This window comes from Salvelinus sp. IW2-2015, linkage group LG27 (assembly GCF_002910315.2).
Source record: "Salvelinus sp. IW2-2015 linkage group LG27, ASM291031v2, whole genome shotgun sequence".
Classification (NCBI taxonomy): Eukaryota; Metazoa; Chordata; class Actinopteri; order Salmoniformes; family Salmonidae; genus Salvelinus; species Salvelinus sp. IW2-2015.
In genome coordinates this window covers 24,513,544-24,585,632 of record NC_036867.1, presented here as the reverse complement: position 1 = coordinate 24,585,632, position 72,089 = coordinate 24,513,544, and the positions used below count along the sequence as shown (strand labels likewise).

Sequence of the window (72,089 nt, the reverse complement as noted above, 5' to 3'; positions counted from 1 at the left end):
AATAAGCAAAGAGAAATGACAGTCCATCGTTACTTTAAGATATTAATTAACATCAGTCAATACGGAAATTTCAAGAACTTTGAAAGTTTCTTCAAGGGCACTCCCAAAAAGCATCAAGCGCTTATGATGAAACTGGCTCTCATAAGGACTGCCACAGGAATGGAAGATCCAGAGTTACCTCTGCTGCAGACGATAAGTTCCTTAGAGTTACCAGCCTCAGAAATTGTCGCCCAAATAAATTTAACAGACACATCTCAACATCAACTGTTCAGAGTAGACTGTGTGAATCATTGCCTTCATGCWGAATTGCTGCAAAGAAACCACTTCTAATAAACCACTACTAAAGMACACCAATAAGAAGAAGAGACTTGCTTGGGCCAAGAAACACGAGCAATGGACATTAGACCGGTGGAAATTTGTCCATTGGTCAGGACTCCAAATTTTTGTTTTTTGGTTCCAACCTCCGTGTCTTTGTGAGACAGAGTAGATGAACGGATGATCTCTGCATGTGTATTTTCCACCATAAAGCATGGAGGAGGAGGTGTGATGCTGTTGGGGTGCTTTGCTGGTGACACTGTCTGTGATTCATTTAGAATTCAAGGCACACTTAACCAGCATGGCTACCACAGCATTCTGTAGCGATACGCCATCCAATCTGGTTTGSGTTTAGTGGGACTGTCATTTTTCCACAGGACAATGACCCAACACACGTCCATGTTGTGTAAGGGCTATTTTACTAAGATGGATAGTGATGGAGTGCTGCATTAGATGACCTGGCCTCCAAAATCACCCGACCTCAACCAAATTGAGATGGTTTGGGATGAGTTGGACCACAGAGTGAAGTGCTCAGCATATATGGGAAATCAAGACTGTTGGAAAAGGATTCCCGGTGAAGCTGGTTGAGAAAATGCCAAGAGTGTGCAAAGCTGTCTTTAAGGCAAAGGGTGGCTATTTGAAGAATCTCAAATATAAAATATATTTTGATTTGTTTAACACAATCTTTTTGAAGTTGTGTAAAAATGTGTTAATTTCCACAGATTAGAAAACATTTGTTGTATTATGAAAATAAAATAAAATWGTATTTGTCACATGCGCTGAATACAACAGGTTACAGTGAAATGCTTACTTACAAGCCCTTAACCAAAAATGCAGTTTTAAGAAAATAGAGTACAAAAAAAAAGTWACACAATAAAATAACAATAATGAGGCTATATACAGGTGGTACCAGTACTAAGTCAGTGMGCYGGGGTACAMGTTACTCAAGGTAATTTGTACATGTAGGTTGGGGAAAAGTGACTATGCATAGATAATAAACAGAGACTAGAAGCAGTGTCAAAACAAAAGGGGGATGTCAATACAAATTGTACAGGTGGCCATTTAATTGTTCAGCGGTCTTATGGCTTAGGGGTAGAAGCTGTTAAGGAGCATTTTGGACCTAGACTTGGTGCTCCGGTACCGCTTGCRGTGCGGTAGCAGATAAACAGTCTGACTTGGGTGACTGGAGTCTTTGACAATTTTTTGTGCCTTCCTCTGAAACCGCCTAGTATATAGGTCCTGGATGGCAGGAAGATTGGCCCCAGGTATGTACTAGYCCGTAWGCTCTACCCTCTGTAGCGCCTTACAGTCGGAGGCTGAGCAGTTGCCATACCAGGCAGTGATGCAACCAGTCAGGATGCTCTTGATGGTGCAGCTGTAGAACTTTTTGATGATCTGGTGACCCATGCCAAATCTTTTCAGTCTCCTGAGGGGGAAAAGGCGTTGTCGAGCCCTTTTCACAACTGTCTTGGTGTGTTTGGACCATGACAGTTTATTGGTGATGTGGACACCAATGTGGACACCAAACTCTCGACCAGCTCCACTACAGCCCCGTCGATGTGAATGGGGGCGTGTTCGGCCCTCCTTTACCTGTAGTCTACGATTACCTCCTTTGTCTTGCTCACATTGAGGGCGAGGTTGTTGTCCTGGCACCAGACTGCCAGGTCTCTGACCTCCTCCTTAACTTTTACTTGGTACTCATCCCGGATCCGGGAGCACCCCCATCAGTAAAAAAGCTGACTAGCATAGCCTAGCATAGCGCCACAAGTAAATACTAGCATCTAAATATCATMAAATCACAAGTCCAAGACACCAGATGAAAGATACASATCTTGTGAATCCAGKCATCATTTCTGATTTTTAAAATGTTTTACAGGGAAGACACAATATGTATTTCTATTAGCTAACCACGATAGCAAAAGACTCAACTTTTTTCTCTCCACCATTTTCTTACTGCATAGGTAGCGTTCACAAATTCGACCAAATAAAGATATAAATAGTCACTAACCAAGAAAATACTTCATCAGATTGACAGTCTGATAACATATTATGTTTATAGCATATGTTTTGTTCGAAAATGTGCATATTTCAGGTATAAATCAACAGTTCTACATTGCAGCTGCAATCTGAAAATAGCGTCGATGCAGCCAGAATAATTACAGAGACCAACTGTCAAATACCGAAAATACGCATCATAAAACGATTTCATGTAAAATACACAGCGTACAGCAAATGAAAGACGCAACATCTTGTGAATCCAAACATATCAGATTTTTTACAGTGTTTACAGCGAAAACACACTATAGCCATTATATTAGCTTTCCACAATAACAGAAACACAAGCAATTTTACCAGCAGCAAAGTTAGCGATCGTACAATCCAGCAAAAGATATATAATTGTTTGACTAACTTGATAAACTTCATCAGATGACAGTCCTTGTAACATCATACTTACTACAATGATATAGATTTTGTTCGAAAACTGTGCATATTTAGCAGCACAAATCGTGGTTATACAATGTGATCAGTAGCAACATTCAGGCATTCTGGCCGGCGCCATCTTGGAGAGGCACCTAATCTAATCGATAAACTAATCGTAAACTTGACTAAAAAATACAGGTGGACAGCAAATGAAAGATGCATTAGTTATTAATGCAACCGCTGTGTTAGATTTTTAAATTAACGTTACTAGACATACAGTGTGCGTTACAGCCAGACCAGTGCCGAAATTAATGGCGGACAAATCATTTTACATTTTTCCACAGAAATACGGATTAACATCATAAATAGCTCTTACTTTTGGAAGAGCTTCCATCAGAATCTTGGGCAAGTTGTCCTTGTCAAAAGAATCGTTGCTCGGTGTAAAACGTCCTCTTCAACTTTGGAAATAGCAGCAAACATTAGCTATGTGGCGCAGGACATGCCCAAATCTTCAAACGCAATACAAAGGAAATTCCGAAAATCGCAATAGACTCACAATAAACTGGATATAACTCGGTTTAAAATAACTTCGTTATGATGTTTCTAACACCTATATCGAATAAAATCAGAGCCGGATATATCTAAGGCCTATAACTTGAGCTTTTGAGAATGCCATCCTGAGGTCCTTCTTTGCGTCATGCACGAAGGTTGAAAAGAGTGCACCCCCCATGCCATGGGCTTTTATAAGGTCTCAGATCTGCCTAGAAACTCCATTCCAATTCTCATTGGTTACTGACATCCAGGGGAAGGCGCGTGCAGTTCATGTCGACCCATAGGATACATACAGAGTTTTAAACTGATCCTAGAAACAGTCTACATTTTCAGATTTTGCAGTACCTGTCAGGAATTTCGCTGCCAAACGAGTTCTGTTTCACTCAGAGAAATAATTCAAACGGTTTTAGAAACTAGAGAGTGTTTTCTATCCAATAGTAATAATAATATGCATATTGTACGAGCAAGAATTGAGTACGAGGCAGTTTAATTTGGGAACGATAAATGGTAACGTTGAAACAGCACCCCCTATATTGAGAAAAGGTTTTAAAGGCTGTCRCATCGTTGTCGGTAATCAGGCCTTCCACTGTTGTGTCGTCAACAAACTTAATGATGGTGCTGAAGTCGTGCTTGGCCATGCAGTCATGTGTGAACAGGGAGTACAGGAGGGGACTAAGAACGCACCCCTGAGGGACACCCTGTGTTGAGGATCAGCGTGACAGATGTTGTTGTTGCCTACCTGGGCAGTGGCTCATCAGGAAGTCCAGGATCCAGTTGCAGAGGGAGGTGTTTAGTCCCAAGATCCTTAGCTTAGTGATGATCTTTGTGGGCACTATGGTGTTGAACTCTGAGCTGTAGTCAATGAACAGCATTCTCATATAGGTGTTCCTTTTGTCCAGGTGGGAATATGCAGTGTGGAGTGCGATTGAGATTGCGTCATCTGTGGATCTGTTGGGGCGCTTTGCGAATTGGAGTAGGTTTAGGGTTTCCGGTATGATGGTGTTGATGTGAGCCATAACCAGCCTTTCAAAGCAATTCATGACTACCGACGTGAGTGCTATGGCGCCGTAGTCATTTAGGCACCTTCGTTTTCTTGGGCACAGGGACTATGGTGGTCTGCATGAAACATGTAGGAATTACAGACTCTGTCAGGYAGAGGTTTAAAATGTCAGTGAAGTCACTTGCCAGTTGGTCCGTGCATGCTCTGAGTACACGTCCTGGTAATCGGTCTGTGAATGTTGACCCGTTTAAAGGTCTTGCTCACATGGGCTATGGAAAGCGTGATAACACTGTCGTCCGGAAKAGCTGGTGCTCTCATGCATACTTAAATGTTGCTTGCCTCGAAGCGAGCATAAAAGGCATTTAGCCCGTCTGGTAGGCTCTGGGCAGCTAGCGGCTGGGTTTCCCTTTGTCCGTAATTGTTTGCAAGCCCTGCCACATCCGATGAGAGTCAGAGCCAGTGTAGTAAGATTCAATCTTAGTCCTGTATTGACGCTTTGCCTGTTTCGTCTGAGGGCATAGCGGGATTTATTGTAAGCGTCTAGATTAGTGTCCTGCTCCTTGAAAGRGGCAGCTCTTGCCTTTAGCTCGATGCGGATTTTGATTGTAATCCATGGCTTCTGTTTGGGATATTAACGTACTGTCACTGTGGGGACAATGTCGTTGATGCACTTATTGATGAAGCCGGTGACTGAGGTGGTGTACTCCTCAATGCCATTGGATGAATCCTGGAAGATATTCCAGTCTGTGTTATCAAAACAGTCCTGTAGCGTAGCATCCGCGTCATCTGACCACTTCCGTATTGAGCAAGTCACTGGTACTTCCTGCTTTAGTTTTTGCTTGGTAGCAGGAATTAGGAGTATAGAATTATGGTCAGATTTGCCAAATGGAAGGCGAGGGAGAGCTTTGTATGCGTCTCTGTGTGTGCAGGATAGTTTTCTTTCCCTCTGGTTGCACATGTGACATGCTGGTAGAAATTAGGAAAAAAATAAGTTTGCCTGCATTAAAGTCCCGAGCRACTAGGAGCTTCGCTTCTGGATTAGCATTTTTCTTGTTTGATTATGGCCTTATACAGCTCGTTGAGTATGGTCTTAGTGCCAGTGTCGGTTTGTGGTGGTAATTTGACGAAATATAGATGAAAACTCTCTTGGTAGATAGTGTGGTATATAGCTTATCATGAGGTTGTCACGAATCCCGTTTCCTGAGTCTGTTTTTTGCCTGTGTTCTGTCCTGGAGTGTTTTTTCCGGCGTCCTGGAACGCACCCTGTCTGGTTGCCGGGCAATGTAGCCAGTTGGGAGAGTTCTGATTACCCGCACCTGTATCCCATCAGCTATCTGCACACCTGGTCCTGATCATCATCTCTCCTCTTCTTAAGCCCGGACCTGACATCCATTCCCTGCCGGATCGTTAGCCATGAACAGTATGTTGTGCCCACGAACCCGCCTCCAGTTGATAGAGTTTGTTTTGTTTTGTTGTTTTGTACTCTGCTTGCCTTTAACTTACCTCCGTTGTTCTGTCTACAGCCATTCACCCAACCATATCCCATCCCTGTCTGCTCGTCGCCAGTTTTTGTTTATCCTTTGGTCTGCCTATCCACTCCCATCAACACACCTCCGCTGCCCGCCTGCCACTGGAACTATCTACCTCCACGTTCTCATTTATTAATAATACTCACCATCTTCATACTCACCTTGTCCTGGTCTGCTTCTGGGTCCAATTTTGGTAAACCCTGACAGAGGTACTCTACCTCAGGCGAGCAACACCTCGAGAATACCTTAATATTAGATTTTGCACACCAGCTGTTATTGACAAATTGACACCCCCCACCCCACGTCTTACCGGAGGTAGCTGTTCTGTCCTGCCGATACACCGGAAACCCAGCCAACTGTATATTATCCTTGTCGTTGTTCAGCCACGACTCGATGACATAACATATTACCGTTGTTAATGTCCCGTTGGTATGATAGTCTCGAACGAAGCTCATCCAGTTTATTCTCCAGTGACTGCACGTTAGCCAACAGAARGGATGTTAGATGCGGGTTACCCACTCGTCGACGAATTCTCACTATGCATCCTGATCTGCGGCCCCGGTATCTCCTTTTCTTCATGCAGGTATTTGGGCCTTGTCCGGCAGCAACATTATATCATTCACGTCATACTCATTAATGAAAAAAATCTTAATCAGTTRGAGGTGAGTAAACACTGTTCTGATATCCAGAAGCTCTTTTCGGTCATAAGAGACAGTAGCATCAACATTATGTACAAAATAAGTTACAAACAATGCGAAAAAAACACAAAATAACACAATTGGTTAGGAGCCAGTAAAACGGCAGCCATCCCCTCTGGCGCCATTTTTGACCACAGAATCAAAACAATGATGCTATTCATTATGGATGTTCTGCATGTGTTCTGATCTGTTGTCAATGTTCACACGCACACTGAAGGTGATGATGAAAATGCTCACGATAACCATACTAATCTAAATATGGAACGGAAAAGCAGAAAGATTACCTACAAGTAAAATCAATTTAGCTAGCTAACATTAATTACAGACAACATGAAAAAGCAAGCTAGCTAACATTACTCAAAGTTCAATAGCGAACTAACATCAGATACATTATGTGCGTTACACTTAGATTTTAGCTAGTTGGCTAACATACATTTAGGCAGAGAGGAAGAGTATATAGCTAACTAGATAGCTAGCAAGCTAATGTTAGATTGTATRGCTAGCTAGCTCCTGAGTTAATGCTAACGTTAGTTAGTAACACTTTTTTCTTACAGATCAAACCAAAGGCAGAGGACGGTGCGGAATGTTTTATTTGTTTAGGGTTGTTCGGGTGATTAGTAGGACCTGTCACACTCTGATCTGTTGCCCCCGTCTTGTGCTTGTCTCCCGTGTGTTACCTTGTTTTCCGTGTGTTACCAGTTCTCAAGTGCTTGTTTTCTAGTCTTCCCGGTGTGGAACTTTCTGCCTGCCCTGACCCTGAGCCTTCCTGCCGTTCTGTCCCCTTTTCACTCTGCCTTGGATTTGAACCTCTGCCTGCCCTCGACCTGTCCTTCAGCCTGCCCCTTTGTTATAATAAATACTCTGAGAACCAAACCACCCGCCTCCTGTGTCTGCATCTGGGTTATATCCTGAGTCGTGATAGGACCTGTGTTTTGAATTAAATCAGAATTGATTTCCTCAGAAACGCAAATGATTTGATTGAATCCGAACAGTTTTTGAACATGCATTATTCAGTGTATTGTCCTCCATTCCAGAGCCTTTATGGAGTATGTTAGGTCCACAGACCTCTCCATTTCATAGTGCAGCTCAACCCTCTGTGGAATGCTATGTCTGTGTGAAAAAGACTGATCCCCTTGCAAGGAGATGAGAGTAGTGTTTTAGGGTGTCTTAGAGATGATAATGCTTCCCTTGAAAAAGTATAAAGAATTAGCCAAGGAAAGCAAGCTTGGATTTGGCGTCTCTCCAATCAAAATGCTTTGAGAGCATAKGTCATTAACAGAAACAACTTGAATTGTTGCATTTCGTTGTGTTGTCATCCAGCGGCTAGCTAGCTAAAATTGTCTCTTTCCTAAATTAGCCATTGATGGAGATAGGGATTTGGARTTAATTCTCCTGTACTGGGCAATGATTATAACAGCGATTCTGATCCAACCATTAATTCATACATTGTTGTGCCCCTGGCATTAGAGGATGGAAGTTCAGTATGTACATTACTGAACAACATACTAGCTAATGTTGCCCAAATCAAATCAAATTTTATTTATCACATACACATGGTTAGCATATGTTAATGCGAGTGTAGCGAAATGCTTGTGCTTCTAGTTCCGACCATGCAGTAATATCTAACAAGTAATCTAGCAGTTTCACAACTACCATATACACACAAGTGTAAAGGAATGAATAAGAATATGTACATAAAAATATATATGGACGAGCGATGGCCGAACGGCATAGGCAAGATGCCGTAGATGGTATAGAGTAAAGTATATACATATGAGATGAGTAATGTAGGGTATGTAAACATTATATAAAGTGGCATTGTTTTAAGTAGCTAGTGATACATTTACTACATCCAATATTTTATTATTACATCCAATTTTTTATTATTAAAGTGGCTAGAGATGAGTCAGTATGTTGGCAGCAGCCACTCAAAGTTTGTGAGTGTTTTTGGTGACAAGCCACATTTCTTCAGCCTCCTGAGGTTGAAGAGGCACTGCTGCGCCTTCTTCACCACGCTGTCTGTGTGGGTGGACCATTTCAGTTTGTCCGTGATGTGTATGCATAGGAACTTAAAACTTTCTACCTTCTCCACTACTGTCCCGTTGATGTGGATAGGGGGCTGCTCCCTCTGCTGTTCCCTGAAGTCCACGATCATCTCTACGATCATCTCTTTTGATTTGTTGACATTGAGTGTGAGGTTATTTTCCTGACACCACACTCCGAGGGCCCTCACCTCCTCCCTGTAGGCCATCTCGTTGTTGTTGGTAATCAAGCCTACCACTGTAGTGTCGTCTGCAAACTTGATGATTGAGTTGGAGGTGTGCATGGCCATGCAGTCATGGGTGAACAGAGAGCACAGGAGAGGGCTGAGAACGCACTCTTGTGGGGCCCCAGTGTTGAGGATCAGCGGGGTGGAGATGTTGTTACCTAACCTCACCACCTGGAAGCGGCCCGTCAGGAAGTCCAGGACCCAGTTGCACAGTGCGGGGTCGGGACCCAGGGTCTCAAGCTTAATGACGAGTTTGGAGGGTACTATGGTGTTAAATGCTGAGCTGTAGTCAATGAACAGCATTCTTACATAGGTATTCCTCTTGTCCAGATGGGAAAGGGCAGTGTGCAGTGTGATTGCGATTGCGTCGTCTGTGAACCTATTGGGGCAGTAAGCAAATTGGAGTGGGTCTAGGGTGTCAGGTAGGGTGGAGGTGATATGGTCCTTGACTAGTCTCTCAAAGCACTTCATGATGACAGATGTGAGTGCTACGGGGCGATAGTCATTTAGCTCAGTTACCTTACCTTTCAGGAACAATGGTGGCCCTCTTGATGCATATGGGAACAGCAGACTGGGATAAGGATTGATTGAATATGTCCGTAAACACACCAGCCAGCTGGTCTGCACATGCTCTGAGGACGTGGCTAGGGATGCCGTCTGGGCCGGCAGCCTTGCGAGGGTTAACACGTTTAAATGTTTTACTCACATTGGCTGCAGTGAAGGAGAGCCCGCAGGTGTTGGTAGCGGGCCGTGCCGGTGGCACTGTATTGTCCTGTTTGTCTGGGAGCAAGACATCGTGGTCCGCGACGGGGCTGGTTTTCTTTTTGTAGTCCGTGATTGACTGTAGACCCTGCCACATACCTCTCATGTCTGAGCCGTTGAATTGCGACTCTACTTTGTCTCTATACTGACGCTTAGCTTGTTTGATTGCCTTGTGGAGGGAATAGCTACACTGTTTGTATTCGGTCATATTTCCGGGCGCCTTGTCCTGATTAAAAGCAGTGGTTTGCGCTTTCAGTTTTGCGCGAATGCTGCCATCAATCCACGYTTTCTGGTTGGGGAAGGTTTTAATAGTCGCTGTGGGTACAACATCACCGATGCACTTGCTAATAAACGCACTCACCGAATCAGCGTATTCATCAATGTTATTGTCCGACACTATGTMGAACATATCCCAGTCCACGTGATCGAAGCAATCTTGAAGCGTGGAATCCGATTGGTTGGACCAGCGTTGAACAGACCTGAGCACGGGCGTTTCTTGTTTTGGTWWCTGTCTGTAGGCTGGGAGCAACAAAATGGTGTCGTGGAATTGAAGTTAGGCTAGCTAGCAAGCATTTTAGCCCAGTAGCCTAGGACAACAAAAAATAAAAGCGGCACTGTATGATAGAGTGACAGTCCGTTTCGTCAACATGAAAGAAAGGAGGTAGGCATTGGCGTTTCRCTACAAGTAGGGTGAGTCAACATGTTTTCTACTTGCACGAACGCATGCGCACGCAAAAGCACAAGCGCACGCAAAACAGAAATCAGAAACACAAACAGAAATCAGAACCATGGACAGCCACATCATATTTAGCCTATGTTGATTGGACTAAATTGTTTTTGGTATCTTTTAGTTGTCACTGTATTAGACTAGGCAGAGGTGATTTGTTGATGTTGAAATGTTGAAGTTGAAATGGTGCTGGAATAGTTGAGGAAGCTCCTGTTTTCTTTGTGACTTGCGGTAACTGTGGTTTTAAATCAATAGTTGTTTAGTGGTCTAAAAATGTCAGGAAAATATACTTGTCTGTTACATGCAACTGGCTTCCCCAGTGATTTTACCCACGCACCGCTACTGCAGCACACGAGGCATGCATACCGGCTAGGCCTATATCATATTAGATCTAATATATTAACTTAGTTTAAGACCCAGGCTGAGGCTGTGGCAAGGCTCTCCTCATGAAGCAATTTGAGAGGCAATTTGAAGCACCAACCTTGGAGCGACTTTGAGGCAGAGGGAGGGGAGGAATTACACAGAGAAGGTTTCAGAGAACCATTGAAGTGGGAAGATAAGACAGAGAGAGTGCTTCATGGTGTATGGCCACTTGAGACCTACCAGTAACTTAAAMGCCTAATTGGCATGCAAAAATGGTTGCTCGCTGGTTGCTTTACACATGTGTAAAAGGTCAGGTGTAGTAAAGAATAGTAACATGGGATTTGACATGGGATGTTCCTAGATTCAAGGATTAGCAAACCAAATTCAGAAAATTCCCTGAAAAAATCATATTGATTAAGAGAGAAACTATCTTTGAATATTTGACATTGGACTGCAAGACTATAAGAAAATGGCACCCTCCTCAGAAAAGGTATAATAACTATAATCAACCATGTCAGATTAGAACATGCYAAAATCTGATGGATATGCTTGTACAAAGCCTAAAACATCTCTGARTTCAGCAAATACAATCCCAAGGTATGCGTGACACAGACAACTATTCCATCAGACATAAAATAAAAACACTTCAGATTCATGAATTCAGGGCCACAAGACGAGAATCCAGCCTCTCCTCTGTGTCAGTAAATCAGTGGGCCTGCGGTGTGTATCAGTCCAATATCTGTCCCATATGCCCCTAGTAGGAGACGGGGCCTGTTATCTTAGCGGGTCCTGGAAAGCTCCGGGGCCTCCGGGAGTGGGGGGTAACGGAGGAGGGGAGGTAACGGGGAGCCCCATCCCAGCAGGGGGCCTGGCTATGTCACCTCTGTTTATGTCCCCTTGGGCAGTGCCTGACCTAAATCAGCCTCTCGGTGTTGCAGGGCTGGCCCAGGGAGTCCACGCTGGCAGCTATTAGGGCCGTTTGGCAAAATGTTCAGACACTAGAGATAGACTAGCCCTGACAGCTGTCAACAGAGACAAACATCCTAGCATGACACAGAGAGAGAGCAGTGGGGGAGTGTGTACAGGGAAGTGTGTGGGGATGGGGCTGTGTGTGTGTGTGTGTGTGTGTGTGTGTGTGTGTGTGTGTGTGTGTGTGTGTGTGTGTGTGTGTGTGTGTGTGTGTGTGTGTGCGTGTGGTGTTTTCCATCAGTAGTGGCGAATTCCAGGTCTGGTTTAAAGCACTAGTTATACAGGCACGTTGTCAGGAATCATTTGGTGAAATGGCAAAGTCGAAGCAAGCTGTCATGCTAGGCATATCATAAACAGCTATGTGCCCAAATCTACTGAGTGCCCCTTGAAAGGAAAGCCCAGTAACTTGACCTGATTTCAAAACCATGGTCCTAAAACAACCAAATCTCCTGGCAAAACAGTGTATTTTAGCTGAAAGAAGAATGGATATCACATAGTCCCTCAGAGGGGAAGTTTTGTCCATGTCTGAAGACACCATTGAATGGGGGCTAGTTAGTGTATTCTAAATAGATTGTTTGAATAATTCCTTACTCGGAAACATAATGCAAATGTGTGTGTGTGTACAAATCAAACGGCCTAAGTATGACACCCATGAGTTTACCAGTCAATTTGCCAGGGTTAGAGGTTCCAAGCCCGTTCTATTCATTATATTTATTTGTGCTGCTGCAGGGAGGGGAGTGTTGCCAAGTCAACCGAAGACTTGTTTACTTGTTTCAGCAAGGAGCAACAAAGTTTAAKACCACTTAAGAGTCCATGTTACRACAAAAAGAGACTCAACCACACGAATGCCTGGCTGTCCCGTCTTCAATCAGCTGTTCAGTATTCATCCATAACCATTGGTTACTGTTACACGGTAATAGTGTAATCCTTAGCAGACACACACACTCTCCCTCAGTCTCCCGGTGCTCCATATTCTTCTTCCTCAGGCTTCTATTCATCCCTCTTTCTGTCTCAGGATCTGTCAGGATCTCCCCGGATAAAGAGGTGCTTTTGGCTGATAGTGGACAAGACAGTTGTCTACCCCTCCTTCTCTCACCCTCTCTCTCCCCCTCTACCCATGAAGGGAGGGATTGAGTAAGCGAGGCAGGCAGGGGGATTGGAGACTCAGAGAGCAAGAGAGAGAAAATAGCCCCTTCTCCTACTTTCTCTCAGTGAGTCTCCAATCCCCCCATCTTTTCTTCCTTTGGCTCTGTTGTGACTTTACTTTCATTAATCTGATGACTGTTATTTATTGAATCAACTAACCATGTTTAATTGTTACCCGATTAAATTAATCATGTAACAATTAACTCATTAGGAATTTGGGGCACCACGAGAGTGGTTGTTTAACTTCTTTGATATAGGGGGCAGCATTTTCACTTTTGGATGAATTGCGTGCCCATAGTGAACTACCTCCTACTCTGTCCCAGATGCTAATATATGCATATTATTATTACTGGTGGATAGAAAACACCTTCTGAAGTTTCTAAAACTGTTTGATGATGTCTGTGAGTATAACAGAACTCATATGGCAGGCAAAAACCTGAGAAAAATCCAAACAGGAAGTGAGAATTCTGAGACTGGTCGATGTTAAAGTCATTGCCTATTCAATTCCCTGTAATATATGGATCTGTTTGCACTTCCGACGCTTTCCACTAGATGTCAACAGTCTGTAGAACGCTGAACGAAGCCTCTAGTGTGATGTGGGGCTGGATGGGAGGTGTTTCAGTCATTGGTCTGGCAGATTGCCAGTTCTGGTCACGAGCTTTCCTCATGATATCGCCTTGCGTTCCATAACTTCTACAGACATGAAGGAATGGGCCGGTTGGAACGTTATTGGATATATATTGATAACAACATCCTGAAGATTGATTCTCTACTAAGTTTGACCAGTTTATTCGACATGTAATATAACTTTTTGACGTTTTTGTCCGACGTTTGCCGCATCTGCGCGAGCGTTTGGACACGTGTACTACACATGCTTGCAAAAGTAACTAATTGGACATAAGTAATGGACATTATCGAACAAAAAAACAAATTATTGTGGAACTAGGATTCCTGGCAGTGCATTCTGATGAACATAATCAAAGGTAAGGAATATTTATGATGTCATTTCGTATTTCTGTTGACTCCAACATGGCGGAGAAATGTTGTTAAATCTGAGCACCGTCTCAGATTATTCCTGGTGTGCTTTTTACGTAATTTTTTTTTAAAATCTGACACAGCGGTTGCATTAAGAACAAGTGTATCTTTAATTCTGTGTAAAACATGTATCTTTCATCAAAGTTTATGATGAGTATTTCTGTTATTTGACGTGGCTCTCTGCAATTACTCCGGATATTTTGGAGGCATTTCTGAACATGGCGCCAATGTAAACCGAGATTTGTGGATATAAATATGCACATTATCGAACAAAACATAAATGTATTGCATGTAACATGATGTCATATGAGTGTCATCTGATGAAGATAATCAAAGGTTAGTGATTAATTTTATCTCTATTTCTGCTTTTTGTGACTATCTTTTGCTGGGAAAATGGCTGTGTTTTTCTGTGGCTATGTACTGAGCTAACATAATTGTTTGGTGTGCTTTCCCTGTAAATCCTTTTTGAAATCAGACATGTTGGCTGGATTCACAACATGTGTAGCTTTAATTTGGTGTCTTTCATGTGTGATATCATGAAAGATTGATTTTTATAGTAATATATTTGAATTTGGCGCYCTACATTTTTTCTGGKTTTTGGCCAAGTGGMACGCTACCGTCCCACCTATCCCAGAGAAGTTAAAGAGTTACCATCTCCCGAATTAAACTTTACCTATCACATCCACAAAACAGTCAATGTATTAATCATAACATCACTCCGAACAGTCGTAACCTCCTGCATCTGCAAAAAACCCAGCCTCACTTATGATTCAGTACCACACAAATTGATTTAATTAATTACTAGCTAACTAACTGATAACACAGGATAAACATACACACTTAATACATTAGGAAAAGGTCCCTAGCGGACTGACACAACATATGGCTGCTTCTTACACAACGACAGAGACAGAGACAGAGAGAGACAGAGAGAGAGAGAGAGAGAGACTTATCGTTGATACATTTTAGGAACTACTTTCACAGTAATCATATACTTTGCACATGAACTGCCGACCGTTTTGAGTAAGAAATCATTCATGTATTTACCTTTACCTCCTCTCATTCACTCCTGAAGCTTCTTTGAAGATAGGCTAGCCAGTCGTGTCGATGGTTCCAGTGGGGTAATGAGACTAGTGTACTACGGTGATTTGACAGAGCAGTAGAATGATCCCACTTAAATTCACTTTCGAAGAGATTTTACTTTGCAGCTAATCAGCCGTACCAGTGATTGACATTATTGTCTCAACCTCATGTTGAGATTCAGAGTTCAAACCACATTAGAAGTGAGCTGCAGCTCCCAATCTTTCCTGGTCTAAATGTTAATTTCTTTACCAATCCTTTTATGCACTCTGGTCGAAAGGGCCGMTTCCATCAGGCTGACACTCTCTCTGACCTCACTCGAGGCGTGGCTACTTACTGTTCAAAGTTTATAGGAGACATTGATCTCTTATGGCTCCTTAAATCCATTCATATTTTAACAAAAAAARGTTCATCATTTTTCATAATTCATGCACAACGTAAAGGATGGAGACTTCTTGCATGTAGTGTACAGTTGAAGTCGGAAGTTTACATACACTTAGGTTGGAGTCATCAAAACTCGTTTTTCGTTTTGGCAAGTCGGTTAGGACATCTACTTTGTGCATACACAAGTCATTTTTCCAACAATTGTTTACAGACAGATTATTTCACTTATAATTCACTGGATCACAATTCCAGTGGGTCAGAAGTTTACATACACTAAGTTGACCGTGCCTTAAAAAGCTTGGAAAATGTCATAAAATGATGTCATGGCTTTAGAAGCTTCCGATAAGCTAATTGACATCATTTGTACCTGTGGATGTATTTCAAGGCCTACCTTCACACTCAGTGCCTCTTTGCTTGACATCTTAGGAAAATCTAAATAAATCAGCCAAGACCTCATAAAAAAATTGTAGACCTACACAAGTCTGGTTCATCCTTGGGAGCAATTTTCAAAAATTGGGTACCAAAAATTGCTGTAATTTGTAAATGGATTACCTGATATCGATAAAAATACCCTCAAATTATAGTCATTGTATAATTTCAAATCCAAAGTGRTGGAGTACAGAGCTCACTGCTGATTCATCAGATTTTAGGGAAAAAAACTAACCATTGGACTTCCTGAACACAAAATCCAATTCTATTAGCTATARATCCATAATGAATTTCTCCAAATGGGTGATATTTATACTGAACACAAATATAAACGCAGCAATGATTTTACTGAGTTACAGTATAAGGAAATCAGTCAATTAAAATAAATTCATTAGGACCTAATCTATAGATTTCACATGACTGGGCAGGGGCGCAGCCATGGGAGGGCCTAGGAAGGCATAGGCCCACCCACTTGGGAGCCAGGCCCAYCCAATCAGTTTTCCCCCACAAAAGGGCATTATTACATAATGATGATCTCAGACTATCCCGCAGGTGAAGCCGGATGTGTGCACCTGTGTAATGATCATGCTGTTTAATCAGCTTCTTGATATGCTACACCTGTCAGGTGGATGGATTATCTTGGCAAAGGAGAAATGCTCACTAAAAGGGATGTGCACACAATTTGAGAAAATAAGCTTTTGGTGCATATGGAGAATTGGGACCAAAACTTTACATGTTGCATTTATATTTTTGTTCAATACACAGTACATATACTTATATAGACTTGTAGGCTTKATATAAAGTAATGTGCTTACTTGCTTATGGGGATGGGATGAAATGCCATAGCTCTCTGTTGTTCTGAGACCAGTGTATCGGCAGATGTTGTCCACGCATGTTTCATGTGGTCTTCCAGGTCTACTCCCATTATACGTTTTTTTTTTTTTTTTTAACTAGGCAAGTCAGTTAAGAACAAATTCTTATTTACAATGACGGCGTACCCTGGCCAAACCAGGACGACGTTGGGCCAATTGTGTGCCGCCCTATGGGACTCCCAATCACAGCCGGACGTGATAGGGCCTGGATTCGAACCAGGGAATATAGTGACGCGTCTTGCACTGAGATGCAGTGCCTTAGACTGCTGCACCACTCTGGAGCCCATTAGAGGGTACCCAAAGTATGACTGCTTGTGCCTTGCTCAGGATGGCTGAAACAGTGACCAGCAAATCTCAGCCTCCTGGCTCTATATGTATCAAGCATCTCACAGTAGGAGTGCTCAACTAGGATCAGTTTAGTCTTTTAGATCATAATGAATAGGATTTAATGGACAGGAGTTACCTGATCCTAGTATTCCTTCTCCAATATGCTTGATACATACGGCCGTTGATCTTCTCACTGATCCTGGGCAGAGTTTTGTACAGCTCCTGGTTGGTAAGGTGTTGTAACCAGTGGACCCTGGTATTGTCTCATGCATGAACAAACAAGCAGTCAACATCATTGGAATACAAGAATGCAGCATTGTAAGTTACGTAACAATGTGTAACTCCATAATTATTCATAACAATGGGTCCTCTTGCACTCCCCCTAGAGGTAGGCTTCTGTAATAAAGATAGACATTCCATCCATCCCCTTAGTTTCTCATCACACTGACACTAGCCTCTACCACAACGTGAGCGAGGCCTGGAAGCAGAGGCTACACTAACACATACACYATCCTTTGAAATATTTCCCAAAATCCCTCAGTGTTTTTWTTWTTTTTTATTTGACAAGCAGCAGGACCATGTTTGTCACCTCAATTTGTTTGTTCTTTACATTTGAAAGTAGATACAATTATCAGTATACCGGTTTTATTACAATATTGTTTTCTAACTTCGATACATAAAAAAAGAAAACTGCAAATGTGAGAAAAGAAAGCATGGTTTTCCACGTCTAGTCTCCAACATTTCCGTCAATGTCACAGCTCACTCGCTCTTTTTCCATTCTTCTTTGTTTTCGGTTAAGTCAACAAAAAATGTATTATCAGCTTTGCACACGGATAGCTATAGGCATTTTCATTGACGCAACGGTGCGTGGCACTGGTGATGTAAACAGCATAAAATCAGAAGGGGGGGGGGGGTCAGAAGGTGTCGTGTTTCGGTGGCTGTCTGGGGTGACTTGTTTTGTTTGTTTCCAAGATGGAGGCACATAGTCCTGCTTCATCCCTCCCTCCCTACGGGAGCACGCGAGACAGCAACAGCCCGAAAATATATGAAGAAGAATGGTSTCTGTCGTTCTTTGCTTAACCTGCGGTTGGTTGGGGTAGGGGGCCTAATATGCCATTATTCCTCCATTATGCCACATAGCTGTACTCGTCTGCAGAGCTCTGGCTCCGCTCAATGTACTGCTTGTCAATGAGCACCTCGATGCACTTCTTGATCATGCTGATACTGGGGTTAAATCTGGCTTTGGACTGGTTGATGACCTGAGGGAAGAAATGGACAGACAGAAAGAGAGAAATTAACTGCCTGTGTTACTCTGTTGTTGGTAGAATCGTYAATAATAATAATGATTACAAGGCATAAATATCATACCCCCCKAAAAATGCTTAACCTCCTGTTATTGGTAATGGTGAGAGGTTAGCATGTTTTGGGGGTATGATCTTTGTGCCACTGTAACTTTCTCACAATTCATGATTATCCGTAATCATGGTAGCATCCACATTACTGTATAAGTGTCCAGAAACATATGCTATTTATATTTACAAAAAGTGACTTTATATTTATTAAGGATCCCCATTAGCTGATATCAAAGCAGGAGCTACTCTTCCTGGGGTCCAGCTACATTTAGGAAAGTACATACAATAGAGAATTTTAAAAAAAGTTACATGACATTTCATAACGCTTTTCACAACACATTGTGTGCCCTCAGGCCACTAATCAACTACCACATACACTACATGACCAAAGGTTTGTGGACACCTGCTCATCGAACATCTCATTGCAAAATCATGGGCATTAATATGGAGTTGGTCCCCCRTTTGCTYCTGTAACAGTCTCCACGCTTCTGGGAAGGCTTTCCACTAGATGTTGGAACATTACTGCGGGAACTTGCTTCCATTCAGCCACAAGAGATCTTAGGCTTGTGATCTTGTTGATCTTAGGCTTATGTGCTGCTGCTCAGCCATGGAAACCTATTTCATGAAGCTCCCGACGAACAGTTCTTGTGCTGACGTTGCTTCCAAAGGCAGTTTGAAACGTGGTAGTAAGTGTTGCAACCGAGGACAGGCGATTTCTACGGGCTTCAGGACTCGCCGGTCCCGTTTTGTGAGCTTGTGTGGCCTACCACGTAGCGGCTGAGCTGTTGTTGCTCCTAGACGTTTCCACGTCACAATACACTTACACTTACAGTTGACAGGGGCAGCTCTAGCAGGGCAGAAATGTGATTAACTGACTTGTTGGAAAGGTGGCATCCTATGACGGTGCCACTTTGAAAGTCACTCAACTCTTCAGTAAGGCCATTCATTCTACTGACAATGTTTGTCTATGGTGATTGCATATCTGTGTGCTCGATTTTATACTCCTATCAGCAACGGGTGTGGCTGAAATAGCCGAATCKACTAACTTGAAGGGGTGTCCACATACTTTTGTATATACAGTGTATRTACAATACAAAATCCATGTGTACGTGTGTGTAGAGTGCACGTGTATGTGCCTGTGTGTGTGTCTCTTCACAGTCCCCGCTGTTCCATGAGGTAATGGTAATGGTTCAGTTACCTGATGTGGAATAGAGTTCCAAGTAGCCATGGCTCTATGCAGTACTGTGTGCCTCCCATAGTCTGTTCTGGACTTGGGGATTGTGATAAGACCTCTGGTGGCATGTCTTGTGGGATATGCATGGGTGTCTGAGCTGTGTGCTAGTAGTTTAAACAGACAGCTCGGTGCATTCAGCATGTCAATACTTTATTACAAAAACAAGTAGTGATAAGGTCAATCTCTCCTCTACATATTCATGTTAGCTCTCTGTGTACATTTAAGGGTCAGCAGTGCTGCCCTGTTCTGAGCCAATTGTAATTTTCGTAAGTCCCTCTTTGTGGCAGCTGACCACACAACTGGACAGTAGTCAATGTGTGACAAAACTAGGGCATGTAGGACCTGTCTTGTTGATAGTGTTGTTAAGGCAGCAGAGCAGTGCTTTATTATGGATAGACTTCTCCCCATCTTAGCTACTGTTGCGTCAACATGTTTTGACCATGACAATTTACAATTCAGGGTTACTCCAAGCAGTTTAGTCACCTCAACTTGCTCAATTTCCACATTATTCATTAGAAGATGTTGTTGAGGTTTAGGGTTTAGTGAATGATTTGTCCCAAATACAATGCTTTTAGCTTTTGAAATATTTAGGACTAACCTATTTCTTGTCACCTATTCTGAAACTGCAGCTCTTTGTTAAGTGTTGCAATAATTTCACTTGCTGTAGTAGCTGACATGTATAGTGTTGAGTCKTCCACATACATAGACACACTGGCTTTACTCAAAGCAAGTCATTAGTAAAGATTGCAAAAAGTAAAGGGGCCTTGACAGCTGCCCTGGGGAATGCCTGATTCTACCTGGATTATGTTGGAGAGGCTTCCATTAAAGAACCCCCTCTGTGTTCTGTTAGACAGGAAGCTCTCCTCATTTTTATTGGGCACAACATAATCCGAAACACAACCAAAACAAACTGCAAATACATCCAACAAGTTTGTACAGTCACAAGCTTGATGTAGCTATTGTGTGCTAAGAATATGGGACCAAATACTACACTTTTGACTACTTTACTACACAAGTGGTCCCGTGTGGCTCAGTTGGTAGAGCATGGCGCTTGCAACGCCAGGGTTGTGGGTTCATTCCCCACGGGGGGACCAGGATGAATATGTATGAACTTTCCAATTTGTAAGTCGCTCTGGATAAGAGCGTCAGCTAAATGACTTAAATGTAAATGTAAATGTAAGTGAATTTGTCCAAATATTTAGGACACCTTCAAAATGGGGGTACTAGATATATAGTGCTTTCATTTCTAAACGATAAAACAGATATGTACAAAAATACCCTTAAATACAAGGTGACATTCTGTAGTGTCACCTCATATGAAACATTTGATCTCAAATCCAAAATGTTGGAGTATATGTAGGGGACTGTATGTGGTGGGGAGAGTGCGCCACTAAACCAGTCACTTAAGTCCTAATTTTATGCAATGACTGAAATATTGAACCATTAAAGTACAGAGAGGGAAAATAAAATAGTGTTTTGAGGTGTGTTGTGTTGTTGGGGAGACAGGATATATGTGAGTGAGTGAGTGAGAGAGATAGATAGATGATGACAGCAGAAAGCAATGTGCTGCAGCCTTCTCCTAGTCCCCAGGCGTGTTCGAAGATCATTCCAGAGGAGAGACACTCATTCCTGACATCACTCTGTTCTGTGTCCCGGCCTCAAAGATGATATCTCACCATCAAGGAAGGAATTTACCTCCCTGACACAACAAACCAGAACATCAACACAGGAGGAAGAGAGCCAGGGGCTAGACTAGAGACCTAAACCAGGGAGGATGTAGTCGACTGGTCAGGTGACTGCTCTGTCCTCAGGAATACCCTTGGATCTCTCCATTCCCTTGTTTCAACCGGTCTCTCAGGACTAGCAGGTAAAGCTCTGTATCGTATCTGAACAGTAACTTGCCTGTACCATTCACAGACATTGCTTGAACCTGTAGCCTTGATCTCCCTCTCAGGACCATGTATATGTACAGTACAGACCTGGGGTGCTATTTCTACATGGGTTTGTGGAATATGACAGGAGTTGAACTCACCTCCTGTATGAGTGCGTTGTGTCTGAGCACTTTGCGTGCCTTCATGATTCTCACTATAGCAGCTTGTAAATACATTTTGCGGTCCTCGTCCACTGCACTCCTCGTCTGCTCCATCTCCTGCAAGGTTGGAGAAACACACACACACGTTTAAACAGAGGCAGACACTTTCAGAGAATAGGTGTTTGCATTGTTGGATGGATACAGACTGAGCTCTCAGTGTAGTAGGGTACTGTACCTGTGGTGTGTCTTTCTGCATTGACGTTGTGATCTTGAACTTTGTTCTTTTACTGGTGAAACTCATATTTAGTGAAAACGTGGACTCAGCATCGATTTCCTCCTGAAGACAAGAAAATAGTTACATACATTGTATCCACCAAAAGGACTGAGAAATAATAAAAATGCCAAGATGAGCTACTTTTAAATCCATCTAACCACTAAAGAAGACACTGCTGACTCTGGGTCTCCGGGTGATTCTGTGGCTGCTGATATCTGACCCCTGACCTTTTGAGAGTCGTGGTTAAGCATCTTGACGTCCAGCAGGGACTTGATGGTCTTCTGAAGCTCCTTCTCGTTCATCTGGGTGGAGTCTTGGAGCTCCTTGTAGCCCACCTGTTAGGATATGATACAGAGCTAGTTCAGTGCTTAGGGCACAGTTATTGAACTTGCTCAGTGCTTAGGGCACAGTTAACACAGTTTCCACCTTTTCCACCTGTTAGGATATGGAGGTAGTTAGTGCTCAAGGCAGTTAAAACAGTCCATTTCCACTAAACATGTTGGTTTCGTAACACACCGTCTCACTGTTGTTGAAGGCCAGCAGCACCGCCATCTGGTAGGTGGTCACCATGGCAACATAGGGCTTGGAGAGATAGTTCATCTTCACCTCACCTAAAGAGAGAAAGGAGCCAATCATCGTCATCACCAATGCTGTACCACCATCTTATTCGCCACACCACCTATTGATAACAGGTTTGTATTTGTATATACAAAAAAACTGCTCTCAAGTGTAAGCAAAACCAAGAAGAAATCAGACAAAAGTAATCCCCAATCCTGATGTGTTCTCTGGGTATTCTTGTAAACGCACACAGGGATTTAGTTCCAATGCGTTAACTGCAGTGTCAGTGTCGGGATTGCACCTGACGTATGTATGCTGTTGTAAGCTTTAAGGGAGTTATCACAGTCTTAGCGCTGTGGGATTTCATGGATTATGCAGTAGTAGTGCCAGGTGCAGCATTAGTTAGAATCAGAGCCTCTCTACTAACATGTAATAGTGTCACGATGATTTGGGATAAAACACTGCAGAGCATACACACAATCCATTTTAGACTATGGAATAATCATCCTGTTACTTCTGTCGAGCTATGGATGTGATTTCAGTGAGTAGCAAGTGGGCCTTCCATGTAGTAGCAGCTTCAGTGAAAAATAGAGTACTGCTGCTAACAAAAAAATCCACATATTTTGCACGGGGTTTTCTATACTACTATCCCATGCGGTGTGCGCGCGCACGCATACATACCTGTGCAGAGATAGTGCAGCCAAGTCAACTTCCTCCCACTGAAGTGCTGATTATAGAACATCTCAAACTGTAGAGAAAAACATAATCATGTTAGAATTACATCAGATGAAGATATGCAGTTTTGTTGAATAGCTAGGTGTAATCTTGGGGCAATCACAGAAATAAGGTTTTATTTCTATGGGCATGCCCTCTCCAAACAACCACATCTAAGTCTCCTGAACCGCTACTTACCATCTGTACACTCTTCTCCAGCTCCTGTGGGATGGCAAAGGTGGAGGAAGAGATGTGTGTGAGGGGCCAGGCTCCTGCCTGCAACGAGACAACACACACGGTGAGACATCTCCACCACCATTGTCATTGAGGTTCTCACAGCAAACCTGCCTGAAGATGCCTAACCTTCAAACTATTTACAAAACCACAGAAAATTACCCAATTACCCGATTTCACTCCAGTGTCAACAACCTTTATTATAGGAAAACAATTCATTGGATACTTATTTGATGGGTGTCGTTTTCTCTTATGCTATCAACCTGCTTAACCTGCACATACAGTAATGTCTATCCATTAACATGGGTGAGCTAGCAACCTGCTTAACCTGCACATAAAGTAATGTTTTATTATTTTATTTCACTTTTATTTAACCAGGTAAGCTAGTTGAGAACAAGTTCTCATTTACAACTGCGACCTGGCCAAGATAAAGCAAAGCAGTGCGAGCAGAAACAACAACACAGAGTTACATGAATAAACAAGCGTACAGTCAATAAACAATAGAAAAAAAGAAGTCTATATACAGTGTGTGCAAATGGCATGAGAGTATGGCAATACATATGCCATAGTAGCAAAGTAATTACAATTTTAGCAGATTAACACTGGAGTGATAGATGAGAGATGATGATGATGAGCAGATGATGGTGTGTAAGTAGTGATACTGGTGTGCAAAATAGCAGCAAAGGTAAATAAAAACAATATGGGGATGAGGTAGGTAATTGGGTGGCTATTTACAGATGGACTATGTACAGCTGCAGCGATCGGTTAGCTGCTCAGATAGCTGATGTTTAAAGTTAATGAGGGAAATGTAAGTCTCCAGCTTCAGTGATTTTTGCAATTTGTTCCAGTCACTGGCAGCAGAGAACTGGAAGGAAAGTGGCCAAAGGAGGTGTTGGCTTTGGGAATGACAGTGAGATTATACCTGCTGGAGCGCGTGCTACTGGTGGGCGTTGTTTATCGTGACCAGTGAGCTGAATAAGGGGCGGAGCTCTACTAGCATAACTTGTAGATGACCTGGAGCCAGTGTCGGGCAACGAATATGTAGCGAGGGCCAGCCGACTAGAGCATAACAGGTCGCAGGGTGGGTGGTATAAGCTTTGGTGACAAAACGGATGGCACTGTGATAGACTGCATCCAATTTGCTGAGTAGAGTATGGAAGCTATTTTGTAGATGACATCGCCGAAGTCGAGGATCGTAGATATCGCAGTTTACTAAGGTTAAGTTTGGCGGCGTGAGTGAAGGAGGCTTTGTAGCGAAATAGAAAGCCGATTCTAGATTTAATTTTGGATTGGAGATGTTTGATATGAGTCTGGAAGGAGAGTTTACAGTCTAGCCAGACACCTAGGTATTTGTAGTTGTCCACGTATTCTAGGTCAGAACCGTCCAGAGTAGTGATGCTAGTCGGGCGGGCAGACGGGTGGGGGCAGCGAATGGTTGAAAAGCATGCTAGCATTTAAGAGCAGTTGGAGGCAACGGAAGGAGTGTTGCATGGCATTGAAGCTCGTTTGGAGGTTAGTTAACACAGTGTCCAAAGAAGGGCCAGATGTATACAGAATGGTGTCGTCTGCGTAGAGGTGGATCAGAGAATCACCAGCAGCAAGAGCGACATCATTGATGTATACAGAGAAAAGAGTCGGCCCGAGAATTGAATCCTGTGGTACCCCCATAGAGACTGCCAGAGGTCCGGACAACAGGCCCTCAGATTTTACACACTGAACTCTATCTGCGAAGTAGTTGGTGAACCAGGCAAGGCAGTCATTTGAGAAACCAAGGCTATTGAGTCTGCCAATAAGAATACGGTGATTGACAGAGTCGAAAGCCTTGGCCAGGTCGATGAAGACGGCTGCACAGTACTGTCTTTTATCGATGGCGCTTATGATATAATTTAGTACCTTGAATGTGGCAGAGGTGCACCCGTGACCAGCTCGGAAACCGGATTGCAGAGCGGAGACGGTACGGTGGGATTCGAAATGGTCAGTGATCTGTTTATTAACTTGGCTTTCAAAGACTTTAGAAAGGCAGGGCAGGATTGATATAGGTCTGTAACAGAAGAGGGGGATGACTGCGGTAGCTTTACAATCTTTAGGGATCTCGGACAAAATGAAAGAGAGATTGAACAGACTGGTAATAGGGGTTGCAACAATGGCGGCAGATAATTTTAGAACGAGAGGGTCCAGATTGTCTAGCCCAGCTGATTTATACGGGTCCAGGTTTTGCAGCTCTTTCAGAACATCTGTGATCTGGATTTGGGTGAAGGAGAAGCTGGGGAGGCTCGGGCAAGTAGCTGCGAGGGGTGCGGAGCTGTTGGCCGGGGTTGGGGTAACCAGGAGGAAAGCATGGCCAGCCGTAGAGAAATGCTTATTGAAATTTTCGATTATCATGGATTTATCGATGGTGACCGTGTCGCCTAGCCTCAGTGCAGTGGGCAGCTTGGAGGAGGTGCTCTTGTTCTCCATGGACTTTACAGTGTCCCAAAGCTTTTTGGAGTTAGAGCTACAGGATGCAAATTTCTGTTTGAAAAAGCTAGCCTTTGCTTTCCTGAATGACTCTGTGTATTGGTTCCTGACTTCCCTGAACAGTTGCATATCGCGGGGACTATTCGATGCTATTGCAGTCCGTCACAGGATGTTTTTGTGCTGGTCAAGGGCAGTCAGGTCTGGAGTGAACCAAGGGCTATATCTGTTCTTAGTTCTACATTTTTTMAAAGGGGCATGCTTATTTAAGATGGTGAGGAAATTACTTTTAAAGAACGACCAGGCATCCTCGACTGACGGGATGAGGTCAATATCCTTCCAGGATACCTGGGCCAGGTCGATTAGAAAGGCCTACTCGCAGAAGTGTTTTAGGGAGCGTTTGACAGTGATGAGGGGTGGTCGTTTGACCACGGACCCATAGCGGATGCAGGCAATGAGGCAGTGATCGCTGAGATCCTGATTGAAAACAGCAGAGGTGTATTTGGATGTCTATCCAATAATATTGGTGAGCTATCAACCTGCTTAACCTGCACATAAAGTAATGTCTATCTATTAATATGGGTGACGACTGCACATTTGCACATGATTGCTCCTATTTCATGACTACCTGATATCTTTGCTATCCATAATATACACTAACATTCAAAAGTTTGGGGTCATTTAGAAATGTCCTTGTAGGCCAGCATCTTGGAGTCGCCTCTTCACTGTTGACGTTATGACTGGTGTTTTGCGGGTACTATTTAATGAAGTTGCCAGTTGAGGACTTGTGAGGAGTCTGTTTCTCAAACTAGATACTCTAATGTACTTGTCCTCTTGCTCAGTTGTGCACCGGAGCCTCCCACTCCTCTTTCTATTCTGGTTAGAGACAGTTTGCGCTGTTTGGTGAAGGGAGTGGTACACAGCGTTGTACGAGATCTTCAGTTTCATGGCAATTTCTCGCATGGAACAGCCTTAATTTCTCAGAACAAGAATAGACTGACAAGTTTCAGAAGAAAGGTCTTTGTTTCTGGCTATTTTGAGCCTGTAATCGAACCCACAAATGCTGATGCTCCAGATACTCAACTAGTCTAAAGAAGAAAGAAGGACAGTTTTATTGCTTCTTTAATCAGCACTACAGTTTTACTACTGTGCTAACAATTGCATTTGGGTTTTCTAATGATCAATTAGCCTTTTAAAATAATAAACTTGGATTAGTTAACACAACGTGCCATTGGAACACAGGAGTGATGGTTGCTGACAATGGGCCTCTGTACGCCTATGTAGATATTCCATAAAAAATCAGCCGTTTCCAGCTACAATAGTAATTTACAACATTAACAATGTCTACACTGTATTTCTGACCAATTTGATGTTATTTTAATGGACAAAAAATGTATATGTCTATATCYTGTGTTATGGTTGTTATTGTTTTAATGTTGTTTCTTACCCTGACTGCACTATACACATTTGCGGACAATAAAGATATGAATTTATGTGAGACTTCTAAACCCCTCTCACCTGTAATACATAGATCTGGAAGCTGATTCCCAGGTCAACCGGTGACTCCTGGGTCTTGATGAAGTTGTTGAATTTGTTGTTCAGGTCTGCGCTGACGCTCATGTCTGTGTACATTCTGTGGAGCTTGCTCGTGAATTCGTAGCCGCATGCTTGCTGTAGTGGGGGAGAGAACGTGTGTGTGTGTGTGTATGTATGTATGAATGAAAGACGTGCACCAGTACAAACACTATAATAAACAAGTCCATCATTACGGCCAAATATCACACATGACAGACGCATTCGAGTACAGTGGAGTCACACAGCTAGAAGACATTTACTATACTGCATTGAGAAGCACATGCTGTAGGGCTTCGTTTGAAAGTTATGTGGGATACTAGATTAAAGGGAAAGACTGACAGTTTAGCGAGTGATGCTCAATCATGTCATTAATAAATGGCAATGTTTAGTGTCTTGTCCAGAGAGGGTGTACCTGTACATCAAGCTGCCTCATGCTACAGAAACAGGAGATATGCTCCTGCCATATGGGACATTCTGGCTTGGAAAATGCTTACTTTAGGCATAAAAGACCCTGAAATGCACCTGATAAAGTTGAAAGGAGTCTTATTTCACCTTTAGTTTGTTGATCATGGCTTCCTCTGAGTCCATGGACAAGGACAGCCCGTGTATTAACCTCTTTGCTAACATTCTTGCATAAAACTGTACAAAAGAGAAAGAAGCGACAGAGTGGGAGAGAGAGTGAAAGTGAGAGGGGGGCAAGAGAATGAGTCATCAACATGGTTAAAAAGAAAACATAAGACATAAATTCAACATCTCAGTCTCCAAAAACGTTTTATTTGTATTTATTTTTAGATAATGCTCTTTGGCGAATTCCAAATTCAGCCTGGAAGGAATAAAAAGCAGCCATACTAGCTGTCAATATCGCTGGTCATTTGTGATAATGAGAGTAAAAACGCTAATGCCGGTCTATCAGCTACCTTTTGAAAAACGTCCTTGTCGTCTATGTACTTGAACACGGTGATGAAGCTAGTCAGCTTGTCCTCCACCTCGTTCTCTGTCATTCCCTTTGCAGACTTCTTGAGCAGATTGTCACAATACTTAGCGAGCTACATGGGTAAAGGGAAAAACAACACAAGGTCAAGACATTACTATGGTCCTCAAAACAAATGTTGAAAAAAAAAACAGATAAAGTAGTAGAGCTCTAGACGAACTGCTGTGTACAGGGTTTTAACTTAGTTTATCACTATGGTCTTATCTGATACCCCCCACACATGTCCTAACCTCAGGTGTCATGAATGAGTCTCACACTCACCAGTTCAGGTGCTTTGCAGATGGATTTGGGCTCCCTGTAGTTAACCACTGAAGTCAAAGCCTGGGGAGGATCAAACAAACCAGTAATTCTTCCACCCCCATCAGTTTCAGTACATCCACAGCTAAGACATCAACTAATAAATATAGTTAAAAGTTATGTTTTAACTTATGCAGATCCTTCGGAACAATCTTGTGAGAAACAATATGGAGACACATTCCATAGTGAACACAAACACCACTCACTGGTGCCACCTACTGGCTTGACCTGTCCCTAGTGTCCAGATTCTGATTTCCCCTCTAAGCCTGCCAGCCAGGGAGTCATAACATTAATACCTTATCAAGTGCGCTCATGAAGTGCTGATCCCCATTCAGGACTGTGTTAATGAGCTGAACAAATTTACTGTGAACCTCTAACACGGACTCCACAAAGAGGGTTGGCATCTGAGGAGGTAACAACACAACAGGAGAATTAGTAGTGAGTTGTGAATATTATGTTTGTGATAATGGTAATCTGATAATGCATAGGCCTACTGATAATACATACTGATAATGCACAGCGACAATGTCGTGTTTGAAGTCCAAAAACAATACATTTAGACAAAAGGATTAGCAGGGTGCTGTTATACATTTAACATGACGATAATCAGATAACGTGTAGTGATACACAAAGATGTGACGTACGTTTTCCTGAGAGAGGTTACTGGTGGCTCGGAGACCCTCGTCGTGGATATGGATCTGGAGCTCCTGGATCATGTGGGGTAAGCCGCTGGACACGGCTCTCAGCAGGGTGTACATGTTAGCCATGTCTGTATGGGGTAGCAAGAGGGAGAAAGAGGGGAGAGGAGAGCGAGACCAGAAGGAAGGCAGAGACAGACGGAGCCAGGGGAGAGTCAGTCATAGAGACGGGGTTCGTACAGACAGACACGTCAAATTCAAGGACTTTGAAGTACATTTTCAAGCACTAATGTTTATTTTCAAGGACCATCAATTTGTAATACTTCCTAACATATACATGTTCTATTCATCACTACCTCAGTTATACCCAATAACACGTCTATCAATACGTAATTACTACATACTTGAGTGGTACGTCAGTAGTGATGATGTTGTAATTTGAGAAGTGATGAGCAGTTTCGGGACGTGCCTACTGGTGAACACATTTCCTATTCGCATTACTACACAATTCCAGCTGAATGACCGTTTTGTATTACTATAGGGAATTTGGGAATCTACTACTCAATAGCTACTAAATAGTGTAGTAGCTATGCAATTGTGTTCATGTTATGTAATATTGTTTAATTGATATCACAATATGCTTAACTCTTTCTTGAACTGCACTGTTGGTTAAGGTCTTGGAAGCAAGCATTTCATGGTAAGGTCTACACATGTTGTATATGTGACAAATAAAGTTTGATTTGATTTTAAATACTGTAGCCGCAATAATCTTTGAAGTCACAACAACCTGTTTCTGGTGAATTCAAATTCATAAATGGCGCTATGGATCAGTCAATGAGATCAACATGATTGTGTAAAACAAACTCAATGACAATAAAACAACCTTTTATTTTAGGTTACACACCAAAATGTTTTATGTTGAACCATTTAACAACAATCTCAAAAATGTCCATGTCAATAAAGTTAATTTAATATGAGAGAGAGAGAGAGAGAGAGAGAGTTAGATTTAGATGCATTATTGAAATTGTATATAACAGATGGCAGTCTGAACAATTTATCAGAGAGATGAGAATACGGAATAAGATGTGTTTAGCTAATAGTGATAATGGTTGAAATAAAGACTTTGAAAGCAAATGGTAGATGAAGGTGAGAAAACTAGCTACCTTTTGTCTAATTAAGCAATAAGGCTTGAGGAGGTCTGGTATATGGCCGATATATCACTGCTAAGGGCTGTTAGGGACGACATATCGCGGCCCCATATATCACAAACCACCGAGGAGCCTTATTGCTATTATAAACTGGTTACCAATGTAATTAGAGCAGTAAAAATACATACTTTGTCATACCCGTGGTATACGGTCTGATATACAACGACTTTCAGCCAATCAGCATTCATGGATCAAACCACCCAGTTAATAATAAAAAACACATCCATGGGCATAGCACACATGTAACATAGTGTGTACACCGCAAAGATCAACATCACAGCTCACCTGATACATCATTCAGAGTGGTAGACAGGACCTTTGTCTCTCTGAAAACATTCCATTTAATTTCAACAACAATCTAAAACATTTCCATGTCAATAAAGTTAATTGAATTATACTGAACAACAAAGAAACGCAGCAATTTCAAAGATTTTACTGAGGTTCAGTTCATATAAGGAAATCAGTCAATTAATTCATGAGGCCCTAATCTATGGATATCACATGACTGGGAACACAGATATGCATATGTTGGTCACAGATACCTTTAAAAAAAAGTTATGGGCGTGGATTAGAAAATCAGTCATTATCTGGTGTGACCACCATTTGCCTCATGCAGTACAGCACATCTCCTTCACATAGAGTTGATCAGGCTGTTGATTGTGGCCTGTGGAATGTGGTCCCACTCCTCTTCAAGTTGCTGGATATTGGCAGGAACTGGAACACGCAGTCGTACACGTCCAGAGCATCCCATACATCCTCAATGTCTGACGAGTATGCAGGCCATGGAAGAAGTGGGACATTTTCAGCTTACGGGAAGTGTGTATTGATCCTTGCGACATAGGGCCGTGCATTATCATGCTGAAACATGAGGTGATGGCGGCGGATGAATGGCACGACAATGGGCCTCAGGATCTCGTCACGGTATCTCTGTACATTGAAATTGCCATTGATAAAATGCAATTGTGTTTGTTGTCCATAGCTCATGCCTGCCTATACCATAACCCCACCACCACCACGGGACACTCTGTTCACAATGTTGACATCAGAAAACTGCTCGCCCACACAACCTCATACATGTGGTCTGAGGTTGAGGCCGGTTAGACGTACTGCCAAATTCTCTAAAACGACGGAGGTAGCTTAAGGTAGAGAAATTAATATTACATTCTCTGGCAACAGCTCTGGTGGGCATTCCTGCAGTCAGCATGCCAAATGCAAGCTCCCTCAAAACTTGAGACATCTGTGGCATTATCTTGTGTGACAAAACTGCACATTTTAGCGGCCTTTTATTGCCCCCAGCACAAGGTACACCTGTGTAATGATCATGCTGTTTAATCAGCTTCTTGATATGCCACACCTGTCAGGTCGATGGATTATCTTAGCAAAGGAGAAATGCTCACTCACAGGGATGTAAACAAATTTGAGAGAAATAATCCTTTTGTGCGTATGGAAATGTTCTGGAATCTTTTATTTAATCTCATGAAACATGGGACCAACACTTTACATTGCGTTTATATTTTTGTTCAGTGTATATTGAAGAGAGTGAGTGAGTTAGTGTGAGTGATGTTGTAGCGGTATTAATTAGAGAAAGGTAAAGAAGATTTGTTCGGGCGCCAGGCAGGTATTAACCCTGCCGAAAGGAAAATAGTAGAACAGCGAGAGTACCACTACCAGACCCACACACATCAACAGAAGAGACTGCCTAGAGTGTAGCCTGTTGACCAGATAGCCAGCGGATAGAAAAAAAGAATACACACCCTATAGATCCCACATCACATCACAGTCCTTCCACAATTCTTGGTAACCCCACCAAGCATACCTCATATAACAATAATGGCAGAGCAAATAAACAGCAACTTCATACAATAACGAATGAAACCAGTCATCACACAGAGGATTTGCAAGAGTTTGTATTCTCTTCCAGGGAAGGAGTGCAGAGGGTATGAATGTGTGGTGTTCATATACACCACTAGTCCAGCTCCAATGAAACTTCAATGCATTTATGAAAATAGAGTCGGTTGCAGTGTAAAGCACTGGACCATAGCGGAGAGAGAAAGGGAACAAGAGAGGTCTTAGCTGTGGTCTTGAGGTTGCAGGTGTACGGTCTGACTGTCCGAATGGAGTGTTGGGTTGTAGTTGAACGCTTCGCAACAATGTTGCTACTAATCCCTTTGATCCATAACCGTCGCGGTCCCACATGAGAACAACCACGTCGTCGAGCGATCACACCGAGGATTGTTCCAAACACTGTACAACCACATACGCTGAAGATAAACAAACAAACTCTGCAGCATAACACACACAACCAAAACTGTCGCGCCAATCAATAGCTCCTTCCCAATAGAGCTTAACGAGCTCTTTTATCTCCTCCTTCCTACTGCTCATGCGCTCTTAAAGTGGCAGCGCACTTAAGTGCAGGATTTCGCCACAATGTGCTCACAAKAGTCCAAGCTCAACCTTTTTATCTTCCATTGATCTTCTGAAGCTGTTTAACTTGATACTGCATTCTCTGGACATTGAGGTCTGCCTCTGTAGCTACCTTTTCCATTTATTTTTGCAAGAGTTCCATGTCCTTTTCCAGGAATCTCTTTTTATTTGAGGTCCTCATTGTCTACCAATTTTATTTTCTCTGCCCTCCTGTGGTCATGATGTCCATCTAGGTAGTCTTGATTTTTCTGCCTTGCAGACTTGCAGGAGGATATCCTTGGTGCGTTATGTTGACTTTCTTCAGTCCTACTGCATTCTCTACAGCATTATACACCAGTTTCTGTGCTGTGTAGGGCTGCTCCTTTTTGTTTACAACAGTGAGAGCGGAGTTGACTGAATACCCCCTTTCTACCAAGGCCTGTCAGTGGGAGAGCAGAAGGACAATTTGAGTTGCTTGCCACAGGTCTCTGTAGTTCTCCTTACCCTTCAGATGCTCTAAAAATGTGCTCAGAGGAGTCCTCGGCAGATCATACTCACTAAACAGAGTGATGTTTCAAAACTTCCTGCGATATGAAGCACTCCAACTGCCACTGGGCATGCTTCAATTTAATTACGTAAGCTTGAGAAGACTTTTGAATTTGCGCTCACAAGCTGCAGGATTCCTTGCCATCTGTTGTGGGTCAAGACAAACAGCCTGTTTCACAAAACTGGAGTGATGGTGTTTTGAGCATCAACTTCCTCAAGGAGGCACTTCTTTTTGTCACTCTGAAACGCAAAAATCCTCCTCTCACTCACTTTGCTAGCCGCTTTTTGTTTTAGCAGCTTACATGTTGAAAACCCAATGTCATCTTTGGAAGGGACCCACGGCATCATCCTCTGTCACCATGTATTTTGAGAGTTTCAGGGGGGTTGTAAGTGTGTCTGTCACCTCTTTTCAGGACCCTGCTCATGACATTAGTCAATAGGTCTGCCCAGTCTGCTGCCAGGAATGGGAGCATGGGAATGTATGTACCCTTGAATGCGTTTGGCTACAAATATGAAAAGAATATGTTTTGCTGGGTGAAGTTTGCCTGCTATTGCTTCCTATTACAGTTGTGAATGTAATGCATGTCGGTGTTCTGTAGGATTTTATTCGGTTTGGCAAACCCTCTAAGGCTCTAGTTGCAACCTCTGTTTTTTGTACCTATAGGTGTCCACAACACTTTTTAGGGAAAACTGAGGAGCCTGTGGTTGTCACAAAATCATCTTGCCTTGCAGGGACGTCGTGCGACAGTCTATAGAAAGCATTTAAAGTGCCCTCTATGTCCCTATCTATGGAGCCAAATACATTTTGAAACGCATTGTGGATACTGTGCAAGGAACATGTTCCAATGTCAATTAGCTCTCGGTTTGTGGCTTCTGCAAGGACATCAGAAGTGAATTCTCTGTAAAACTTGTGGTTAACATGTGGTCCATCCATCGAAATTTGTAGGAGGCGAGATATGTTAGGTTTATCTGTCAACACTGTAGTGAGAGAGACAGTCCTTAGCTGTACCGTGTCCCATGAATGATGAGTCCAGGTAGTGTGTGGTAACCCTGTTGGTTGTGGGGTCTAAAAACCTTACGTGGACATCAATTTGCTTGAGCTGCAGTCGTTTGTCAAAAAGCAGCACATAACCATCATTCTTCTGCAACTTGTCCAGGAGATGGTGTCAAAAGTAAGGTGCAAGACCATGATTTATCATGTAGGCTATCTTCTTCTCCCAACAGGCATATGACTTGGCAATAGCACTGTCCCAGAAACATCAAGGGGAAATTGTTGTGTTTTCCTCTGCACTTTGGCAGGATAAAACAGTTAGAGTTTAATAGCAGTGACAGGAGAAAACTGAGGCCTCACATGGTGTACAAGTTTAATAAATGTTAACTACTTCAGAGGAATTCCAGGCTAACTCGTCATTAGCAGCGGATAAGATCCACAAAGGTGGGAATTACCCCAGAGCATCCGTAAATTGCTCTGACCCTGGAGCTAGCAAGTGAAGGCTCTCCTGAGCCGTCCCGACTACAGTTTGCTAGACCAATACATCCCGACTACAGTTTTCCAGCGGAGGAATGGCTGGAGTGGAGGGCGTTCAAAGACTTCAAGAAGCTACTCACCGCCGCACCCATCTTGGGCTATCCACTCGATTAGCGGCGACCTCATCCTTGATACAGACGTACTGAAACTTCTGCATTCGAGCCGTCTTGTCCCAAATGCAGGACGGTGAGGAACCCGTAGTAGTGTATGGGATCTGGAGGCAGTCCTCCACTGAGCAAAACTATTGTACTACACAGAGGGAGCTACTAGCAGCAGTGGAGTTAATTACACACTTCCGTCAATACCTGCTCGGAAGACCCTTCATTGTGCGCACCGACCACAGCAGCCTTCAGTGGCTCATAAGGATGAAGGAACCAGAAGGTCAACTGGCGAGGTAGCTCGAGAAGCTTGGGGAGTATAACTTCAAGGTCATTCTTCGTCCAGGACGGTCTTGGCACGCCCATGAGTGAGTGGCAAGCCAGCCACCAGGTCGATGGACTCTGTTACTTCTCTTCCAAGGAGCATCAAGTTCGGAGCAAGTTAATTTCCAGGCATCCAGAGCGCGAAACACGTGAGGGGGGGAAAATGATGTAGGTAGTCTGCCTGGAAATTCATTTTCAAGACCAATACATTTTTCAAGTATTTTTCATTTAACATTTTATTTTCTGTTCTCCTCTCATTTTAATTCAAGTAATTTTCAAGCAAAAAACTTGAGAAAATATCTTGTATTCCAGAGTGCCAAATTCAAGTACTTCAAGCACCTTGCGCAAAACCTGTGGAGATCTTTAGTCAGTCACAGATGGAGGTTCTCTGTTCAGTTTGAAATCTGATATCTACAGTGCATTCAGAAAGTATTCAGACCCCTTGACTTTTTCCACATTTTGTTACGTTACAGCCTTATTCTAAAATGTATTAGATTGGGGTTTTTCCACTCAAATCTACACACAATACCCCATAATGACAAAGAATAAACAGGTTTTGGGATTTTTTTTGCACATTTATAAAAATGTGCAAAAAAAAATACATGAAATATCACATTTACATATAGGTATTCAGACCCTTTACTCAGTAAATTGTTTACTGTAAATTGTTTACTGAGTTTACAGCCTCGAGTAATCTTGGGTAGGACGCTACAAGCACACCTGAATTTGGGGAGTTTCTCCCATTCTTTGCAGATCCTCTCAAGCTCTGTCGGGTTGGATGGGGAGCGTCGCTGCACAGCTATTTTCAGGTCTTTCAAGAGATGTTTGATCGGGTTCAAGTCCGGGCTCTGGCTGGACCACTCAAGGACATTCAGAGACGTGTTCCAAAGCCACTCCTACGTTGTCTTGGCTGCGTGCTTAGGATGGTTGTCCTGTTGGAAGGGGAACCTTAGCCCCAGTCTGAGGTCCTGAGCGCACTGGAGCAGATTTTCATCAATGATCTCTCTGTACTTTTCTCTGTTCATCTTTCCCTCGATCCTGACTAGACTCCCAGTCCCTGCCGCTGAAAAACATCCCCACAGCATGATGCTGCCACCATCAAGCTTCAACGTAGGGATGGTGCCAGGTTTCCTCCAGACGTGACGCATGGCATTCAGCCCAAAGAGTTCAATCTTTGTTTCATCAGACCAGAGAATCTTGTTTCTTATGGTCTGAGAGTCTTTTAGGTGCCTTTTGGCAAACTCCAAGCGGGCTGTCATGTGCCTTTTACTCAGGAGTGGCCTCCGTCTGGCCACTCCACCATAAAGGCCTGTGCTGCAGAGAAGGTTGTCCTTCTGGAAGGTTCTCCCATCTCAACAGAGGAACTCTGGAGCTCTGTCAGACTGACCTTTGGGTTCTTGTTCACCTCCCTGACCAAGGCCCTTCTCCACCGATTACTCATAAACATGATGCACCTGAGCTGAATTTCGAGGCTCATAGCAAAGGGTCTGAATACTTATGTAAATAAAGTATCCATTTTTTATTTTGAATACATTTGCAAAAATTTCTAAAAACCTGTTTTCGCTTTGTCATTATGGGGTATTGTGTGTAGACTGATGAGGAAAAACACATATTTCATCAATTTTAGAATAAGGCTGTAACGTAACAAAATGTGTAAAAAGTCAATGGGTCTGAATACTTTCCGAATGCACTGTACATCCAATGGCCAGTAACATATGGGAGTCAGTCAATGAACCATATGGGATTCAGCCAGCTCAAGTTATGTTTTATTTAACCTTTATTTAACTAGGCAAGTCAGTTAAGAACAAATTCTTATTTACAATGACGGCCTACCCCAGCCAAACCCTCCCCTAACCCGGATGACGCTGGGCCAATTGTGCGCAACCCTATGGGACTCCCGATCACAGCCGGTTGAGATACAGACAGGGATCGAACCCAGGTCTGTAGTGACGCCTCAGTCACTGCAATGCAGTGCCTTAAACAGCTGCGCCACTCAGGATCCCACTCCACTCAGGATCCAAAATACAGCCTGCTTGATCGCCTTTGTAAGGATGACCTGTGCATAATTAACACTGGCTCTAAGCTAGCCCGTGGCACCCTGACCATCTAACTTACTGATTGACCATCTAAATACAGAATTAGCATCTAACTAGAGTAACAGACATTCTAAGCCAGCCCCTGTATCTATTAGTAACAAACAAACTGACCGTCACTCCTGTAACCAGACTGACCGTCTCTCTTCTCCTGGCGGATAATGTTCTGACACTCCCCGTGGAGAAACTGCAGGTGGTCCGCCACCATCCGCTGCTGGCATTCATGGATGACTTTGGCGTATGAGCTGGGGTGCAGGTACTTCCGACATCGCACCTCCTCATCTTTCAACCTTCCTAAAACCTAAGTGGAGCCAGGGAAGAAAGGGAACACATTGGATTCATTGATTTGTTTAATATGGTTAATTATGTAGATTTCAAAGTCGCTAAATGGCCCAACCCCAGTGGGGCTGAAAGCCAATAACCCACTACAATCTACCCTGCAGCACTGTCTACTTAATGCAATGATAGGCAGGTGAACAGAAAGCACCAGGGTTGGGGTCAATTCCATTTCAATTCCAGTCAATTCAGGAGGCACACTGAAATTCCAATTCCCTTCAATGCCTTTCAACGAGGAGAATGTTGGAATTGAAATTTGGTTTACTTTCTGAATTGAATGAATTTGACCCCAAACCTGGAAAGATCTATACTGGGATAAGTGACTGTGTGGGGAAAAAATACCACATCATATAAGCAACGCTAACGCCGCCAGCAAGCATATCCCATATATAGAGATTTCAGTCACCAGCACACAGCACAACAACAGATGGACAGATGCTCCTATACACTGTAGACTGGCCACCATGCCTTTTGAAGCCAGTGTTGTGATTATCCTTGTTAAATGGCGATCACATTAATCTTATCATTGTCACTGATTTACAGGTCCACTTGTGAACAGAGTCTGAGTCCCAAATGGAACCCTACTCGCTATATAGTGCATGACTTCTGACCAGACTACACTCTTAAGTCAGCACATCCACAAGACCTCCCACACCATCTCAACACTGTCTGGGGTGAGGGCAGGGGTGGAGGGCTTCCACTCAGGCCCCGCAATTAAGGAGCCTTACGATGGAGGATTTAACCCCTTCATTGGAATTATAACACATTTTCATAAACACACACACCTGACGGTGCTACAGCTGGTAGCGCCATGAGGCTCCTCGGAGAGTCACTGAGGCCTCCAATAGTATAACACCAACAACACGATAAATGCACAGCAACAATACTCAATACCAATTTGCAGCCATGGCAAATCACATGAACTAAATCAATATTTTCTAAAATCCTAGCCTCAACGGATTGCCTCTACCATCTTTCTGATGTAACATAGGCATTCCTTAGGGTCACAACAGACTGCTCTAAGGCCCTTGGATTATATGTACAAAAAGTCAAAGAAATAACATTAGGAGGGTTGAAACAGGAGTAATTTGATTTCTAAATGACCAGGGTGTAGCTTATTATGCTCAGCCCACAGAGAGCAGCAGGTAACAAGGGAGGGGAGTGAACAGCAATACATGTCCTGTCCAGCATCCATCTTAATTTTTCCATAAAGGCTACTGTGAGCAGTTAGACCATAGAGATCTTATAATATATATAGCTGTATGGATCTCTATGAGTTGGGCTACCTACAGCCATCTTACCTTTTCCATATACTGTGAGCAGTTGGACTCTTGCAGTAAATTGGAAGCTTCCTGTTTGTAATACTCTCCAGTTTTCGTCAGAAATGGCCCTTCGAAGATTTCCTGATAAAACTGAAACACAAGAAAAGAGTGTGAGCTGCATAGCGAGTTTAGAGAACACACAGAGTGCACAAACTGTACACCCATGCATAGGCATGGAAATGGCTACAGTAGACCAGGGGTCACCAACCGGTCGATCATGATCTACTGGTCAATCTCCAAATATTTCAATAAAAAACCCACAGAAAAAGCCTTGTGTTCCTACTTATTTAATTTGTCTTGCACTGTTGGCGGTTACGTGTGGGTAGGCAGTGTTCCCATTTTGAATGTGGGTTTGTGCCTGAAGGTACAAACTCCGCCTACCCGGCGGGCCCAGAGAGCATATCAAGTGCACCTATAGGCCTACCGCTGGCCAATCGGATAGTTTAGATTATCGTGTTTCCCTGCATCTTCCTCAAGTGCACAGCAAAGTTGATATTGTGAGATTTCAAAAGGTTTAAAACCATGACTAGAGACTGTCAACGAATAAAGCAAAGAGCTGCTGTTTCTATGAGTGAGTTAATGTTTAAGTTTTTATTCAGCACTGTCAACACTTTTTATTCAACACGTTTATAAGCCATGAAATGCGCTTTTCCTTTCTTCCATTCGCACTATAACGAGAACTGCAGCTAATAGAGGAATATTTCACTTTCTCATAGGAGTAAGAATATGAATTTGTACATGAGGCAGTGAGACTCCAATTTTGCCATCAGCTGAAAGTAGTGGTCTCCTTTTTGGTCAGTCTCAGCGGAGGGAGGGAGAGCGGAGGAACGGTGAGAGACTGCTCTACACATCCCTCCACTGAGACTGACCATCAGATGCAGGCACCATCAGCCCAGAAAAAACAAAAATGTATTTCAATGTATGCTACCTCAGCTGTGCCTCACAAGCAATACAACAATTGATCAATTCATTACCGGTGAGATCATATACCTCAAGTTTTGATATATATATATATWTTTTTTTTAACAKTTTTCTGAGAAGAACAATATTGGCTGGGCAATTCAAACATAGCCAACATGCGGTGATAATGTATTGGACCTATAGCCTAGGCTACTACACAAATCATCATATACCATCCTCTGACCAGTTATCTCCACTCAAGCCATGAACTGACTCTCTCCATCGTCGGAGAATGCCGCTTTCATGGATACCATTTTACATCTCTGTGTCCAGTATGAAAGAAGTTAAAGGTAGTTTTGTGAGCTAACGCTAACTAGTGTGGAATGTTGTGCCAGTCCTCTTCACTGGCTGTGCGAAGTTGCTGGATATCGGCGGGAACTGGAACACGTTGTTGTACACGTTGATCCAGAGCATCTCAAACATGCTCAATGGGTGACATGTGCAGGCCACGGAAGAACTGAGACGTTTTCAGCTTCCAGGAATTGTGTACAGATCCTTGTGAAATGGGACCACGCATTATCATGCTGAAACATGAGYTGAGACCGGCGGATGAATGGCACGACAATGGGCCTCAGAATCTCGTCACGATATCTCTGTGCATTGAAATTGACATCGATCAAATGCAATTGTGTTCGTTGTCCGTAGCTTATACCTGCACATACCATAACCCCACAGACACCATGAGGCACTCTGTTCACAACGTTGACATCAGAAAACCGCTCGCCCACACAACGTCATACACAATGTCTGCCATCTGCCCGGTACAGTTGAAACCAGAATTAATCTGTGAAGTGCACAGTTCTCCAGTGGCAATCGAAGGTGAGCATTTCCCCAATTAAGTCGGTTACGACGCCGAACTGAAGTCAGGTCAATACGCTGGTGAGGACAATGAGCACGCAGATTAGCTTCCCTGAGACGGTTTCTGACAGTTTGTAGCGCAATTCTAAGGTTGTGCAAACCCACAGTTTCATCAGCTGTCCGGGTGGCTGGTCTGACGATCCCGGATGTGGAGGTCCTGGGCTGGTGTGACTACACACCGACTGCGGTTTTGAGGCCGGCTCGACATACTGCCAAATTCTCTAAAACGACGTTGGAGGCGGTTTATGGTAGAGAAAGGAACATTAAATCCTATGGCAATCACTCTGGTGGACATTTCTGCTGTCAGCATGCTAATTGCACGCTCCCTCAAAACTTCAGACATCCGTGGCATTGTGTTGTGTGACAAAACTGCACATTTTAGTGGCCTTTTATTGTCCCCAGCACAAGGTGCACCTGTGTAATGTTCATGCTGCTTAATCAGCTTCTTGACATCCCACTAACAGGGATGTAAACACATTTTTGCACAAAATTTTTGAAAATACACTTTTTGTGCTTATGGAAAAGGACTGGGATCTTTTATTTCAGCTCATGAAACATGGGACCAAAACTTCATTTGTTGCGTTTATATTTTTGTTTAGTGTACATTACCATTGAAATTATTGCATCACAATACCAGGCAGCCATTGTGAGTGTACCCAGGAGTTTACTAGCCTGGTTGCCATCTCTATTCAGCTATTACTTTCCACTCGTCACTCCTGTCATTTGCCAAAGAGATAGACCTTTCGGCAATCTTCAAACATGAACATTCTATCATTAATGAGCTCGAGATCAGAGGATTTGATCCTGATTCGATAACCCTCACAGCTATCATCCAATCACAATGTTTATGCAAATTAGACTGATCGGAAATCAACTTAATACATTTGATTGGAAAAATTGGGCATTCTGACGTAATACATTTCATTGTAAACAAACATTGGGTGTGGGTAAACAGAGGATTCCCGTTTATGTTTTTTTGAACACCAGCCAATGTGATCACATCACACCAGAGAAGCTTTCGCCATTCAAACTTCCCTGTCAGTTCATTATAAACACTGTAGCCTATTTTATATAGAGCAAGCAAGAGCAAGGTGCTTCTTTCCACGAGTATATACAGTACCAGTCAAAAGTTTGAATGAGTAGGTGTGTCCAAGGTTCTTTTTTTACTATTTTCTACATTGCAGAATAATAGTGAAGATATCAAAACTATGAAATAGCACATATGGAATTATGTAGTAAGGAAAAAAGTGTTAACCAAATCAAAATATATTTTAGATTCTTCAAATAGCCACCCAAATAGCCACCCAAAGCCTTGACAGCTTTGCACACTCTTGGCATTCTCTCAACCAGCTTCACCTGGAATGCTTTTCCAACAGTCTTGAAGGAGTTCTTTGCTCGTGTTTCTTGGCCCAAGCAAGTCTCTTCTTCTTACTGGTGTCCTTTAGTAGTGGATTCTTTGCAGCAATTAGACCATGAAGGCCTGATTCAAACAGTCTCCTCTGAACAGTTGATGTTGAAATGTGTCTGTTACTTGAACTCTGTGAAGCATTTATTTGGGCTGCAATCTGAGGTGCAGTTAATTGCCAATTCCTGAGCCTGGTAACTCTAATGAACTTATCCTCTGCAGGTAACTCTGGGTCTTCCTTTCCTGTGGTGGTCCTCATGAGAGCCAGTTTCATCATAGCGTTTGATGGTTTTTGTGACTGCACAAACTTTCCAGATTGACTGACCTTAATGTCTTAAAGCAGGGGTTCTTAAACTTTTTCAGCCTGGGACACAAATGAGAAATTCTGTGTTTTCCTGGGACCCAAGCTTCGAGAAATATGCAACTATACATAAATATTGGTACATTTCATTGCCCTTATGCCTAAAACAAATGCAATATAGACAAAAACAAATAACAATGAAATATCCATATAAATATCTATTAATGATTATTTTCCCCATTAAAAACACTCTTACATATCTGTCTAGGTTGGAACTGTTGCTGTTAAAATACAATAAATCATTTTCATTCTGAACTGGAATAAACTGATTTATCACATCACAAAGATGTAGACCAGAAAACACACACACACACACACAGTCCTAATGAGAGCATGTCTATATTCTGGGCTCTGTTTTTGACAGTGCAATACTGAGGTCATGCTCAGCCTTGAAACTGTTTCAATACTTGTTTTTGAAGTATGTCAGAGTTGAGAACCCTGACTCGCATAGGTATGTGGTGCCAAACTGGACCAGAATATCTACTGCTTTCTCAGTCAGGCAGGAGACCGCTTCCTGCTGTAGATGAGCATCCCAGAACTGTGTGAGTGTGTTTGCCTCAAAAAGCATCTTGCTTCAATCAGGCTATTCCAGTTCAGAATAAAACGTAGTATTATATTTTAACAGCAACAGTTCCAACCTAGACTTGTTTTCAACAATAATTTCTACAGTAAGATGTACAGTAGGCCTGATCATTTTTCATCTTCATCTGTACTGTTACTAGGGTTGCACTATCAGTAGCTAGCTTGCTTTGGCGAATGTTAGCTATTAGCTATGTACAAGGCCAGGGGATTGTTTGAAAGAGATACTTACATCTACTACTATGAGCGTTAGTTAGTACCCCCTTATTTCCACTTATTGTTTGAAAGAGATACTTACATCTACTACTATGAGCGTTAGTTAGTACCCCCTTATTTCCACTTATATACTTACTCAACTGTTATAAAATGACAACAATGCCTTGCTAGTTGACTTACTTTTCCACTGTCGAAGCACTGTTTCCTGAAGCATTCTGCCCTGTTCTGAAAGAACTCCCTGGGTTTACCATCTTGCTGTGGATGTTTGGTCAGGACGTGTCGTTTTATTAATTTGTTCGTTATGAGAGACTCATTACTGAGCACTTCGCCGTACAAAACACATTGTGGGAGCTCCTCGTTATAAGTTTATATGTGGCTAGCATGAGTCCATTTCATGACAGCGGTGAGTGATGGCAAGTGGGAATAACAAGACAGTGGCTTGAACGACAGCGCTGCATCGTGTGTGTCGTGGAGTGATCTTCAAGAAAACTGCAGAAAAAAATATCYGGTAAATCGCGAAGCACACGGGCATCTCCCTCTCTCACTCGCGCAGCTGCCATACTGAGCAGAGACGGCTGCTAAGCAGAGCGAGCCCTGAACAGAGAGCGCAGATGCACTTGGCCATATCAATTCCAGTAATTAATTAAATAATTAAAAAATGTACTCTGACATGTCGTGACCCACTTTGGGTAGCGACCCATACTTTAAGAAAGGCTGTCTTAAAGTAATGATGGACTGTCGTTTCTCCTTGCATATTTGAGCTGTTCTTGCCATTATATGGAATTTATACTTTACCAAATAGGGCTATCTTCTGTATACCACCCCTACCTTGTCACAACACAACTGTGATTGGCTCAAACGCATTAAGAAGGAAAGAAATTCCACAAAATTTTAAGAAGGCACATTGAAATGTTAATTGAAATGCATTCCGGGTGACCACCTCATGAAGCTGGTTGAGAGAATGCCAAGAGTGTGCAAAGCTGTCATCAAGGCAAAGAGTGGCTACTTGAAGAATCTCAAATATAAAATAATTTTGATTTGTTTAACACTTTTCTGGTTATTACATGATTCCATATGTGTTATTTCATAGGTTTGATGTCTTCACTATTATTCTACAATGTAGACAATAGTAAAAATAAAGAAAAACCCTTGAATGAGTAGGTGTGTCTAACATTTTTAACTGGTACTGCGCGCTCGCACGCACACACAACACACGGCCAGAAATATGTGGACACGTGCTTGTCGAAACATCTCATTCCAAAATCATGTACATTTATTAATATGGAGTTGGTCCCCCCTTTGGTGCTATAACAGCCTCTACTCTTCTGGGAAGGCTTTCCACTAGATGTTGGAACATTGCTGTGGGGACTTGGTTCCATTCAGCCGTAAAAGCATTAGTGAGGTTGGGCACTGATGTTGGGCGATTAGGCCTGGCTTGCAGTCGGCGTTCTAATTCATCCCAAAAGTGTTCCACGGGGTTGAGGTCAAGAACACCTGCTCTTTTAATGACAGACTGACCAAGTGAAAGCTATGATCCCTTATTGATGTCACTTGTTAAATCCACTTCAATCACTGTAGATGAAGGGCAGAAGATAGGATAAAGAAGGATTTTTAAGCCTTGAGACAATTGAGAATGTGTGCCATTCAGAGGGTGAATGGGCAAGACAAAATATTTAAGTGCCTTTGAACGGGGTATGGTAGTAGCTGCCAGGTGCAACGGTTTGTGTCAAGAACTGCAATGCTGCAGCGTTTTTCACGCTCAACAGTTTGGATTCAAATAATGCAGCCCCGGCTTTTATTTTTTCATCTGTCAGGAAGAATTACAACAAGTACTGCAGAGATGGCAAAATAGCCTCAGGGACTGTTCTTAACCACTGCCTTTTCGAGCGCTTTTCAGCACCCGTGGCCTAACCCAGGTGGGTGCTACATGTTCTGCAATGGAGGACCAGTACCTACGGAGGAGCGGATCCTATGGAGGAACTGACTGTCGGAGAAGCAGATGTGGTGCATTGGTGAAGCGCTGTCTTTTTTTCTCTCTCTGCTTGTACCATCTGCTGAAGTTACACTGCCTTTCCAATCTGAACTCCCAGCCTTTCATCTGAAGCCAAATGGAGACATTCAACCTCCATCTCTAACATCTCAATTTAAAGATGTTGTTTGTTTTGCTTTCTATGCACTTTTAGATTATTTTCTGGAAAAGTTAAATAAATTAGTATTATTAGATTCCAACATAGCACAGCTGCTTACCTTCAGAGGAAACTTTTTCTTGTACTGTTCAACATGAACAAAGGAGTTGATAACCCCATGGATTACTTTCTGATTTGGGTCTTCGCCACACCGGTCACTGGAAGAGAAGAACGACAAGCTCAATTAGTGATACTATTTCTGTTGAGCATTAACCTGTGCCTAGCTAGAGAATGTAAATAAAAGAGTAAATGGTGACTTGTGGTTTTAAATTACATATCAAAAGCTGCCTAACAGTAACCCTGAACTGTATTAGCCTGCTATAACACAGTAATAGATACGGTCAGAACAGAGCGAATGTTCATCCTTTACCTTCACAGAAACAAACCCAGAGATCAAGTCATTAAGACAATCACAAACCGCTAAATAGAAGCACGGGTCATTTTAGACCTACAGTCCATTCGGAAAGTATTCAGACCCCTTGATATGTTTTTCCCCTCGTCAATCTAAACATAATACCCCACAATGAAAAAGCAAAAACATGTTTAGACATTTTTGCTAAAATAAAAACAAAAATATCATATTTACATAGGTATTCAGATCCTTTACTCAGTAGTTTGCTAAAGCACCTTTGGCAGCGATTACAGCCTCGAGTTTTCTTGGGTATGACGCTACAAGCTTGGCACATCTGTATTTGAAGAGCTTGTCCCATTCTTCTCTGCAGATCCTCTCAAGCTCTGTCAGGCTGGATGGGGAGCGCACAGGTCTCTCCAGAGTTGTTCGATTGGGTTCAAGTCGGGGCTCTGGATGGGCCACTCATGGACATTCAGACATGTCCCGAAGCCACTCCTGCATTGTCTTGGCTGTGTGCTTAGGGTTGTTGTCCTGTTGGAAGCTGAACCTTTGCCCCAGTCTGAGGTCCTGAGCGCTCTGGAGCAGGTTTTCATCAAGGATCTCTCTGTACTTTGCTCCATTCATCTTTTCCTCAAGCCTGACTAGTCTCCCAGTCCCTGCCGCTTAAAAACAACCCCACAGCATGATGATGCTGTGATACCATGCTTCACCGTAGGATAGTGCCAGGTTTCCTCCAGGTGTGACTCTTCGCATTCAGGCCAGGTCTGAGAGTCTTTAGGCAAAGTCCAAGCAGGCTGTCATGTGCCTTTAACTAAGGAGTGGCTTCCGTCTGAACACTCTACCACAAAGGCCTGATTGGTGGAAAGCTGCGGAGATGGTTGTCCTTCTGGAAGGTTCTCCCATCTCCACAGAGGAACTCTGGAGCTCGGGTTCTTGGTCACCTCCCTGACTAAGGCCCTTCTCCTCCGATTGCTCAGTTTGGCCGCGCGGCCAGCTCTAGGAAAAGGCTTGGTGGTTCTAATCTTCTTCCAATTAAGAATGATGCTGCTGTTTTCTTAGGGACCTTCAATGCTGCAGAAATGTTTTTGTACCCTTCCCCAGATCTGTGCCTCGACACAATCCTGTCTCGGAGCATTCTAAAAAAAACGTTTTTGCTTCGTCATTATGGGGTATTGTGTGCAGAATGATGAGGAATTTTAATTTTTGAATAAGGCTGCAACTATGGTTGCAAAATTCCAGAAACTTTCAATAAATTCCTTTGTTTTTCCAGATATCCTAGTTGGAGGAATCCAGATTTCCTGCTCATTCCCTCCTGATTCCAGGAATCCTCCAACCAGGGATTTCGGGAAAACTAGGGAATTTATTGAAAGTTCCCGGAATTTTGCAAACCTAGCTGCAACGTAACAAAATGTGGAAAGATTCAAGCATTTCTCCTCCCAGGCTAGCCCTGCTGAATCCTACTGTACATATCAACCAAGAACCAACTTTTTGATTTCGTTGAGCAGCATCCGGATCAGGACAGCTTGCAGTGGCTCGATCATCAGCTTCCTCCACATGTCTAGTGCTAGCTGAAATGACAAAGTGGGGAGAATTGTATGAGCATATTGTCATGACTCTCCTGTGAGGATCCAAATGATCAGGTTACAGTGTATCAGCTCTACAGAACTCTCTCTCACCCGCAGAGAGGGGAGGGATAGATGTGGGGATTTTATGACACCTCACGCCCATCCAAAATTGTAAGGCAGGAGACAATTCCTTTCTGCTCTAGCATGGGCGATTGGAATGTATCTGTGTGCCTTATGAAGAGTTTACAGCCCAAAACTAGAACATCAAACCATGGACACTATATTTCATCCTCCAAATGCTGGTAACAATGAGAGGTGGAATATGTAAAATGTATATCTATTTTGTGATGTCATTAAAAGTTAAAGGAAGATGTTATGACAAACACTAACTTGAAGCGTTTTCATAATGTGTATATGATGTTTACATTCTTTAAGTTGTGTAGAAAATATCCAGATTAAAGAGAATGTTTTTGTGAAGATGAGACGGTGATTGAAGATGTCTATCGAGATCATAGTAAATTGTGATACCTTGCCTCGTAACTACATTGGTTGCTCCTTTAATAGTTGTGTCATACTGCAACACACCTTGTGCGGGCTGCTGCAGCATTCTGTGACACGTTATCAAATTGTCAGCCATTTTTTTCTGTTAATGCAAGTTAGTGCTAGTTTGACCACCATAGGGCATCTTTGAGAAGCATTTGATAGTCTACCATATTGGCATTACCAGAGAATGTAAAACCTTTTTTGTAATAACATAGTATATGGGATTGATTTTAAGAAATTTGGCTAAATTAATTTGATTAATATTATGGTGTTTCTATTCCGAGAAAAACAAAAAATTAAACCCTCAGGGTTTCCGTTAGGATGGAATGGAAAATATGGAATGGAAAATATGGCATTGTACAACGTGACGGTCGGGAGTAGGCTACAGCATAAGAGGATTGGAGGATTCTAAATTGTTTGCCTTCATTAGACAACTTTGTTCCAATATTTATGTAAATCAGTGACATTTATTCCCATAGTAATTCCTTATGGAACCATACCTAAATCAACATCTGCATTTTGTCATTCATATTTTTGTCATTCATTTATTAACGAAAGCATAATGATGCTGAAGAAGTACAGTACTGTACAGTATATTATTTTACATTTGGATAATAAAGCATTTAAAGCATTTTGAAGATATAAGCCTCCTGCATTTGTTTATTAGGCTACTGTGCAGTCTGACAAGTAAACTTGGCCTCCAGTACATACTGTAGTAAACCTGGGAAAGTGCCTAATTCCTTACATAAGGGAGAGCAAGCCATGTCTGTACTACAAAATGCAGGCACGCGGGGGACCGGGGTTCAATTCCCTGACGGGGAGGAAGGAGTAGGCTGTCCTTGTAAATAAGAATTTGTTCTTAACCGATTCCATATGTGTTATTTCATAGTTGTGATGTCTTCACTATTATTTTACAATATAGAAAATAGTAAAAATAAAGAAAAATCCTGGAATGAGTATGTGTGTCCAAACATTTGACTGGTACTTGCTTAATGAATTTGATTAATATTATGGTGTTTCTATTCCATGAAAAATGAAAAACCCTCTGGGTTTCTGTTAGGATGGAACGGAAAATATGGCGCTGTACAACGTGACGGTCGGCAGTACAGTACTGGGCTATTTAGCAAAAMAATCCCTGTGTTGTGCAGGCAGGGCACGCGGGAGACCGGGGCTCAATTCCCCGACGGTGAGGAAGGAGTAGGCGGTCCTTGTAAATAAGAATTTGTTCTTAACTGACTTGCCTAGTTAAATTCAATCTGGAGTGCCTGGCTCATAAATTCAGAGCGTTGTCCGTTTGTAAATTCAGACCGCACACTGGACGTTCGGGCCATGGAGTAGGGTTGATTTGAGCGTTCTGGCCTTACAACGGCAGTCAAGCACCTAAGCTAACGTTGGCTAGCTTGCTAGCTACTTCCAGACACAAATGAGACCACTCTGACCATTTTACTCGCCCTAGCAGAGCTGGTTAGGCAGTTTTCGTGTTAACCAGAGAGTTGGTGACTGTAACTGTGCTGCTGGAAACAATTTAATTACGCTCTTTTGCCGATGTTTACTGTCACCGGCCATATTAAACAGGTGTTGAGCGATCGTAAATTCCTTATTCTGCGCTCTGGTACACTCAGACGAGAGTGCTCTGAAATCAGATATAACCAGAGCGAATTTAAGAAAGCCCCTGAATGTCCATTGAGAACTCACAAAGACTATACCATTTAGTTAAGCGAAGAATGACTGGAATAATCAAGTCAATAAACGTTGGGTAGTTAGAATAAATTGTCAGCCAACAAAACGGGCGAGTTAACTTATTTGAAAAGTCATTACTTTATTACATTGAGTAGCAAGCTACTGCGAGGACGTGTTCTAGCGGCTCGAGCATGCTTTTGGTGCACAGTCGATAGCGCGCTGGACTTAGGGCAAGAAGGTTAAAGGTTCGAAACCTGCTTCCTGCATGTTTCATTTGAAGTCGTGCCCAATTATCAGTTTATTATTTGGTTTATTTTGCCCATTCATTGTCAGTTAGAGACACAGTAGTGCATTGGGACCCAAAAGCATAATCAGTGCTCTAACTCCCCCTTGGTCGTTAGGGCAAATTTGGTCTGTGATATGATTGGTTATTTTCACACCTAGCTCGGCTATTAGACTATTCTTTAGTAAATGTTGAATAGTCTATTGTTCAGCTATTAGCCCTCCTCCCCAACTTGCAACAAATTGTTGTTATTCCCATCTCGTTCCTCGCCCTCTTCCACGCGTCATTCTCCACCTGAGTGGCTCGCTTATGGGCGTGCTGGCAGGATATGGCAGCATCTTCGGTTGTTCGTCAATAATTCGGTATAGCAAGTTTGTATGAAGGTCTGGTTATTCACAGGCAAATTGTTATATGCTGTGGAGGTACGTTTGTGTCTTTTTATTTATTTTTTTACCCCCTTTTTCGTGGTATCCAATTGTTAGTAATTACTATCTTGTCTCATCGCTACAACTCCCGTACGGGCTCGGGAGAGACGAAGGTCGAAAGCCATGCGTCCTCCGAAACACAACCCAACCAAGCCGCACTGCTTCTTAACACAGCGCGCATCCAACCCGGAAGCCAGCCGCACCAATGTGTGGGAGGAAACACCGTGCACCTGGCGACCTTGGTTAGTGCGCACTGCGCCCGGCCCGCCACAGGAGTCGCTGGTGCACGATGAGACAAGGATATCCCTACCGGCCAAACCCTCCCTAACCCGGACGACGCTAGGCCAATTGTGCGTCGCCCCACGGACCTCCCGGTCGCGGCCGGCTGCGACAGAGCCTGGGCGCGAACCCAGAGTCTCTGGTGGCACAGCTAYCGCTGCGATGCAGTGCCTTAGACCACTGCGCCACCCGGGAGGCCACGTTTGTGTCTTTTTGTCGAGAGCAAAACTTTTTTATTTTCAATCAAAAAGAATTGTTCTGAAAGCAACTTTTTTACTTAAATAAAAAAAGATTTTCGGATTTTATTTCGCTATCAACCACCTTCCATTTTGGCCATTTTTTGAGTGTCAGTTTGGCTACAACCAATACTGTTCAACCTTTCTTTCCGACACAAAGGAAGTCATAGCGGACACCTACGAAGGACTGTGTGATGATGGCATCTCAGGTAAGCAGCACTGGGTGTTCTTCTGTCCAACTTCTACATAGCTAGTAGTTAGAGCCTACGATTCAGTGTCGGTTCTTAACATTCTACTATATTACGTAGATACATACATACCATATGTACCATTCATACTGTAGAATGATAAATCATGCAATTATTATTCTCAAGCTAACCAAAAACATTTAGCTACGAATGTCTGTTCTCGCCATTTTCATTTGAATTCATCTAACTTCCTTTCATGGCAACTCATAAGCAGGCCATGTCTTATTTGCTTCATAGTCGATATATAATCATATTTCATGACAGTGGAACGGTTAGCTTTTTTTACAGAAGGATGAAAGAACACAATATGTCTGTCCGGGAATGCTATTCTGATATGTCAGATGAAGAGTTAGACCAGAAAGTCAGGGCCATTAAGGCAAGGATGCCCCATGCGGGCTTTAGAATGGTCAAAGGAAGTCTCCAAGCAATGGGCCATCGTGTACAATGGCGAAGAGTTAGGGAGTCTTTGCAGCATGTAGATGGTGCAGGTATCATTGCCAGAATGATCCAGCTTTGTTGCATTGCTTGGCAAAAATACTCTGTTCCTGCTCCCGTCTCTCGTCCACATTGATACAAATCATACATTTATAAGGTATACTGAAGCAGGTTAATAGGTTAAACATTTCACTTTTAATTCCAATGCTTTTTTTTTTTTTTACTTTGGCGGTATAGATGCATTTTCAAGGAAGGTAAGTATATTATTTTATTTGCATATTTCGCATCACCTAATGAACAACCACAATACCAGCTTTCTGTGCTGTATTGACGGATACTGAAAATGARATCTGCTGCTTTAGAGTGAACGGTCATATCTCAGTTACTGTTTTCATATCTATAAAAAGTAAGCTATTTTCTACTTTCAGAGTGCCAGCTGATCAAGGGGTTGAAAATGTAGATATTGACAGATTTATGTTCACTGTCTGAGGAACAGGCCATGGAAGCTTTACTGCTGGCAAAAGTGTCCATAACCAGAGGTAATTAAACTGTTCTGTGTTCTTTTTCTCTCTTCCTCTCTGCCTTTCTTGTGGTACATGGAACCTGTCTTACATGCATTAATTTTTAAAAACCTTAAGATGTCAGTAATTTTGAGATTTACACTACATAAACACTCAGCCATTTTCACTGGACTATCAAGCCCCTGTTGCTACCAAGTCATGATTTCCCTGGGGGTTAGCCTTGCAATAACCCGGTGGTGAGACAAACAGCCCTCTATATTTAAATGTTTCAGGTTCACTCAGATAGGTGTCTGCATCACATACAGTCAGTAACCACTCAGAGAGGCACACACAACTTGCATTTCTATAACCTCGGACCCACCTCAGTGTTCACTATTCATGGAGGAAGAACACATGACCACAGAGATTAGGTCCCCCCCCCCCCACAAAACCTTCCTCTTTCTCTCTGTTAGAGTGGAACACTTATGGAGAGATGTTCGGAGTGCTGTGACATGTCAGTACTACAACTTGCTGCACAGTTTGGATAAAGAAGGCTACCATGACCTGTCAAATTATATCCACCTCTTCTGTGTGGGATATGTGCTACTACCTCATCTGCGGGGCAGATCTGCAGCATTTCACAGAGAGTTGGAATAATCACCGTTTAAGTACAGAGGTGAACCTGACACCTCATCAGCTATTGCCTTAGCACTACACAACGGATTCAAATGATCAAGTCGTCATTAACCTTCAAGGGGTATTTATGTATTCATTTGAGATCTGGTAATGTAAAAGTCTAATAATGACATTATCTTCCATTGTTGGTCCTCGTGTGTCTGTTTGTCAGCATAAAGTACTCTGTAGCCACTTAATGTGGACACCAGGTGAGACTACACACACACAGTTATATCAGCTGTTTTGGTGAACCCCTCCCGCATCTGAACTGGCTGACACAGAGGGCACAGCATAGGTGAGAGGTCATTTGGTCGGGTCAACAGGAAGTATTATTAAAGAGATTTTTACAATGAAATACAGATAGAGATGTAGTAGTCCCAGAGTTAATGATCCAAGGTCAGTTTTGCATTTCACCTCCTGATGATTATGATGACTGACCGTGTTAGAATAAAAAACAAAGCTTAATCATGCTCTCTCTCTATCCACCTGTCTCTCGTCTGCAGGTATGTTTTGATGTGAGAGAGGAAGCCAGTCCTGTCATCGCCACCTCACCCGCTCTTAAGATAACCTTCGGACCAACTGGGGGCCCAAGGCTGGTTAGGAGACACCGCTAGAGACACTACGTAATTTTGATGAACTGAGAGAAAATTAGGGTAGCACTGTAATTCATTAAATCATATGCTGTCTTCCCTGCTCCTGTTTTACCTCTCTCCCCACCTCCTCTTTGTTCCTCTTTTTTATAATGCACACCATATGTGCATTGAAGTACAGATTTAACTTGTATTTATAATATAATATTACAATTTAAATATTTATAATGCATGTATTATGTATTTCTAACACCTGGATAATGAACTTTCAATAAAGCGTTTCACATTCTCCACTGGTTGAAATTACGTATCTCATTGAAATACTTCACCTATCCTGTGTATTCAGATTAATGCAGATGAAGGGAGTTAGATATGCATAGGAAGTGTAGTGTACTGTTTTTTTCTGTATATATGAATTACAAATCAGCCTTTACTTAAATCATGTTTCTAGTCTATTGCATAGTTACAATGTGTAATCATTGATGTCCCAGGACTGTTGAAGTGTATAATTGTAATACATGCATAATACATGCATACACAGCATAATTCAAAGAATGGAGTTTGATACACCTATTATTGGATATGACTGAAAAAGAATGTCTCACAGAGATTCAAACCTGAACTGCACCTTTATTTGCTGCCAAGAAAGAGTACATGATCAGTGAATATATTCAATGTACAGGCTACAATGTGGGGATCCCATGCGTGGTAATAACTACAGTACATGTATATAGGACTTGCATCCTTGGCACAATAAAGTTATTATATTCTACTCAATCCATAGGCTTCATTAATGCCATTCAGACTTGAAGTCGATACAACAACTATGATAGCTGAGGTTCATAGGTTCTGAACTAATATTCATACCAAACATTGTAGGGTCCATACACAGATCGGCTACATACTGTAGCTAGCTACACATCCATAGGCATACAGTTATTTTTATCCTCCACCACAATAGGCAAATAAATAGTTACCTAGCTATGTTACTTCAGCTGCATTGCATGGCAAATATAAGCAAGGCAAGCTAACACAATTGTACATTCAATTTGCAGTAAATGCTTTATCTTGCTAGATTCTTTACATCCACTGTTTCACAAGACGACAGTCTGGTTTGCTGGTTTTCTCAGGAGTCCCTAAAACATTAAACAACACAAATTACAATTTCATACTCATGTCATAACACTAGCTAGGTAGTTGGCTAATGTTAGCTAGTTAGCTAACTTGCTAAAAAGCAATTTTCGTAAATTACCTTTATGACCAAAAAATACGCACAATCGTTTGTCTTTACATCAATTAACATATTTATCTCAATTGTCATTTTTTTTGCTTGACTCGTTATAACATTATAATTACTTACATTTTCTTCCACCGTAATGTTTTGTCAGCCATCTTTTCTGAAGAAAGTTACCAGGGACGGGTGGCTCGCGTCAAATTCGCCATTGGAACCACTCGATATGATTGATCATATAAAAACCTTGGGACCCAAATACATAATGAGTGCTCTAACTCCCCCTTGCGGTGGTCTGGAGCAACAAAGCCGTGATGCTGGGTACCTCTAAGTCCCGCGGTGTAAGCTCGCAACTTTTAAAGGAGGAACCACTTTAGCTACACCCCAGGGAACCCAGAGAGCGTACCAGCAAGACGGAAATATACCTTTCTACCCGAGGGTATAAAGCATTTGAGTTAAGAATTAACATACCAGACTAGGATGATCACGCGCTGCAGCCGAGGTCAACGATTAGTCACAACTCCAAAACGCAACACGAGGTTGAAGAAGACAAAGGAACCTCTTAACAATCAATGCTATGGTTGAGTAGCTGTTCTAAGTACTGTATCTAAGGTGAATGAATTTAAGCAGGACCATCTAGTTATTCTCTTCAAATCATCGGTTGTCTACATGGCTTTCATCCCCATGCTGGGAGCATCGACACGGCTGTTTAGCCGTCCTCAGGAGACCCCTCTTACAGAACAAGTACAAACAAACAGACAACTAAGAGGGAGGACATTGTGACATCTTGTGGACAATCAGAGACTTACACCTGAGAACAAAAGGCCAGGCCATCCGAAGTGGGCCCAACAGAGATACCCAACGTAGACCTTCAACACATAAATACATGCATAAAACTTCTTACCCATAAGAGAGGCAGTTCGGGGTAAGGTAATAGGGCTAAACTAAGCATAGTTTACACATGTATCCAAGTGTTGTTTCTCTTTCTCTCTCACTCTCTCTCTATTTAAATCTCTGTCTTGTGTAACACGTGTCATATTGTGTTGGTCCGCTAGGGATCTGTTGTCATCGTATTAACTTTCTAATCACTAACCTATACCGTGTGTGTGTGTGTGTATCTTATGTTATCATTTAGCTTGTTCGTAAATTTAGCTTGTTCGCAAATCTGGCCATAACTCTATCCTCCTGATTCCTGCTTACAAGCAAAAACTAAAGCAGGAAGTAAAAGTGACTCGCTCAATACGGAAGCGGTCAGATGATGCAGATGCTAAGCTACAGGACTGTTTTGCTAAAACAGATTGGAAAATGTTTCGGGATTCTTCCGATGGCATTGAAGAGTATACCACATAAGTCACTGGCTTCATCAATAAGTGCATCGATGACGTCATCCCCACAGTGACCGTACGTACATACCCCAACCAGAAGCCATGGATTACAGGCAACATCTGCAATGAGCTAAAGGGTATTGCTGCCATTTTAAAAGAGTGGGATTCTAACTTTGACGCTTATAAGAAATCCCGCTACGCCCACGGACGAACCAACAAAAAGGCAAAGCATCAATACAGGACTTAGATTGAATTGTACTACACCGGCTCAGACACTCGTCAAGATTTGGCAGGGCTTGCAAACGATTACGGACTACATAGGGAGGCACAGCCGCCAGCTGCCCAGTGGCAAGAGCCTACCAGACAAGCTAAATGCCTTCTATGCTCGCTTCGAGGGAAGCAACACTGAATCATGGATGAGAGGATCAGCTGTTCCCGGATGACTGGGTGATCACGCTCTCCGTAGCTGATAACAAGGACGTGTACTCCAAGCATGCGCTGACCAACGAGCAAGTGTCTTAACTGACATTTTCAACCTGTCCCTGACCGAGTTTGTAATACCAACATGTTTCAAGTAGACCACCATAGTCCCTTTGCCCAAGAACACCAAGATAACCTGTCTAAATGACTACCTACCTGTAGCACTCATGTCTATAGCCATGAAGTGCTTTGAAAGGCTGGTCATGGCTCTCATACACACAATTATCCAAGAAAGCCAAGTCCCACTCCAGTTTGCATACTGCCCCAACAGATCCACAGATGATGCAATCTCTATTACACTCCACACTGCCCTTTCCCACCTGCACAAAAGGAACACCTACGTGAGAATGCTATTTATTGACTACAGCTCAGCATTCAACACCATAGTGCCCTGAAAGCACATCACTAAGAGAAAGGAACCTGGAACTAAACACCTCCCTCTGCAACTGGATCCTGGACTTCCTGACGGGCCACTGAGGTGGTGAGGGTAGGTAACAAGGGTGCTCTTAATGCCAATTAGTGCTAGTTTGACCACCAGAGGGCATCTTTGAGAAGCATTTGATAGTCTTCAATATTGGCTGTACTAGAGAACTTTAAAASTTTTTTGTAAGAACATAGTATATGGGATTAATGTTAAGAAATGTTGCTTTATTCATTTGATTAATATTATGGTGTTTCTTTTCCAAGAGAAATAAAAACGAAACACTCAGGGTTTCCATTTGGAAAATATGGCGCTGTACAAAGTGACTGTTGTTAGTAGGCTACAGTACTACGAGCATAACATTTCCACATCCTAATTCTAGTCTAACCAATACCCAAATGTAGATTCAGTGAAAATAAAAAATCTCATTGATTTATCAATACCAGTCCCCATGCTTGTCTCAGAGCAACACCGTGTGTGGTCAAATAGTTGACCACACACGGGTAGGCAATTTTTCAAATCTTATTGCTTCTAACTTCAATATGCTTTTTAAATAAATAACATTACTCAACACTAGTGAGACTCATGTAACCTACGGTAGGCCTACAGTAAATCTAAAAATATTGTTTTCAATTATGTGACTGCCAATAATTACATTTAGAGGATTGGAGGATTCTAAATTAATATCTAAGTGGCATTTTTCATTAGGGCAAATCTGATCTGTGAGAATGTCTAAGGGGCTTTTATATAATTCGAAATTAATTAATAATAATAAAATCACTTTGTCTAAAAAAATACAGATATTTTGGAGATTATTTCGTTCTGAAATAACCGAAAGTGAGCGATTGTAATCTGAATAAAGGCCAAATGGGACTCCCAATCACAGTCGGATGTGATACAGCCTGGATTTGAACCAGGGACTGTAGTGATGCCTCTTGCACTGAGATGCAGTGCCTTAGACCACAGCACCACTCGGCAGCCATGACCAATATGACCAATATATATTGTCCTCCTAATAGCCCATCATTCGTTTTAGATAAACAGCTCGTTTTTGAATGGTAACCGCGTTAAGGGTGGAGTTTAGGGCGGGGTGAGGAGTACTGGGAAGGTGTGACTTTCAGGTTACAATAGGCCATAAGTATACAGCAGATTGCCGATTGTCCTCTCATTGATTTTGCTGTAACAACATACTGTAGCACCATGACCAGGATCTCTATTCATTTAAGTGAACAGATTATGGCTTTCAGGAGGAACAGAAAATCTACTGGAGACATTTCAAAAATACTAATAGACTTGGGGATTTTGGTCACGGACTGTGCTATTCGCAAACACCATCATCAGATGCCTGTGTTACACCGAACGCGAAAGCCCGATACAATTAACAGGTACAGTAGGCTACAATACTGTAAAGTAGGCCTAATAATGCTAAAAATAATGCTTAAAGAAATTGACTGCTGGTTTTTACTGTTTGGTGCACAATTGTATTGTGTTCTGTTTACAGCAAGACAATTCAAGCGACCGACTCACTAATGGATGAAGATGATGAGTGCTCGGCAAAGGCAATCTGTATTCTGCTGACATCACGGTCCAACATCTACATCACTCTGATCACAGAAAGAAGACAGTTCAAGAAACTTGGGTGGACTTATAGAAAGGCTAGGTAAGCCATATATATACAGTGGGGCAAAAAAGTAGTTAGTCAGCCACCAATTGTACAAGTTCTCCCACTTAAAAAAATGAGCGAGGCCTGTAATTTTCATCATAGGTACACTTCAACTATGACAGACAAAATGAGAAAAACAAATCCAGAAAATCACATTGTAGGATTTTTAATGAATTTATTTGCAAATTATGGTGGAAAATAAGTATTTGGTCACCTACAAACAAGCAAGATTTCTGGCTCTCACAGAAATCCCCTTGAGCTGTTAATGATGTTGCACTGCCTAGGGGTTCCACTAGATGTCAACCATCAATAGAAATTATAATGAGACTTCTATGATGTTGTGGGAGAGAATGATAGCAGAATCAGTCAGGTGTCCATCAAGCAGCCATTTTCTGATCATGCTTTTTCCTCGTGGAAGTCACTTACGTTCCATTGCTCACGAAGACAAGAAGGAATACTCCGGTTGGAACTTTATTGAAGCTATATGTTAAAAACATCCTAATGATTGATTCTGTACTTAGTTTGAAATGTTTCTTCGACCGGTAATATCACTTTTTGAAGTTTTTGTCCGATACAACCCTGACCAGAATTAGCTTTGGATATGTAAACCAGACGCGCTAACAAAAGAAGGTATTTGGACATAAATAACGGATTTATTCAAACAAAACAAACATTTATTGTGGACCTGGGATTCCTGGTGTGCTTTCTGATGTAGATCATCAAAGGTAAGGGAATATTTATCATATATTTTCTTCTTTATGTTGACGCCATCTTTGCGGCTGTGGTGTTTTACTTTTGAGCGCCGTCTCAGATTATAGCGTGGGTTTCTTTTTCCGTAAAGTTTTTTTGTAATCTGACACAGCGGTTGCATTAAGGAGAGGTATATCTATTATTCCATGTGTATAACTTGTATTATCATCTATATTTATGAGTATTTCTGTTGAAACGATGTGGCTATGCAAAGTCACTTGATGTTTTTGCCACTAGTGAATCTAGTCGCCTCAATGTAAACTCAGATTTTTTGATATAAATATGAATTTAATCAAACAAAACATGCATGTATTGTGTAACATGAAGTCCTATGAGTGTCATCTGATGAAAATAATCGAAGGTTAGTGATTAATTTTATCTCTATTCTGGTTTTTGTGAAGCTATCTTTAGCTGGAAAAAATGGCTGTGATTATTGTGGTTTTGTGGTGACCTAACATAATCGTTTGTAGTGCTTTCGCTGAAAAGCCTATTTGAAATCGGAAACTTTGGTGGGATTAACAACAAGATTACCTTTAAAATGATATAAGACACATGAATGTCTGAGGAATTTAATTATGAGATTTCTGTTTTTTGAATTTGGCGCCCTGCACTTCGAATGGCTGTTGTCATATCGATCCCGTTAACGGGACTTCAGCCATATGAAGTTAAGGGACAGTTATGGAGAGGGTGTTTCATTTGGTGATCTCATGAAGGACAGGAAACACACATAACGGTATCTCTTAAGGCATTCAAGACGTTTTGGATTGAGAAATTGATACATCTCAGTAAGGTTTTACCCGTCGTGGAGATGGGGGGGAAGTACAACTAAAATGTAGTTTAAATAAACATCTGCATTTTTTATGTATTTGTCTAGTTATTTTATTAATGAAAGCATAAAGATGTTGATGAAGAACTGTTAGGGCCAAATTGGGGGATTTTCACACCTACAGCAGCTGGGTTATGAAGAGTTGCTTGTCAATTCATAAACCATGTGCCATGGAATGTCTTCCCAACTATTTTTCCATCTTCATGGCTCTTCGAAATTTTGCGGTTGCATGAGGACTTGAGTTAGAAATGTAACACTTTATAGTACTTAAGCATCGAATACATTGCAAATTGGGGAATTTTCCTTTTAGAAATGTGTGCTTTTCATGTCATTTTTAAGAAAGTAATATGCTACAGTCCAGTTACAGCTTGTTCTGATCAAGTAGAAACAAAAAAAGAAGTGTATTTTGGGGGATAAATGTATTTTTTGGGGTGTGCGTGCAGGACAGAGGAATAGCAATTCTTACACTATTGTTCAGGAGGAACGYAAAATTGCATGTCAATTCATAAACCATGTGCCATCGCAAAATCTCTTACAAACTATTTTGCAATCTATATGGCTCTTCGCCAATAATTACATTTAGAGGATTGGAGGATTCTAAATTGTTTGTTTAAAAAAAGAACGATATTTTGGAGACGATTACGTTTTCAAGGACATCCCGGCTGGCCAATTCCTCCCCTAACCAGGACGACGCTGGGCCAATTGTGCGTCGCCTCGTGGGTCTCCTGGTCGCGGCCAGCACGGGTATTGAACCAGCATCTGTAGCAACAATGCAGTGTCTTAGACCGCTGCGCCAATCGGAAGGCCCCATCCACAAAGTTTTTAATGCTGATCAATTGCTTTGCATAAAGTGTCAAAATACAGAGAGGTGTTGGCAAGAGTATATTGTCCTTCTAACAGCCCATAATGTCTTGACATGCGCAAGAGATGGTGGTAATATTTCTTCTTTTAGAGACTATAATGTCTTGACATGCACAAGAGATGGTGGTAATCCAGATAATCCAGGTCAGGATAACCAAAACATTTCTTTATTAAAGACTATCAGAAAGAATGTTGGTACTTATTTATTTTGATCCAAAGCCATGAACGAGTGAGTCATTCAGCTTCATGCACGTAGGTGCCGAGGTTATATGACTGCACCATCAACTTGATTATTTAGCAGACATCACTTGCTTATATTCAGTCAACACATATATTTTAAGAATATCATGGAATATAATTGAACATTTTAATTTATCTTAGTAAGTAATACTGACGAGTAGTAACAAAAAAAGTGAATTTTTCCGGGTGTGCACGTGCAGGACAGAGGAATAGCAATTCTTACACTATTGTCCTAAATTCAATCACCTTCTTCATCCTTATCATTCAGTTCATTGAAATTCAATTTTGAAGTTGTGCATAATTAACAGTTTCTATTTGATTTATGTCGCCCATTCATTGTCAGTTAACGACACAGTAGCGCCTTGGGACCCAAAAGCATAATCAGTGCTCTAACCCCCCCTTCTGCTGGTCTGGAGCAATGAAGCAGTGACGCAGGGTAACGTACTAAACCACAAATTACCTCTAAATCCCGCAGCATAATCTCAAAACTTTTAGTTGAGCAGCCACTGTAGACCGTTCTCTCTGCTAGTGCACGGTAAGCGGTACCAGAGCGCCAAGTCTAGGTCCAAAAGGCTTCTTAACAGCTTCTAGCCCCAAGCCATAAGACTCCTGAACAGCTAATCAAATTGCATTGTCCCCCCCACACAAATTTACACTACTGCTACTCTCGGTTTATTATCTATGCATAGTCACTTTACCTCTACCTACATGCACATATTACCTCAATTACCTCCACTAACCTGTGCCCCCGCACATTGACTCTGTACCAGTACCCCTTGTATATAGCCTCGCTACTGTCATTTTATTGTTGCGCTTTAATATAATTTTGTACATTTTTTACTTCAGTTTATTTGAGTAAATACTTTAACACTTATTTTTCATAAAATTGCATTGTTGGGGGCTTGCAAGTAAGCATTTCACTGTAAAGTCCACACCTGTTGTATTCGGCGCATGTGACAAATACAATTTGATTTGAAACTGATATACTGTGACATTTGTACTGGATAACTGAGATTGTAAGTAATGAGATATGATTGGAGACTTACCTCTCCTATCTCCATAAGTGGTTCGTTCATGTCAACCCCTCCGTAGCCATACTGCAAGTCTGCCTCTGTCAGTTTGTTCTTCTTGATGAACTGTGTGTTGAGGTACCTATATTAGAGACAGGGGAGAGAAAGAGCATTACACAACATAATATTAAAATAACAACACGTCTGTTATTAATCTAGAGTTGTACCAAAGTATTGGTAAGACTAGCTAGCTATGGGCAACCCATAACACAATACAGATTCACTAGCGTGTGAATGGCCAAGATCCCAGGGCCAATCAGACCACAGAGAGAGAACGCAGACAGATACTGTCAGGCAGACAGACACGCTAGCTCTGAAGGCTGTCATCAGACTGATCTGACCCTGGCTCTATCTACATTCTACATGACAAGTTGTTTTCACAGCTGTGCTGTCTACTTTGCATTAGCAGGACAGACAGTGACGAGAAGAGATATGAACTCAAGTTCATATATACAAAATCCTGGGACGACAACATGCTAAATGACCCTTAAAAATGGTTGAAAGGAGCTTCTTGTAAGAAATTATGATATCCAAAGCTGTCACTGTGGTGTGAGTTAATTTCCCAAAACATCTGCCAATGTGACATATGAAATATCTGGAAATATCTAAAAGTGGCAGTGTTCTTTACACATGGTGCCAATCTCAGACTATATCAGAAAATAGAATTGGCTGAGGGATAAGTGCCAGCTACACAATAGCAGTACATTTGAATCGGTTTGGGGTCCCGCGGACCGATCCACTCATATATTAAACATTTGAATCGGGACCGATGCGCATCGGTGAATCGTTACATCCCTCTAAAACACCTAAACTTTTGACTACTGATGCATCCTCCAGTGTCGAACTGCATGTAACTGTGTTGACAGTCATTGATCTACAAGTTTTTTTTCCTCATCAAACTGCCCGCTTTGCCCAGCTTCGTGAGTTTGGCAGCTTGTTCCCGATCTTGCACATCTCTGCGGCACATTCAGCATTCAAATGCTAAAATGGCTTGCGTGATATTACGCTTTATTAGTTGAGTGGCAAAAAGTAATTTGCATATATGCGCTGTTGAAAATTATGTTTTACTGGAACAAAAGTAAGCTATTGGAGACAACTCTCATCTGGCTATAATTGCTCAAAGGAGCTTGCAATAGATTTTAATTTGTTTGTTCTGGTTCACCATCAGCAATAGTTTTGTTAGTTTTGCTTTAAACAATCAGTGTATTTGGTCATTTTTTTTTATATATAGGGTAAAGTTGWWAATTTCATAAGGAGGACAGCAATCACTTTTGCGTGGTGCACTGCATGGCCAAAACAAGAGGAAAATAAAAGATCACTCAGGAAAAACTTACAAGCGGTCAAAACCATTTGATTTTGAGATGGGGGTAAAATCCAAAGTTGTGCTATGTATTCATTGGTTATGTCATAGTTAGTTTGTAAATTATAAATGTTGTAACATTACTAGCTCAAATAAAATCAGCAAAAATGCCAAGTTAATTAGTGGGTGATGGTGATTTCAGAACCATAATGGGGAGACAATACAATAAACAAAGGCTAGTTTGCCTCCCGCCGCCCCAATCTGATAGTCGTGTGGTAGATGCCTCGCTCTTATGGCTAAGCTCAGGTGCCGACAAAGTGCGTGCACGGACGGACGCACGCACACACACACGCACAAAAGTCAGCTCAGACAGATCCAGCTCGGAGAGGCCCAGCTCATGAGCTATATCAGCAGCAGACTTTTATTTAGAATGGAAAATGAATGTTAGTGCATCGAATTGCATCAATTCTCTCTCTAATCAAACCGAATAATTTCAAACTAAAACGTATCGTTCCTGTATCATATCGAAGAACATATACGCATCGAATCACCTCGACAGAAAAAGATGCACATCCCTAATATTACCTGTACAAGCAATCCATGTAATCTGCTCCCTTGCTGTACTCCTCCCAGTATCTGTGGTACATCACTAAAACCTTCTCCTCAGACTCCAGAACTTTCTGAAATTACAGATTAGAGACCCAATATCAGTTTATTACCTTGGCACTTCAATGACAAGCAGCCAACCAACAAATACAACTATTAGGCTATCCGATGCTGAGCAATGGGAAATTAGTAAATTGAGTGAAAATGGCATTATGAACTAACATTCAGTAGATAACAGATCTAATATATTTTCCCCAAATGATGAAACGTATTTACCTTGTACAACTGTCTGACATGGTTCTCCAGGAATACCTTGGTCTCTGTGTACAACCTTTCACCCAAAGGCTCTGGGTATGCAACACACAAGGCATAGATGTCACTGATTTTAGAGTAAAGGAGTCCAACACATTCATCTGTAACACTGAGGAAGAAAATCATGCAGACAATTTATTTTCTACTGGAAAATTGTTAAGTGAACTTGAGAATTTCCTTAAGTTAAACCTTAAAGGAATACTTTGGGATATTTACTTCCTGAGTCAGATTAACTTGTGGATACCATTTTTAGGTCTCTGTGTCCAGTATGAAGGAACTTGGAGGAAATTTTGCAAGACGATGCTAATTAGTGTTAGCGCAATGGCTGGAAGTCTATGATAGACCTCTGGCCATTGTGCTACTAGTTAGCATTGGCTTGCAAAACTACCTCTAACACTCTTTATACTGGACAACCAACCACGTATTCATCCACAATTTAATGCAAGTAACCATATCACCAACCATATTGTAAAAAGAAAATCACAACAGCTGTGACGGAAACAGGAAGTTTTYMTGTAATTTGTTCATTCGACATGGTGGGATCTTTTTGTGACGGGAAATTAATTATGCAGGAAATGGCGGTGGAAACGCCTTTCTGCACAAATGTTGATATAATAACCACCATATCAAAGCAAATTTGGAGTCTTGCGATGATATGGTGTGTGGTCCTCCTCATACAACTCTGGAAACCATGCAGTTTATTAGGCTACAAATTAAATAAATTATGGTGAACTTCACAGGGTAGTGAAAGTGCACAGTGATCTTGCTCCTTCTATCCAATAAATATCGAAGGTCTCATTCTGGTGACATGATGATCGATTAATGACTGCAGTTTGACAGAATACTCTCGCTCTTATCCATAATAATCGAATGTAGACTAGAGACCCCAAACAGCCTACCGGCACTGTATATGCGAGCTTTTGGCTAGAGTGCAGGTGCCAAGACCAGAGTAGGTACATTTGCTATTTAACGCAAATGTTTGTGACAAAACTATCGGTTGAGTTTAAAATGCGATGTAAACACATTGAACTTACGATTTTTATTTGGTATATGAAAACGTAAGCGAAAAAGTAAATTTTTGTGTGCACTACATCATGCAATGATTTTTGTCCGCAACAAGTCCATTTGGTGGAAACACACCACTGGTGGGAAAATGCACATATTTTATTTATGGGGATTCTAGAACATTCACATTAAAATCTGTCAGCAATTGGATGGAAACCTAGTTAAAGACATACAAATAGTATCCACAAGTTCATCTGACTCTGGGGAAGATAAAGTAGATAAAGGGCCTCATTGCCAAAATCCTGAATGGCTTGACTATGTAAGCATAGATAAGAGGCATTTTAGCCTACTAAATCAATGGCAAACTAAACAACAAAACACAGAAAGTTCAGAAACTCATAAAAACTATTTTTCTGAAGAGCTGAAACGAGGTAGGATACGAAAATCTGTCGTTCCATGTGGCCCTCTCCACATAATCAAGCATCACCACAGCCTTGATTGTCGTCAGTAGCTTGCTCCATGTTTCATCAAAGTCCACCACCCGCGGCTTCAAGGACATCGTACGGCTTCTTCTTCAGGCTGTTGTAAAGAGGTAAAAAGAGCAGGGTTATTGGTGTAATTGGACAGTACTGGAATATTGGAGCATGGTGTTTGGAATTATAAATGCAAATTCTTCATGTATGGATGTTGAATCAAGTAACTGCTAATACACTATGCCAAACGTAATCAATCCAACTGCAATTAGGAATGATCTTTCCTCTTCAGGTTTGATAAACTGTTACATAATGTCTCAATAATTAAACAATACTTGGGCATACAGATTATTTAAAAAGACAGATTTGAAAAAAATATGTTTTTACTGATCTGCCTGTAGCATAACTAACTCTGATTATAAGTTTGCAATTACAATTTCAAACATGATGTTGTTATAACAAGGTTATGACTTATTAATTTGCCAAATTACAGTTTCAGATGGGTTCACAACCTAACTAAAAGACATGTCAAAATGTAAAATTGTGCAGGGGATGATAAATACTACTGTATCTCCTACTCAATATAGTGAAAGCACAAATGAAGTTATCACTATCATGTGAGATTTAACGTTACCCCTAAATACAATTACACCTCAACATACAAACAATCCTGTTAATAGCTAGCTAGAAGGTTATAAAATGGAATGTTCCGCCCTTGTCCACGGGCGGTTGCTAGCAACCTAACGTAGCTTAAGTTAATTGACAGTGTAAACAATCCAATCGTCAAAATATTAGTCATGCTACCCAAATCAAATATAGCTAGTTAGCAAAGCGATTTGCTAACAATATGCAGTCATTCGTTGCATTAACGTTAAGTTGAACTGTCACAGGTAACAGGGTGAGTCTAATGCCAACGTTAGATATCCTGCAAGATTTTTACAAGAAGGCCTGGCTAGCTGTCTAGCTACTGTAGCTAGTTAGCAGCTATCAATTTCATTCGTCATTCAAACAAGCAACCTAAAGTTAGATAGCTTGTCAGTTTTGGAGAATATTGCAGCATGCAGCATACATATTTACCTTACTCACTGAAGTCACGAACAGTCATATTTTTCTCGAACAATGTTACACATTTACTAACTAACCATGCTAGGATGAGGAAGAAGCAACAACATAGCTAGGTAATAGAAGTAGCTAGCTTTGAGGTCCAGTTAGCTAGAGCTAGGCACTTAATTCTAGCTAGTAACGACCGATTTGGGGTAGCTAGGTAAACACGTTTACAACGTCAAAGGGAGATTTTCTGTATATACATACCTCTAATAAATATATATACGTGTTATTAAAAAGTCAAGTTTCTCCGCTGTCACAAGCTTGATCTCTCACTTACAGCACTGCCATTTCCATACCTTATGGAATATACCATTGTATCAGCTGTAGGTGTACTGTAATGGAGTAGTTATGGATGTAGTAGTCATGAGCATTCAGTCTACTCATATTCGACAAATTAAATGTGTACCGCGCACAATTAAAATATTAATAACCAACAAAAGTCACAATTACAGACGGCGTCGATTCAAAGACTTATAAGAACAACATTGTAAAGCAAGACCCCTATTTTGTAATGGTGTCGACGAATACTACGGGTACCCGTTTGGGAGCTGTGGTAGAGCAAGAAGTCCTTTATGAAAACTAGATCGTAAACGTTTCCTTCATCCTTATAAATACAAACTGTGAAGTAGAAATACGAAGAGATATGAAGTATTATTCGTGAGATTTGAACGGTTAAGAACCAGTGTACTTAAAAAGTAGTGTATCATTCAAGTGGACTTGAATATTGACTGTGTTACACTGTAAATTGTATTCAGTCAAACTGCTATTCATATTACAGTACCAGTCAAAAGTTTGGTCATACCTACTCATTCAAAGGTTTTTCTTTTTAGTTACTATTTTCCAAATTGTAGAATAATAGTGAAGACATCAAAACTATGAAATAGCACATATGGAATCATGTAGTAAGCAATTTGAATGCACAGAGATACCGTGACAAGATCCTGAGGCCCATTGTAGTGCCGTTCATCTGCCGCCATCACCTCATGTTTCACCATGATAATGCATGGCCCCATGTCACAAGAATCTGTACACAATTCCTGGAAGCTGAAAATGTACGAGCTCTTCCATGGCCTGCATACTCACCAGACATGTCACCCATTGAGCATGTTTGGGATGCTCTGGATTGACGTGTACGACAGCTTGTTTCAGTTCCCGCCAATATCCAGCAACATCGCAGAGCTATTGAAGAGGAGTGGGACAACATTCCACAGGCCACAATCAACAGCCTCTAGGCAAAGGAGATGTGTCGCGCTGCATGAGGCAAATGGTGGTCACACCAAATACTGACTCTTTTTTTAATGCGCTTAAATACTGTGATATGCAACCTGGAATAAAAATGTAAGAGAACCAGTGCTATATAGTTAAATAAATATCTCACATCTGTGCCGTTTGCAAGCTACATTTGGCTACATTGTATTGTTTTTCCTCTTCAAAGCACACTAAAGCAACAATAAAATTTCACTTCGCCAAGACAACCATGAACTCTTCAAGTTAAGTTCTAAGCCACACACACATTTAAAGGATGATTGAATTTACATTTAACTAAGCAAGTCAGTTGAGAACAAATTCTTATTTTTCAATGACGGCCTACCGGGGAACAGTGGGTTAACTGCCTTGACAAGGGGTAGAACAACAGATTTTTACCTTGTCAGCTCAGGGATTTGATCCAGCAACCTTTCGATTACTGGCCCAACTCTCTAACCACTAGGCTACATGCCTCCCCACAATAGCCTATGCAATGGTGTTGGAAACTAGGTTTTGCCTCCAGCCAGTTTGTTCCTGAGCTTGTAGCTAGCTAGCTGGCAGGCTGAACAGAATTTGCCTATTAACAAATAGCCTATAGTTGCCCAATTCAGAACCATACACAATTTAGACTACACGACACATTTAACACGTGGTTAGCGAGCTAATTAATGAATTTGCAATGTAATAATTTTGATCTGATTACAGTGGTATAATTACCCATGTCTATAGACCTACCTACTCTAAAAGATATTAATCATACCGTATTAATTGTACCGTAATGCCAAACCATTGTGTCTTGTTTGCAATGAAACTGTCTCTGTTTGCAAATAATTCCATCTGAGATGTCATTATGAATCTAAGCATGGCACTTTCAGAAGTAGATTTTACATTTTAGACATGAGGCCCAAGTCTGACACAAAAAGGAGATAGGCATAATTAAGGAGTGCATGGTGGCAGTATTGGAGGAAATAGATATAGGCAGTGGCGATTTCAGCATGTAAATCTTGGTGGGGCAAAAAAAAACGTGGGATGCATGCACGTTCTCCAGCTGCATTGGCGGCTAGCTAGGTCTTACCATAAAAACCATTTTTTTTWAACTTGACAAATGAGGTCTGATAACCCTCTTGCTATGCCATAAATTGGGTTATAATTTTGGAATATTTTGAAACGGATGGTGATAGACTTGATTTGTTGAATGACTAGGAGTGTGTTTGTAAATCCACTCTGGCTATCTACTCCGATTTCAGAGCACTCTTGTCGGAGTGTGCCAGAACGCAGAATAACTGATGAATTTACGAATGCTCAACACCTGTTGAAAATGGCCGGTCTGTAAACATCAGCAAAAAAGCATAATTAAATTGTTGTCAGCTGCACAGTTACAGTCACCAACGCTCTGGATAACATGAAAACAGCCTAATCAGCTCTGCTAGGGTGAGTAAAATGGTCAGAGCGAGGTGTGCTCTCATTTGGGTCTGGAAGTAGCTAGCAAGCCAGCCACCGTTGGCCAGTTAGCTTGGGTGCTTGACTGCCGTTGTGTGGTCAGAACACTCTGATAAACCCTACTCCTTGGTCAAAGTGTGCACTCTGAATGCTCTGAGAACAAAACACTCTGAATTTACAAACGGACAATCTGACAATGCTCTGAATTTACTAATGCCCAGAGCACACACTGAGCGCCCTCTGGCACTCCAGATTAAATTTAGGAACACACCCTAGGCTACTTCAAATCAAATTGTATTTTTCATAGGCGCCGAATACAACAGTGAAATGCTTACTTACAAGCCCCTAACCAACAACGCAGTTTAAAAAATTACAAATAGGAATAAGAAATAAAAGGAACAAGTAATTAAAGAGCAGCAGTAAAATAACAATTGCAAGACTATGTACAAGGGGTACTTGGCTAGTACCTGATGATGGTATCCAAGTCACATGACCCATCATGTAAATAAGGACGTAATTGCAATTAAATAGTAAAGAGAGGTTTAAAACTATTTTTTCCAATGGGATATCACATTTCCATTGAAATATATAGTCATTATTAAATTCATCACGAATGTATAAAACAAGTTTAATTTATATAGAAATTGATTATTTTACTCGCCCTAGCAGTGATTCCTGTTCTTTTCTGATAAAAAAAACTTGTTCATTGCATCCGCCGTGGAGCCCAGTTTCATAATATGACCATATTTCCCAACTGCTTGCTGACATTTTGAAGTAATCGCGATAAAACGGGTCTTATTTGGAGTGCCGTGGCACCAACTCGCCTTCCGTACGTTCTATTCCCAGCTTATTATTCAACGTTAAAATGCCTGTTTCGCTATTGTTGGCAATGAGACCTGCTCACGTTGTTTTATAGTTAAAATGTACACAACAAAATGTAAACAACAAAAATAATATTGGAACTTTGCGATCTTCCCATTGTTTCCTATGGGGGAAATCTAGGCATGTCTGTCTATTTCGCCAAATATCTCGCAATGTGTATATTTAGATTTTTTTWAAGTCAGATGTAACCGGTGTGAAATGGCTAGCTTGTTAGCGGGGTGACCGCTAATAGCATTTCAATCGGTGACGTCACTCGCTCTGAGACCTTGTTCCCCTTGCTCTGCAAGGGCTGTGGCTTTTGTGGAGCGATGGGTAACGATGCTTTGAGGGTGGCTGTTGTCTATGTGTGTAGAGGATCCCCGGTTCGAGGCGAGGAGGGACAGAAGCAAAACTGTTACACGGGCACCCTTTTAATAAGGAGAATCTCCTCTTTGTAATTATGTAAGTCTGGGCAGCGAGCTCGCTTGTCATCGACCGCTAGGCCAGAAATAGTCAGAAGTTAAAAAAATGTCCCTACTTTTTCATTAAGCAGACATAAACACAGTTGACACCATCGAGGTGCGGATGTTTACTTTCTASACAAGTAGTTTTTTTCCAGTTTCATCTGACGAACAGATTGTAGTGGTAAAATAAAAACAGTTAKATTTTTTTATGGAATTTTAAGCATCACTCCAGTCAAAACAGGCTCTGCGAACGTTTGATTCCATTATTTTGCTATGGGCTAGCGCTAGTGTTCCAGTTTAGCCAATGTTCTTAATATGGCTGGGGGCCATATTGAGTAGCTTGGATGAATAAGGTGCCCAGAGTAAACGACCTGTTACTCAGTCCCAGTTGCAAATATATGCATATTATTCGTATATTTGGATATAAAACACTCTGAAGTTTCTAAAAATGTTTGAATGATGTCTGTGAGTATAACAGAACTCATATGGCAGGCAAAAACCTGAGAAAAAATCCAACCAGCAAGTGGGAAATCTGAGGTTGGTCGTTTTTCAACTCATTCCCTATTGAAGATACAGTGAGATATTGGTAATTTTGCACTTCCTAAGGCTTCCACTAGATGTCAACAGTCTTTAGAAACTTGTTTGAGGCTTCTACTGTAAAGGAAGGCTCTTTGAGTCAGTGGTCTGGCAGAGTGCCACAGGCTCGTGACGCTCGTTCACGTGAGAGGTATCTCGCATTCCATTGCTTTTCTACAGACAAAGGAATTCTCCGGTTGGAACATTATTGAAGATTTATGTTAAAAACATCCTAAAGATTGATTCTATACATCGTTTGACATGTTTCTACGGACTGTAACGGAACTTTTGGACATTTCGTCTGCTCCTAGTGAACGTGCTTCGTGACTTAGAATTTGTTTCCTACACGCGCTAACAAAAGTAGCTAT

At 41.8% G+C, this 72,089-nt stretch overlaps 1 protein-coding gene across 5 annotated transcripts; it reads right to left on the bottom strand.

Moving 5' to 3' along the window:
* Positions 1–17,423: 17,423 nt before the first annotated feature.
* LOC111953437 (cullin-2) lies at positions 17,424–67,603 on the bottom strand. 5 transcript variants are annotated; one of them, XM_023972694.2, is made up of 22 exons: positions 67,340–67,603; positions 65,996–66,134; positions 64,515–64,617; positions 64,218–64,312; positions 62,309–62,414; positions 47,492–47,574; positions 45,716–45,812; positions 39,069–39,179; positions 37,570–37,732; positions 29,238–29,362; positions 28,890–28,997; positions 28,558–28,617; positions 28,223–28,351; positions 27,858–27,944; positions 27,249–27,401; positions 23,241–23,318; positions 23,010–23,076; positions 22,287–22,381; positions 21,998–22,105; positions 21,732–21,833; positions 21,497–21,613; positions 17,424–18,137 (listed from the first exon to the last, which is right to left on the bottom strand). In XM_023972694.2, exons 2-22 carry the CDS (start codon positions 66,112–66,114, stop codon positions 18,006–18,008), a joined length of 2,238 nt encoding a protein of 745 aa, XP_023828462.1. In that variant the 5' UTR covers positions 66,115–66,134; positions 67,340–67,603; the 3' UTR covers positions 17,424–18,005. The 5 variants fall into 5 exon arrangements, with proteins under 5 accessions (XP_023828462.1, XP_023828461.1, XP_023828460.1 ...); XM_023972693.2 differs by having other exon boundaries at positions 37,546–37,732; positions 67,340–67,601; XM_023972692.2 differs by having other exon boundaries at positions 21,929–22,105; positions 67,340–67,601.
* Positions 67,604–72,089: the final 4,486 nt, after the last annotated feature.

Bases quoted from the DNA above. Each gene is read 5' to 3' on its own strand.
- LOC111953437 (XM_023972690.2), bottom strand. From the start codon at position 66,114: ATGTCCTTGAAGCCGCGGGTGGTGGACTTTGATGAAACATGGAGCAAG. The intron at 23,077-23,240 runs GTAAGTAGCGGT...TTTTCTCTACAG, and splicing joins TGGAGAAGAGTGTACAGATG to TTTGAGATGTTCTATAATCA. The intron at 22,382-23,009 runs GTATGTATGCGT...TTCTCTCTTTAG, and splicing joins GCTGCACTATCTCTGCACAG to GTGAGGTGAAGATGAACTAT.